This window comes from Monodon monoceros, unplaced genomic scaffold (genome assembly GCF_005190385.1).
Source record: "Monodon monoceros isolate NGI ecotype Baffin Bay Population unplaced genomic scaffold, NGI_Narwhal_1 Super_Scaffold_18, whole genome shotgun sequence".
NCBI lineage: Eukaryota > Metazoa > Chordata > Mammalia > Artiodactyla > Monodontidae > Monodon > Monodon monoceros.
Genome location: NW_021703774.1, coordinates 154,669,216 through 154,740,902, shown reverse-complemented (window position 1 = coordinate 154,740,902; position 71,687 = coordinate 154,669,216). Strand labels below are relative to the sequence as shown.

Here is a 71,687-nt window from a genome sequence, read left to right as displayed (position 1 = left end):
GCATCACTCCAGTCTCTGCCTCCGTCATCAGATGGCATTCTCCCTGTGTGCCTGTGTCCAAATTTCCCTCTTCTTATAAGGACACCAATCCTTTCTGAGTAGGGGCCACTCTAATCCAGTATGACCTCATCTTAACTTGATTATATCTACAAAGACCCTAGGTTTTAAAAAGATGTCTGTGTTCTGAGGCTCATTACCAGCTCCTCCAAGCTTCCATAGGCTGGTCCAGTATTTGAGGTATTTTGGAACCTTAGACAAAATCTAGAACCATCCCCTCTCTGAACTGCCATCCTGCAGCCTTTCTTTACTTCAGCCCAGTTCACTGGCTAATCTCGGAAGCATCATCTTCTCTGAATCCCACAGCAGAACTGAGCATAAAGGAACTCCCTGTGGGCAGACACAATGTCTTGCTCATCCTTTTTGCCCTCAGTGTTAACACGGAAACCATCATGGAATTGGCTTTCAGTGACCATTTGTTTAATGAATGAAAAAACATTGTGCCAGTTAGTACCAAGGGCTGTTTATTTCTTATTTTTTCTACATCTCATGCTCAGTGACAGTTGCAGAGTTGGTTTGAGATACCTGAATTCCACTCTGAAAGTCACAGTTCTTTTGACATGAATATTCCATTTGTCACTACATTATTAGAAGAGATGGTAGCTTGCTCCCATTACTGATGGCTGATATGAATATTGTCCTGCCTCGAGCTGTTGTCATGTGAGCTCGCAGCCTGGAGCAGTGAGGCTGAAAACTGGGGCAGGCTAGGGTCAGAAGTGGGGTCAACCCAGCAGGAGTTGTCAGATCAGAGCAGGGGTGAGAAGGAGGTCAGATGGGAGATCAAAGTCCAGGAACTAGGCAGGTACACAGTCAATCCCAGCTCTCCCGAGGATGGTGGCCTGTGGCTGGACCCCCTTTGGAAAATGTCTCATAGGCAGGTCCCCTGAGCTGGCCTTCTGCTCTCAGGTCCCTGGAGGGTTCTTTGTAATTGATCTGGGTTTGGGTTCCCTCCTCACAAAGGGGATACCATCAGTCAACATTATTTGGCAAGCCTCATGTCCATATGATCAGATAAACTTTAAAAGCCTGGCGGCAGCCTTATTTGTTTCAATCACATGGCCCCAGGCTTACTGCTAATTTTCAGATTTACAGTTTTAGGTCTAATTCTGGCTGTGCATCAGAATCAGCTGTAAAAGCTGTTCAAATACAGATCCCCAGGTCCCGCCCCCAGAGATTCTGATTCTCTAAGTCTGGGTGGGCTGCTGACATCTTGAGAGGCTGTGTGGTGCTGTGGTTGAGCGCGGAGGCTCTGGAGCCTGCCTGCTCAGATTTGCAATGGTTCTGCCACTAACCCAGTGAACATGGGTGAACGTCTTCACCTTTCTGAGCTTCAGTATCTTACCTATAAAAGGGAGTAGAACAAAAGAGAATAATAATATTCAGCTACTTGATTGGATGTGAAGATTAATGATTTAATACAAGCAAAGTCTCAGAATACTAAGTGCTCGATACATGTCACTTATGATTGTTACCTTTCTTTGCACCAAGCTCTAGAAGTGATTTAGAAGCACAGTCCCTTCCCCCCTCCCTCCCTCCCTCCCTTCCTTCCTTCCTTCTTTCCGTAAATAATTACCAAGGACTCCTACATGCCAGGACCCATGCTAGACACACACAGTCCTCCCCAGTTTATAGTCTAGAAGGGAGTCCAGGATTGGGAAGCACTGTTTTACTCACTGACTTCAGCTCTCTGAACCCTTACTGGAGTCTGAGGCTCTGGGCTTCACCTCTGGTGTTCCCCCACCCTGGGGCACAATGACCTTCATTTCATAACCCTAAAATGGAGCAGAATGGAAGGAACACAGGAGTCTTTGAACCCAGTGTGCCGTTTTCTAGCTAAGTGACATTGGCTAAATCATATGTAGAGGGTACCTTCTGTCTACTCTCTGCCCAGTATCCCGGTTCTAGCAATGGCCCCGCCCTTTCTGTGTCCACAGGGCGGGGAGAACAGCCAAACATACCTGTGATTCCGCCCCTCACCCAAGCCACCAATGATTGGTCAGGGCAGGCACCTGACCCAAACTGAGCCAATCACATCCCATCTCCAGAACCCTGGAATGGCACCGAAGCCGTGCTGCCTTGCCTGAAGCTGGCTGCTCTCATGAATGAAGGTGCTGTAAACGAAGGAGCTGTTGGCGGTGGGCATTTTTCACCATGCACACCAGGAAAAAGGGGCAGTCAGTCTGCCGTTGGAAAGAAAAGCAAAGCCAATGCTTGGGTTTCTCAGGGCGCTGAAGTTCCTGATTGCGTCCCTACCACAGTCCTCAGCTTTGGATTCTGCAACACAACCTCTATCCTGAAAATTCCTCTTTATGTTGAGGTCAGATGTAGGGCATCTCTTGTTTTCACCTGGAAGGCAGGCTCTATCCCCAGCAGCTGGTCTCCCATGCTCAAGAAGTCCGTTTCCCAAGGGCTGCTCAAAAGAGAGAAGCAAGTTCAAGGGTCCTGGCCTGGATGAGAACAAAGACCTCCTAGCTCAGCTCTGGAGCCTCTGCCTCTACTTTGAATGAGTTTTGGGTCAGAGAACTTTAGAAGCACAGAGAGGAGGAAAGGGCCTTGCGTCCAGAACACTAGTGGGGGCCTGGCCAGGCCTTTCATGGAGGGACCCTGATTTCTATCTTTCCTTAGTTAAGGAGGAAACTCCTGGAGAGCCACAGTCTCTCCTGCCACCTAGTCCTGTTCTGTTCTTTCATATTTGCTATTCCTCAGACACTGGTACCATTTGCAGATGGAGCTGGATTCCCCCCAACACTTGGCATTGGTTATTAGGATTTGTCTGTTTCTTGGGGCTGGAGCTTGGGGTGGGGAGCAGGAAGGTGAAGGCAGCCGTTTCCGTCCTAGTGTTTGCTAAGCTTCTGGTGTTCTCTTTGCCTCAGGCCTGCCTCTCCTAGCACGTCACAGAGCTGATGGATGTTACCTCTGCTGGCACCCCTTTGATCAGCTGGGTGTCAGTTCTTCCATTTCACAGACAGGGGTAACACCTAGCTGGTTTGTACCAGTGCAGCTCAAATGCTTGCTAATTTAGTGAAATGTTTTTATCGATTGCTGCTCCAAGTCCTCTAAGTGCCCCTCCAGCTTCCCATCACCTCACTTTCTCCCCTGGGATCCCCCAGACATCTGTACCATCCAGCAACTGAAAGGTTAATACCTGACACAGCAGGGACCTCTGACATACTCACTGCTCTAGAACTTTGGCTTAAACACTTGGCGTGCTTTCTTTCTTTTTTTTCTGTTTCAAAATATATCTGTATTTTTATTTTATTTTTTTAAATTTTATTTTATTGAAGTATAGTTGATTTACAATGTTGTGTTAATTTCTTCCGTACAGCAAAGTGATTCAGTTATATATATATATATATATATATATATATATATATACATTCTTTTTTATATTATTTTCCATTATGGTTTATCACAGGATACTGAATATAGTTCCCTGTGCTATACAGCAGGACTTTGTTGTTTGGCATGCTTTCTGATATGTTCCTGTCCCCCACTTTACTCGTTAGATATTCTAAATACCGTCCTTGTTCATAGTGAAGTTTAGAGACGTTAACTAATGTAACTCATTCTTTTACTCATTTATCCATTCACTGAACACATGTTTATTGAATGGTAGCTTTATACGAGGCCTGGGCTCAGTGCTGAACAAAACTAACATGGAGTGTCCAGGTTAGTGCAGAGACAGATGAAAAATTAGGAGGGAAGTGGATAAGCATATAATAAAAGTCTGACTAGTGCTGTAAAAAGAAAGATTAGGGTGCTGTGGGAGAGAATCACGCAGAGACCCACTTTTATCTGGGAGGCCTCTGAAGGATTTCAGGCATTAAACAAAAGAGGGAACTGTTCGGGCACAGAAGGCACAGTGTGAGCGAAGAATGTGGCATTAGGTGAACTTGGCGTCAGGTCAAGGTCACTCAGCTGAGAAGGGACAGGGCTGGGTTCTGGGTTCTTTCAGACTCTGAAGCCTATGTTCTTTCCCTTTTTTTTTTTTTTTTTTGCGGTACGCGGGCCTCTCACTGTTGTGGCCTCTCCCGTTGCGGAGCACAGGCTCCGGACGCGCAGGCTCAGCGGCCATGGCTCACGGGCCCAGCCGCTCCGCGGCATGTGGGATCTTCCCGGACCGGGGCACGAACCCGTGTCCCCTGCATTGGCAGGCGGACTCTCAACCACTGCGCCGCCAGGGAAGCCCTATGTTCTTTCTCTTCTCCTGGATTGTCTTGCCCTTGTTCCTCCAGCCACACTTCCTAGGTCCTTAGGTGTGAACCTTGCGTCTCCCGTAAACCACTGATGTCTATCGCACAAAATGATGCCCTTGTCATACAGGGCACAGCCTCAGCCAGGGACCTCTTGTCCCCCAGTAAGTGTACCTTTCACCAAACTGGGTCATCTCATCGCAAGAGGTACAGGAGCATCAGAGACGTAGACATGGATGGTGGTGGTGGTGGCACAGCATGAGGAATGTACTTAATGCCATTGCACGGTACACTTAAAAATGGTTAAGATGATACATCTTATGTTATGTGTATTTTACCACAATAAGAATATTTTTTTAGAAAAAGGAATATTAGAAAAACTGCGTAAGGGGAGCCTCCTACAGGCTAAACTCAGTGGTAGGGGTGGGGAAAGGCTTTCACTCAGCTGCCCTTGGTGTCTGCCTCTGGTACCTCTGAAGGCAGCTCTGTGCCGGATCCCCATCCAGCCCCTCTACCCCTGGGCAGAGCTGAGTAATCCAAGTGTGGGCACCTGGCCCCAGGGCAGGCAACCTCGAGTAAGGAAGGGGCAAGAACACGTGAGCTGCCCTCATGAATTTGAACCAAGGAGGACTTCTTACAGAGCTGAAGGTGAGGGAAATGCTGAGGAGTGAGAGGAAAAGGCAGCAGAGACACCAAGAAGCCATGACCCAACCGTGGCAGAGTCTGCTGATTGCCTCCCAGTATCCATTACTCCCAGTGTTGGCAAACGTTTAATGATGGGCTCTTCTGGTAGATTGGGATGGCAGGCTGGGGGGGTACAGATCTGTAGTGTTTGCCAGTTTCTGTGGTGTCAGTACTCCCACCAAGGCCGGTTTCAAATCATGTCAATGAATACGGAATTGGGGGGAAATTACATGCAACTGGCTCTCGTGAGCCTCTGTGAGCCAGCTCCAGAATACCACCGAACTATCCCCTTCTTCCCTTTCCTAATAGGGAGCCCTGCTTGCATTTCATCAGAGCATAAGGCCACGTGGTTAGAAACTACTTTTGCAGCCTCCTTATACTGGCTATGGCCAGGTAAGTAAGATCTGATCCACAGACTGAGAGCAGTACATCCTATGAATGAATACAGATCATCCTTGCTCTCTCTTTCCTCCTTCCTGCAGGCTGGAATGTGGTCATGGGGTAGATGAGGATAACACAAAAAACATAGCAGGAGCAGTGAGTTGGAAGGAACCTGGACCTCTGGGCAAGTTCATGGAGCAGAACTGCCTAACAACCCTGGGTCAGCCACTTACCTCTGCACTGTTTTATGAGAGAGGTCAGTGTCAACGTGTATCTGATTCAAGACTTGTATTTTGGAGTCTCTTTATTATGGCAGCTTACCCTGATCACTAATTAATTCTTAGCCCTAGGACTACCTGGGATTTGATTCATTTTGCAGTTATCTTTACCACATCCTCCCTTTTAAGATGTCCCCAGTGACAGTATTTACAATAGCCAAGACATGGGGACAACCTAAATGTCCATCAACAGATGGATGGATAAAGAAGATATGAGATATATGTATATATATATATAAAATGGAATATAATGGAATACTACTCAGCCATAAAAAGAATAAAATAATGCCATTTGCAGCAACATGGATGGACCTAGAGATTATCATACTAAATGCAGTAAGTCAGACAGAGAAAGATAAATAACATATGATATCGTTAATATGTGGAATCTAAAAAAAAGTGATACAAATGAACTTATTTACAAAACAGAAACAGACTCACAGACACAGAAAACAAATGTATGGTTACCAAAGGGGAAAGGAGGGATAAATTAGGAATTTGGGAGTAACATAGACACATTACTATATATAAAATAGATAAACAACAAGGACCTACTGCATAGCACAAGGAACTATACTCAACATTTTGTAGTAACCTATTTGGGAAAAGAATCTGAAAAAGAATACACACACACACACACACACACATATCTATATCTGAATCTCTGTGCTGTATATCTGAAACTAACACAACATTGTAAATCGGTTATACTTCAATAAAAAATAAATTAGTTAATTAAAAAAATGTCCCAATGAGTCTGTCTATATTTTAAGCAAAAGATTATTAGTTGGCATTGGCTGGGCTATGCAGTAGAAACCACCCCATAATCTCAATGTCTGACAAGAGCAAAGGTTGATTTCTCATGTTACATGACAGCTGCAGGGCAGTTAGGTTCTGTTCTATGTGTCTTCACATTCTGTGTCTCAGACTGAAGGAGCAGGTCCTATAGTAGTCTAGAGACAGAAGGAAAAAATGCTACCGTTGAACCTTGCAATGGCTCTTAAAGCTTCTGCTGGGATGTGGCATACATCACTTCTACTCATGTTCCATTGGCCAAAGGAAGCCAATGGCCCAGGCTGACACCACGGGGACAGTGAGGTATCCTCCCCCCACCCCCCTCCCAGAGAGGCATTGCAAGTCTCGTTGCAATGGGCAGACACGGATAATCCTCTTACTGAGAGTCCAGCAAATAACTGGGAATAGCAATACAACTTATCACAAGAGACTAAAGTGAAAAACATGCATTTATGTCAGGGCAGGTGCTGTCATTGCTCCCATTTTGCAGATGAGAAAACCGAGGCTTAGAGAGGATAGGGGCCCCACAGTCATATAGTCTTATACTTGCTCTTAGAACTAGAAATTTCTGAGAAGCTTATCTCAGTTTTTCTTCTATGGGTCACATTGTTGTTTATAAAACCTGGTAGATAGTCTAGCATATCCTCTGCCTGCTATAGTCTATTTTGGGAAGCCAAGCTTAGGAGTCTGTGAAGAGCTCTCTCAAGCTCAGCATGTAGAAAGAGAAGAAAAGGCTGCGGATTATAAAGTTAGGAGATTTGGGGGCTAGTCCAGGGCTCTGCTACTAAATCACTGTTCAACTCCAGAAAGTTATTTAACCTCTCTGGGTCTCAGTCATCTGTACATGGAAGAGCTCAGAGTGTGCAATTAATAAGGTTAATCTAACTCTCAGATGCTAATATCTAATTCCACTATTCCCAGTAGAACTTCAGTGGTCCCTCTTAAGAAGCCCTGATCTTTATTTAGAAACTACCTTGGAAGATTCTCATCTATGTTCATTCATTTATTCATCCATCCATCCATTCATTCACTCATTCATTCATCAAAGGTTTAGGGCATATCCTCTGTGCCAGGCTCTGCTCTATGCTGTGGAGGTGCAAAGACGAATCAGATCTAGTCTTTTGTCTCTGGGAGTTCAGAGTCTATTAGAGGAGACAGATGGAGATACACATAAGGGTAAAACCTGCAGCAAGTGGTCCTTATTACAAAACAGGGTGGTCAGAGGTGTACAAAGCCGCTGCACCAGGCCAGGGAGGAAGGGGCTTCCTCAGCCTAGGAGTGGTGCCCACATGGGCGGAGAAGAGCAGCAGAGGTGAACGTGCTGCGTTCAGATGGGGGCCTGTGGGACACGTGGGAAGGAGCATCCAGCAGGCCATCGGATAGCTGAGTCTGAGGCTGGAGGAGCTGTAGGGTCAGGATGAGAATGGCGGGGGGCATTTACAAGTAGCTGGTCACTGAAGCCATATGAGATCATGATTTTCCTTTTGTACACAGTCCCTGAACTCCCGGTGGCCTGACCTCACAGGGTGGCTGCACACACCAACATTTCCTGGGGAGGGTCCTGCAGGGGGTCGACCTAAGCTGGGTGCAACTGTACAAGTTTGCCCTGATAGCAACAAACGTGCAGCGCCAATTCCTTTTTATGGCCTTGTCTGATGCCGGAACACGTAGAGGGGGCACCAGGTCATCCTCGGTGCAGCAGGGACATAAATCAGGCAGCACCCTGCTTCCTGAGGCCCCAGCCTGAAGACGGGGCTTGCCGATCTCTAACTGGGATCAATTACAGGCCATTCCTCTGCCTGCCCGAGCTCACGTCCACAGAGCCGTGCAGGCCTGGCCAAGGAGGCCTTACGGGACACAGCTCTTAGGTTGTGTCCGTGATAAGACACAGAGCTCTGACCTGGACAGGGCACAGGACAGAGAGCTATTTGCCTAAGTGAAGAAGGTAACAGTGATGAGAACAGAACAACGATCTCCAGCTTCAGTGAACGCCATGCACTATGCCAAGCATTTTATATGCATTCTGTCATTTTCACCTCACAACAACCTTCTGAGGTAGGCTCTGTTGCTGACCTTATTTTACAGATGAGGAAACTGAGGCTCAGTGATTGAATGACTTGATCAGTAAGATTGAAGGCTTGGCTTGCACTTAGGAGGTGGTGGAGCCCCAACTTTAAACCCAAGTCTGTCTGCCTCCAGAATATGTGTTCTAAAGAATGGCGGAGACAGCAGGCCTAGGCAGCCTGTCCTTTGTAGTCAAATAGGGTTGGATTCAAAGTTTGGCTCTGCCGTGTCTTAACTGTGTGATATGAAGCAAGTTACTAAACTTCTGTAGCCTGGGTTTCCTCATCTGTAAAATAAGGAAATAGAACCTACCTTGTGACATTGTTATGGAGATTGAGAATTACATATGTAAAGTATATATAAAAGTTTTAGGGGGCTTCCCTGGTGGCGCAGTGGTTGAGAGTCCGCCTGCCGATGCAGGGGACACGGGTTCGTGCCCCGGTCCGGGAGGATCCCACATGCCGCGGAGCGGCTGGGCCCGTGAGCCATGGCCGCTGAGCCTGCGCGTCCGGAGCCTGTGCTCCGCGCAACGGGAGAGGCCGCAACAGTGAGAGGCCCGCGTACCGCAAAAAAAAAAAAAAAAGTTTTATAAGCGGTAGTGTTGTTCTCATCATCGTCGTCATCCTCATCCTTGCCTTTTACCTTTGCTCACCACATTCAGGTAGATGCAGGAGTGTGCGCAGAGGCCTGGAGGCATGAGACAAGCAGCACCCTTAGAGACCTGAAAGTGATCTGATACGGCTGAAAGTGAAGGGAGGAGTGAAGGAACTGATAATTGAGGTTCAAAAAGTAGCTAGAGGCTGGATCATGCAAGGTTGCCTTTGAAACCATAATAAGAACTTAGGGCTTTATTCTGAGGTCGGTTAGGAACCACTGAAGAATTATATGCAGGTAGAGAGGTGACACAGCTGATTTTGTTTCTCAGAGAGATGCGTTAGGCTGTCTTTGGGGAGATACTTTATTCTCCCTAGTACCCCAGTGCCTACAACAGTGCCTAGGACATAGTAGGTATTCAAAAATATTTGTTGAATAGAGAGCAGACTTGTGGTTGCCAAGGGGAAAGCGGGGTCGAGGAGGGATGGATTGGGAGTTTGGGATTAGCAGGTGCAAACTATTATATATATGTATAAGTGAATCACTTTGCTGTATACCAGAAACTAACACAAGGTTGTAAATCAACTATACTTCAATGAAATAAATTTTAAAAATTTGTTGAATAAGTTTACTCAGAGTTACTATTTTATCCAGGCCTGCCTGAATACGAGAAAGAGGTGTACACTCTTGCTAGCCCTGGGAAAGACGATATATTTTAGGGATAATTGTAGTTGCTGTCTATGGAAAGCCAAGAGCAGAGCCTGGAATGGGAAGATAATCCTGGATCCAAGTGGCTGTGTGTCGTCAGCAGACAGGAAGAGAAGGTCCTCACCGGTGCAATCTGCCCGCACCTCACATACCTGCTTCTCTCCTATCTGCCGGCATCTCTCATTCTGAGTTTTGGCACATGGTCCATTGTAGCCTCACTGACTCCCTCTACACTGTGAACTTTCCATCTTACATCCTTTTAATAAGTGGCTCATGATTTGTTTCTTAGTTCAAAAGCTAAGAGAGAGAATCTGATTGGTCTAAGCTCATCTTTTCATGCAGCCTGAGTCCGAATGAGGGAAGTGTGATACCTGAATAAAATCAGGATTCTGTGAGATAAAAAGAAGGGAAGGGAGATAGTTGCTGGAAAGGCAGTCAATAATGACCCCCACGTTACACAAACAATGATTTAACCACAAGTCGTGATAAGTGCTTTGAAGGAGAAGGACAGGGTGCTATAAGAGAGACTTAAATTAGATTGGGGGTGAGGTAGGTTTTAGGAGGTCTGTGGATTGCCTGCTCTTGAGTCAATGCTATATTACTTCGAGTACAGGCTAAACTGCTATAACAAAAACTTCCAAAATACAGCAGCTCAAATGAGATGTAAGTTTACTTTTACTTACATGAAAAGCCCAGATCTGAGTAGTCCATGGCTGGTAGGACCAGATCTGTCCCAAGGAGTCATCTGGGACCGAGGTTGGTGGGTGGATGCTACTATCTTTAAAATGAGGCTCCCATTTCTGGGTCCACAGCGCCAAGGGTAAGACCAAGAAGTTGTTGCATCACTTCTGCTCACATCCTGGTGACAAGAACTCATAATACGACCCCTAGCCATGGGGTGAGGGGGCTGCTGGGGAATGGAGAGTCCAGTAGGGCAGCCTTGCTCTCTGTTACAACTCTGGGGGATGTTAAAAAAAAAAGAAAGAAGGAAAGGCACTCACTGGGGCAACTCAGAGTCTCTGCTTCAGGTACCCTGCCCTTGAGGGAGGAAATGGAGGCCTCAAATGGTACTAAATAGTTAAACGCAGTAGGGGAGGCCAGTAAGATGAGGACAGAAGATACACACTGGATTTGGCATTTGAGAACTTTGTATGGTCCCAGAAGGGCAGGGTTGAGGATGAGAAGTGAGGTTATGGAGTTAGAAGTATAAGACAACCCTTTTGAATAACTTGGAGGAGAAGGAAAGAAAAGAGAGGCAGAAACACATCCGGCCCTCTGTATCCCCTAGTTCTGCATCGGCAGATACAGAGGAACAACTGAATCACACCATTTTACATAAAGAACTTGAGCATTCCCACAGTTTGGTATCTGCTGGTTGGGAGAGGGTCCTGAAACCAATCCCCTCTGGATATCAAGGGATGACTGTAGCCAAAGCTAAAACAAAGAACTGTTTGTTGTTTGTTTTTAAGTTGGGAGAACTTTGATAATATTTACAAGCAGAAAATATTTTAAATAGTAGAGGAGAGTTTGAAGATGTGGGAAAGAGGAGTTAGCACCCTGTATTAGGTAAGAGGCAGCTCTCAGAGCAGACAGGAGGGGCTGGGACCGAGAGCAAAGATGCTGAGATGAGCCTTGAGCAGAAAGAAAAACATTTCTTCTGAGATGAGCAGAAGGCGGTGAGGATGAACGGTGAAGTGGTTATACTGGGGGATATGGGGTGGGGGTCGAGTCCACAGCTCCTGCCCCTCTGGCTCCATTTCCTCAGTAAACCAAGGGGAAGGTGTTCCTGGGGCAGAGGAGGTGTTGGAAACAAAATGACAGTCTCTCTAATGGGCCACCTCAGGACTCCAGAAGTCCTGCTGTGATTTCCCTTCTAAGGGAGCAGAGCACCATGGAGGGGGATCAGTGTCTCTCTCCTTTCAAGAGTGAAAAGGCAAGGCTCAATGTGAGAGGCCCAGGCATTGACCAGCAGTCCAGCAGATCATTAAAGGGTGGTCAGAGGCAGGCCCTGCAATGCGAGCATCTGCCCAAGGGATGTCCAGGGCAGAGCAGAGGAGGCAGCCTGAGTGGCAGCCTTGACCGATGCAGAAGCATGCCTGAGGCAATGCTGGGACTCTCAGTGATGCCAAGGGCAAAGTAATCTTGTGATAATTCTGAGCCTGGCAGTCGTCCAGGTTAGGGGCGGCACAGTACGGAGCTAGCAAAACTTGTGTCCAAATGACATTGTGTCCTCCTTCGTCCTTGCAAGCCGGTGAGGCCCTTGGGTGTTCAGGTTATGCTTATAACACAAAGGGAAGAGACCATTCTCCCCTGTTCTGCTTCCCACCGCTACATATTATCTAGGGAGCTCAGGAAACTGCTGGGTTTGAGAGGTCACAGGAAGGTCCAGGCACCAGATCAAAACATAAGAAGTAGACAAGAGCCCAACTGCTTTCATTTATTCACCCAGCGAATGACAGCCAGCAATCAAGCAGAGGGCAGTGGCATTCCTCAGGCGCCGGGCAGCATGGCTGCAGGCATCACAGACAACAGTTGGGTTTGGCAGGTGCAGCTGTGTAAGTCTGGATCGGAAGGACAGGTCAGCTCAGCAGAGGAGTGTGGCAAGGGCCGAAGTCAGCAAGATTGCAGGGCTGCCATGGGAGTGCTCATTCCTGAGCGTAAGTGAGGTGTGTCCTGGGAACCAGTAGAACTTGGCGGGGATGCTTTGCAGGGATCTGGAGGTATTCTGATCACTCAAAACCACTTGCACAAACGCACACAGACCCTCGCCTCTCTTCCCCTCCGTCGGCAGCTGGGTTCCGGCAGCCGGTAGAGGCATCCTTCCACCTCACCCTTCCATCTTCTGGGACTTCATTGCCCAAGGGAGTGGGTCCTACATATTTCTAGGAAGTGACCTCCACATCTCAACAGGGAAGTGGGAAGAAGCTCTTCCCCACAGGAAGGTTTTGGATCCTGCCTTGGATAAGATCGGGTGAAGTAAGCCCCTTAAAGAGGGAAGGAGGCATCTGGGAGACAAGGTTCCTGGGATCCGGAGAGAAGAAGGTAGTTCAGACAGAGGAGCAGTATGAGAAAGTGCACAGAGGTGTGGTTGAAGATAGCACGTTGAAGGAGTTCCATGGGGTGGTAGCAGAAGAGGCACCTGGTGGAGGATGGGACTGGAGAGGAGGCCAGGGACCAGATTATGCTGCAAGATGTCACGTGTGGGGCTAGCTGCTGCTGGAAGGAGTCAGAGCCTGGCCCGAGATGACACCCACCTCAGAAGGACTTGTCACTGGAGTCATGAGACGCATTGTAGCTTGGGATGTCTGCTGACTAATGACCCACTTCTGTAGGTGGCTTTCCAGCATACACAATGCTTGCAGGATTTCTTAGTGTTGTAACTACCTACTGCTGCAAAACATACCAACCCAAAATAGCAACATTGGTTTTGTTCACAGACGTGCAGTTTGGGCAGGGCTCGGCAGGACCAGCTCTCTCTGCTCCGCTTGGCATCCGCTGGGTCACCTGGGATCCTCTGAAGGCTCTGTCACTCACGGCTCTGGCAGTGGATGCTGGGATCTCAGTGGAGACTGTGAGTTGGAACCTCTCTGTGACCTCACCTTGTGGCCTGGGAGTTTTCACAACATCGTGTCTGGGTTCCAAGGGTGAGTGTCCTCAGAGTCAAGCAGAAACTTTGCTAACTTCATCTTGGGAGTCAGATTCCAGTACTTCTTCTGCACTCTACTTGTTAGCAACTGGGTACTAAGGTCTGCCCAAGTGCAAAGGGAGAGGAATGAGACTCCACCTTTGGTTAGGAGGAGTGTCAAAAAATTGTGGACATGTTTTAAAAAAATATTGGTTTGGCCAAAAAGTTCGTTCGGGTTTTCCCATAATATCTTACGGAAAAACTCAGACGAACATTTTGGCCAACCCAATACCACACCCTGGAAGTAGGTCTGATTAGGTCTCCATTCCAGAAACTCTGGGTGACTTGCCAAGACCACACAGCCACCAAGAGACAGAACCAGGTTTAACCGTGTCATACTTGCACACATAAATCGAGTGCCTTCTACACCTAGCACTTTACATCATTTGACATCGTCACCAGGATATATAATAGTCATTTTTAAAAATAGATCTTTATTGGAGTATAACTGCTTCACAATACTGCACTAGCCTCTGTCACACAACAAAATGAATCAGCCATATGCACACATACATCCCCATGTCCCCTCCCTCTTGAGCCTCCCTCCCACCCTCCCTATCCCACCCCTCTAGGTCGTCACAAAGCACCGACCTGATCTCCCTGTGCTATGCGGCTGCTTCCCACTAGCTATCTATTTTACATTTGGTAGTATATATATGTCGATGCTACTCTTACTTTGCGCCAGCTTCCCCCCCCCCACCCACGTGTCCTCAAGTCCATTCTCTATGTCTACGTCTTTATTCCTGCCCTGCCACCAGGTTCATCAGTACCATTTTTTTTTAAGATTCCATATACATGCATATGGTATTTTTCTCTTTCTGACTTACTTTATGCTGTATGAAAGACTCTATGTCCATCCACCTCACTACAAATAACTCAATTTTGTTTCTTTTTATGGCTGAGTAATATTCCATTGTATATATGTGCCATGTCTTCTTTATCCATTCTTCTGTCGATGGACACTTAGGTTGCTTCCATGTCCTGGCTATCGTAAATAGTGCTGCAGTGAACATTGTGGTACATGTCTCTTTTTGAATTATGGTTTTCTCAGGGTATATGCCCAGTAGTGGGATTGCTGGGTCATTTTTTAGTTTTTTAAGGAACCTCCATACTGTTTTCCATAGTGGTTGTATCAATTTACATTCGCACCAACAGTGCAGGAGGGTTCCCTTTTCACCACACCCTTTCCAGCATTTATTGTTTCTAGATATTTTCTAGATGGCCATTCTGACTGGTGTGAGGTGATACCTCATTGTAGTTTTGATTTGCATTTCTCTAATAATTAGTGATATTGAGCATCTTTTCATGTGCCTCATGGCCATCTGTATGTCTTCTTTGGTGAAATGTCTATTTAGGTCTTCTGACCCCCCCCCGCCCTTTTTTTTTTTTTGTGTTTGCGGTTCGCGGGCCTCCTCCTGTTGTGGAGCACAGGCTCTGGACACGCAGGCTCAGCGGCCATGGCTCATGGGCCTAGCCGCTCTGTGGCATGTGGGATCTTCCCGGACCGGGGCACGAACCCGTGTCCCCTGCATCGGCAGGCAGACTCTCAGCCACTGCGCCACCAGGGAAGCCCCTTCTGACCCCTTTTTAATTGGATTGTTCATTTTTTTGATATTGAGCTCCATGAGCTATTTGTATATTTTGGAGATTAATCCTTTGTCTGTTGTTTCATTTGCAAATATTTTCTCCCATTCTGAGGGTTATCTTTTCATCTTGTTTATGGTTTCCTTTGCTGTGCAAAAGCTTTTAAGTTTCATTAGGTCCCATTTGTTTATTTTTGTTTTTATTTTCATTACTCTAGGAGGTGGGTCAAAAAAGATCTTGTTGTGGTTTATGTCAAAGTGTGTTTTTCCTATGTTTTCCTCTAAGAGTTTTATAGTGTCTGATCTTACATTTAGGTCTTTAATCCATTTGGAGTTTATTTTTGTGTATGGTGTTAGGAAGTGTTCTAATTTCATTCTCTTACATGTAGCTGTTCAGTTTTCCTAGCACCACTTATTGAAGAGGCTGTCTTTTCTCCACTGTATGTTCTTGCCTCCTTTGTCGTAAATTAGGTGCCCATATGTGTGTGGTTTTATCTCTGGGCTTTCTATTCTGTTCCATTGATCTATATTTCTGTTCTTGTGCCAGTACCATACTGTCTTGATTACTGTAGCTTGGTAGTATAGTTTGAAGTTGGGGAGCCTGATTCCTCCAGCTCTGTTTTTCTTTCTCAAGATTGCTTTGGCTATTCGCGGTCTTTTGTGTTTCCACATGAATTGTAAAATTTTTTTGTTCTAATTCTGTGAAGAATGCCATTGGTAATTTGATAGGGATTGCACTGAATCTGTAGATTGCTTTGGGTGGTATAGTCATTTTCACAATATTGACTCTTCCAATCCAAGAACATGGTATATTTCTGCTTCTGTTTATGTCATCTTTGATTTCTTTCATCAGTGTATTATAGTTTTCTGAGCACAATTCTTTTGTCTCCTTAGGTAGGTTTATTCCTAGGTATTTTATTCTTTTTGTTGTGATGGTAAATGGGATTGTTTCCTTAATTTCTCTTTCTGATTTTTCATTGTTACTGTATAGGAATGCCAGAGATTCCTGTGCATTAATTTTGTGTCCTGCAACCTTACCAAATTCATTGATTAGTTCTAGTAGTGTTCTGGTGGCATCTTTAGGATTTTCTATGTATAGTATCATGTCATCTGCAAACAATGACAGTTTTACTTCTTCTTTTCCAATTTTTATTCCTTTTATTTCTTTTTCTTCTCTGATTGCTTTGCCTAGGATTTCCAAAACTATGCTGAATAAGAATGGCAAGAGTGGACATCCTTGTCTTGTTCCTGATCTTAGTGGAAATGTTTTCAGTTTTTCACCATTGAGAATGATGTTTGCTGTGGGTTTGTCATATGTGGCCTTTATTATGTTGAGGTAGGTTCCCTCTATGCCCATTTTTTGGAGAATTTTTATCATAAATGGGTGTTGAATTTTGTCAAAAGCTTTTCCTGCATCTATTGAGATGATCATATGGTTTTTTCCCCTTAATTAGTTAATATGGTGTATCACATTGATTGATTTACATATGTTGAGGAATTCTTGCATCCCTGGGATAAATCCCACTTGATCATGGTGTATGATCCTTTTAATTTATTGTTGGATTCTGTTTGCTAGCATTGTTCAGGGTTTTTACATATGTTCATCAGTGATATTGGTCTATAACTTTCTTTTTTGTGATATCTTTTTCTGGTTTTGATATCAGGGTGATGGTGGCTTCGAAGAATGAATTTAGAAGTGTTCTTCCCTCTGCAATTTTTTGGAAGAGTTTGAGAAGGACGGGTGTTACCTCTTCTCTAAATATTTGATAGAATTCGCATGTGAAGGCATCTGGTCCTGGACTTTTGTTTGTTGGAAGATTTTTAATTACAGTTTCAATTTCATTACTGTAATAGGTCTGTTTATATTTTCTAATTCTTCCTGGTTCAGTCTTGGAAAATTGTACATTTCCAAGAATTTGTCCATTTCTTTGTGGTTGTCCATTTTCTTGGCATATAGTTGTTTGTAGTAGTCTCTTATAATCCTTTATATTTCTGTGATGTCAGTTGTGATTTCTCCTTTTTCATTTCTAACTTTATTGATTTGAGTCCTCTCCCTTTTTTTCTTGATGATTCTGCCTAAGCGTTTAACAATTTTGTTTATCTTCTTAAAGAACAGCTTTTAGTTTTATTGATCTTTGCTACTGTTTTCTTCATTTCTATTTCATTTATTTCTGCTCTGATCTTTATGATTTCTTTCCTTCTACTGACTTTGGGTTTTCTTTGTTCTTTCTCTAGTTGCTTTAGATGGAGGGTTAGATTGTTTATTTGAGTTTTTCTTGTTTCCTGAGGTGAGACTGAATTGCTATAAACTTCCCTCTCAGAACTGCTTTTGCTGCATCCCATAGTTTTTGTGTTGTCATGTTTTCATTGTCATTTGTTTCTATGTAGTTTTAAAATTTCTTCTTTGATTTCTTCAGTGATCTCTTCGTTATTTAGTAGTGCACTGTTTAGCCTCTGTATTTTTATGTTTTTTTACAGGTTTTTTTTCTGTAATTGATTTCCAGTCTCATAGTGTTGTGGTCAGAAAAGATGCTTGATACGATTTCAATTTTCTTAAATTTTCCAAGGCTTGATTTGTGACCCAAGATGTGATCTATCCTGGAGAATGTTCCGTGTGCCCTTGAGAAGAAAGTGTATTCTGCCATTTCTGGGTGGAATGCTCTATAAATATCAATTAAATCTATCTGGTCTACTGTGTCATTTAAAGCTTGTGTTTCCTTATTTATTTTCTGTTTAGATGATCTGTCCATTGGTGTAAGTGAGGTGTTAAAGTCCCCTACTATTATTGTGTTACTGTCGATTTCCCCTTTCATGGTTGTTAGCATTTGCCTTATGTATCGAGGTGCTCCTATGTTGGGTGCATAAACATTTATAATTGTTATATCTTCTTCTTGGATTGATCCCTTGATCATTATGTAGTGTCCTTCCTTATCTCTTGTAACAGTCTTTATTTTAAAGTCTATTTTATCTGATACGAGTATTGCTACTCCAGCTTTCTTTTGATTTCCATTTGCACAGAATATCTTTTTCCATTCCTTCACTTTCAGTCTGTATGTGCCCTAGATCTGAAGTGGGTCTCTTGTAGACAGCATATATAGGGGTCTTGTTTTTGTATCCATTTAACCAGTCTGTGTCTTTTGGCTGGGGCATTTAATCCATTTACATTCAAGGTTATTATAGATGTGTATGTTCCTATTACTATTTTCTTAATTGTTTTGGGTTTGTTTCTGTGGGTTTTTTTCTTCTCTTGTGTTTCCCATCTAAAGAAGTTTCTTTAGCATTTGTTGTAAAGCTGGTTTGGTGGTGCTGAATTCTCTTAGCTTTTGCTCATCTGAAAAGCTTTTGATTTCTCCATCAAATCTGAATGAGATCCTTGCTGGGTAGAGTAATCTTGGTTGTAGGTTTTTCTCTTTCATCACTTTAAGTATATCCCGCCACTCCCTTATGGCCTGCAGAGTTTCTGCTGAAAAGTCAACTGATAACCTTATGGGGTTTCCTTTGTGTGTTATTTTTTGTTTTTCTCTTGCTTTTAATGTTTTTTCTTTGAATTTAACTTTTGTTAGTTTGATTAATACGTGTCTTGGTGTGTTTCTCCTGGTGTTTATCCTGGATGGGACTCTCTGTGCTTCCTGGACTTGGGTACTATTATTATTATTATTTTTTGCAGTACTTGGGCCTCTCACTGTTGTGGCCTCTTCAGTTGTGGAGCACAGGCTCTGGACATGCAGGCTCAGCGGCCATGGCTCACGGGCCCAGCCGCTCTGTGGCATGTGGGATCTTACCAGACTGGGGCATGAACCTATGTCCCCTGCATCAGCAGGCAGACTCTCAACCGCCCCAAGGGAAGCCCCTTGGGTACTATTTTCTTTCCCATGTTAGGGAAGTTTTCCACTATAATCTCTTCAAGTATTTTCTCAGACCCTTTCTTTTTCTCTTCTTCTTCTGTGACCACTATAATTTGAATGTTGGTGCATTTAGTGTTGTCCCAGAGGTCTCTGAGATCGTCTTCAATTCTTTTCATTCTTTTTTCTTTATTCTGCTCCTCAGCAGTTATTTCCACCATTCTGTCTTCCAGCTCACTTATTCGTTCTTCTGCCTCAGTTATTCTGTTTTTGATTCCTTCTAGTGTATTTTTCATTTCAGTTACTGTGTTGTTCATCTCTGTTTGTTCTTTAGTTCTAGATCTTTGCTAAACATTTCTTGTGTTTTCTCAACCCGTGCCCACATTCATTCTATTTCTGAGATTCTGGATCATCTTTAGTATCATTATTATGAATTCTTTTTCAGGTAGGTTGCCTATTTCCTCCTCATTTATTTGGTCTTGTAGGTTTTTACCTTGCTCCTTCATCTGTGACATATTCTTTTGCTGTCTCTTTTTTTCTTTCTTTTCATGAGTGGGACTGTGTTCCTGTCTTACTGGTTATTTGGCCTGAGGCTTCCAACACTGGAGTTTGTAGGCTATTGGGTAGAGCTGGGTCTTGGTGCTGGGATGAGGACCTCCGGGAGACCTCATTCTGATGAATATTCCCTGGGGTCTGAGGTTCTCTGTTAGTCCAGTGGTTCAGACTCGGAGCTCCCACTGCAGGAGCTTTGGCCCGACCCCCAACTCATGAACCAAGACCCTGCAAGCTGCGTGGAGCAGCAGAAAGAAAAAAGGGGAGAACAATAACAAAGTAAAAAATAAAATTAGACTAGGAAACTAACAGATATGTTAGAAAGAATATAAAAATAAAAATATAGATGAAACAACAACCAGAAGGTGAAAAAGAACCACAATAGTAAAAAAGAGGAGGAGAAAAAAAAAATGGTGGAAAAGACCTTGGTTATGGAGGGCAGGGCCTAAGCAGGAGTGGGGGTTGGGTGGTGGGCGGGGTCTATGTTTAGGACCCACAGGGCTGGAAAAGGCTCTGGGGGGTGTGGAGGGTGGGGCTTAGGCTCAGTGGAACAGAAGGGGCCCAGGCCTGCCTCCCACCTCTGGTCTCAGAGGGCAGGGGACCCCACCTGGGAGCTCAGTAGGTTTCCTGGGCTCGAGTAGGCAGGGCCAATGCCCTCTGCTTCTTTCCTGCCTGCTCCTCTGTTCCTGGAGGGCCCCTCCTATTCTCCCCCACCCTGCCTCCCTCCTATGGCCCCGGGACCCACGCGGCCCAGAGGGGGCCTCTGAAGGCATAGGACCTGGCCCGAGAGCTGGGCAGACTTTTCTGCTGATTGGGTAGGGGATATGCTGGGCATGCTCCTCCCTGATCTGAGCCCCCAAGGGTCCATCCAGGTGTGGGAACACCTCCCACCTCTCAGCTGTCCCTCAGGGGCGCCAGTACTGTCTGGCCTCTACTTCTCCTCCCCCTCAGTCCCCCCACGTCCTACCAGTTCACTTGGGAGTTCCTCCCATCACCTTGGGCGTTGAAGTCCCCCACCAGCGTCCCATGGGTGCCCTAGCTGTGGGGAGACTTGAACTTCGCGTCTTCCCACGCCACCATCTTGACTCTGCCCCTATAATAGTCATTTTAAACTTAACATTTCCAAAGTCAAATTCCTAATTTTCCTAAACCCATTCTCCCACAGTCTTGGCATCATCCTTGATTTCTCTTTCTCCCACATCCCACATGAAACCCATAAGTTAATGTTTTAAGTTCTGTCTTCAAAATACATCCAGAATCAACCCATGTTTTTCCCCATGGTGGTCCAAGCCAACATGACCACTCACCTGAGTCACTACAATATCTCCTTGCTTGTTTTTATGCTCTGGTCTCACATGCTGAGAGCCCTAGCCATTCTGGTCTCAACATAGCAGCCTCAATGATTCTTTAATAGTATGTCAGATTATATCACTCTTCTTATGAAAACCCTGTAATGACCCTGCATCTCACTCAGAGTAGCCAAAGTCCTTACAACAACCTCTCTGACCTCATCTTCTACAAATTCTCCTGGCTTTCCCCACCTCAGTCTCCTTGGCTTCCTGCTTTTCTTCTAACAGGCCAGGCAAGCTCCCACTCCAGGGCCTTTGCACTTGCTCTTCCTTCTGCCTATAGTGCCCTTCTCCAGGGAGTTGCGTATGCAAATGTGCTCAAATCTCACCTCCTTGGAGAGGTCTTCCTGTTCCACCCTATTTAAAATTGCAGCTCCCTCCCCACCCCTGCTTCTCTCTAATCCCCTTTATTGCTTTATTTTTCTCCCTAGAACTCATTATTATAATACATACTATATATTTACTTTAAAAAGTGTCTTTTCTCTCCACAGCTCAGGGGTTTTATGTTTTGTTCACTGCTTATTCCCTAACACTTAGAATAATTATTCTTATTCCCTAACAGCCTTATTCTTATTCCCTAACACTTATTCCCTAACAGTTTAGCACATAGTAGGCTATCACTTGTTGCATGAATAAATGAAAACTACCATTGTGTCTGCCAACTTCTCTATATCTTTGTAAAAGCTATGTTTGGTGTGTTTTGTTGCTCTAGTAATATAGCTTTTATTGTTTCAACGTAATCTTGTTTAATCTCACTTAATAATTTGGTCTTAAATGCTATTTTTTTTTCTCCTCCTCTTCCACCTCCTTTTTGTTCTTCTTCATACCAAGTTATGGTCTTTTTTCCCCCACATTGTTGGAAAGACTTCAAAGTGTTTCTTTTTGTTTTAGGTTCCAAGTCATATTATCTGCTAAGAAAATAAGATGGGAGAACAGAGCTTCTAGGTGGCCTAGGAAAATTGTTTTGTCTCAGGCAAAAAGTTCCTACGGTGGTGACTCATATGTAAAGTGATTAGTATTATAGCATTAACTTATGATTAGTAAAAATACACACACACACACACACACACACACACACCCCTTCCGAGGTGGGGTAGAGCTTACTAGGCAAAGGGAACAGTTATTGCAAAAGCCCTTGGGTAGAGGCGGGCCTGGCCCTTCTGATGAACAGAGAGAAGGCCAAGTGTGGCTGGAAGAGAGAGAGAGAGAAAGAGGAAGAAAGACAGTTGTGTGTGCGATACCTGAGGATGGCGGTGAGGCAGGCAGGGCCAGCTCAGGGAGGACATTGTAGGTCAGAGTAAGACATTAAATTTTTATTCTAAATGTGATGGGAAGCCATGGAAGGGCTTAAGCAGGAGAGTGATGTGACGGGTTTGTATTTTTAAAAGTTCACTCTGGATTCTGTGTGGAAACTAGATTGCAGGGGGCAGGAGTGAAAGCAGAGAGGCAAGTCAGGATGCCATTGTCATCATCTAGGCGAGAGACAATGGCCACGTGATCTAGGAGCCTAGCGATGGAGATGGAGAGAAGCGGGCAGATTCAGGATGGGTTCTGATGTGGCTTCCACAGGGCTAGTTGTGGGGGGCGGTGGGGGAGCAAAGAGAAGAATCAGGAATGATTTTCAGGTTTGTAGATTGAGCAACTAAGTGGATGGTGTCCTGCTGTGTACTGAAACATCGCCTGAAATGGAGATACTTGGAGGGGAGCTGGTTTGGGGGCAGGCAGAGCAGGGCAGGAAATTAAGAGTTTGTTTTGGCTAAGTTCTTTCAATTGCCTGTTTGACCTCCAAGTGAAGATGACAAATAGGCAATTGGATACAAGAGTCTGGAGCTGGGGAGAGACGTCAGCGGTGGTGATAGAGATTTGTAAACTCATCGGCAAATAGATGATATTTAAAAACCGTGAGACTGGATGAAATCATGTAGGGAGAGAGTACAGAGGAGAGAAGGGAGCTTGGGAGTCCCTGGGAACAAGCCCTCGTTAGACAAACAGGAGCCTGGGGAGGGCAGGTCTCCCAGGGCTGGGGCTCCAGATTGGGGGTCCAGTGGAGCAGACAAAGGTGATAACTGACAACCATATGAATTGGTGGAATATGTAAGAATTCTCAGAGATCCTTGGGAAAGGGAACTCTGTAAGAGACCGGATTTCCTGAAGTCTTGCAGACTGAGGGTTCAGTTTACTGCTGCTTATGCATTAAAAGGAAGTGTGACCTGCTAGCAGGAGAAACGAGAGGACGTCTGGATCACTCCTCTTCTCATGGGCTTGTCACTCCCACCTACCATGAGCCTCTCAAGGGCAGGTGCCCTGACTCCTTTGCCTCTGTACCCTGTGCCCTGCTCAGAATAGCTGCTGCTTGAGTGAGGGAATAGAATGAATGTCTAACAGGCCTTGTACAAATTGTCTAAAAAGGAGACTGTCTAAATAATGAGATCTGCAAGCCAACAGGAGAGGGGACGCTGAGAAACCAGGACCAATGGCTCCTTACAGCCCAGCCTGCAAGCCCTCTTCGGCCATGGAACAGTGGCGCTCTTTGCTGCTCCTCCCGAGCAAGAGAATATTTGCTACCCTCTCCAGAATGGTGGAGAAACCCATCCATCCCCAAGCAGAGCACCCTGCAGGCTCACAACACAGACAGGGAACATATGGAGCAGGACTTCTCAGAAGTCCCCAAGGAAGGAAGATGGTGGTTTCTCCTCCCTCTGACCTCCCTCAGTGGATCCTGGTGGATGGGCAGGGGGAGCATCAAAACCAGTAGTGGGGGGACCCGGGCTGAGAAGCAGATTTTAAAAGCAGTTTCTCTTCAAATCATCTTTCATACCACCTGATAAGCATCTTGATTCACCATGGCATTGGCAGCAGTAAAATGGGCTATATCAAGCAGAACTATCTTGAAACATTTATTTCCAATTCAAAATGGAGCCTTATATTGTGCTTGTCATAAAACTATGTATCCTTCTCTACCAGATGACTATAATTGCAAAGTAGAGCTTGCTTTGACATCTGATGGCAGGACAATAGTATGCTATCACCCTTCTGTGGACATTCCGTATGAGCACACAAAACCTATCCCTCGGCCAGATCCTGTGCAGAATAATGAAGAAACACATGATCTAGTGCTGAAAACCAGACTAGAAGAGAAAGGTGAACACGTAGAGCAAGGACCCATGATAGAACAACTTAGCAAAATGTTCTTTACTACTAAGCACCGTTGGTATCCTAGTGGACAGTATCATAGACGTCGTAGGAAACTGAATCCTCCAAAAGACAGGTGATATTGAGGTTTTCAGGAATCAAAGAGAAATGTTATCCTGCGTCTCATTTGCCATTTGAGAAAATACAATTGGGTATATTCACTAATATGTTATATAGTAAAATAATAAAATGCCTTCTCATATTAAAAAAAAAAAACCAAAAAACCAGTACTGGGAAGGGACCTTGAGCAGATGTGGTTGGTGGTAGGAGTGGTGGGATGGGGTAAACTAGAGCAGGGAGGGTGGAGCTTCTGCCCCCTCCAAAGATGACCTTTGGTTTAGTTCAGCCGGGAGTTCCCTTGGGATGGGGTGGCCTTGTCAGCCATGAGAGCACAGAAGCAGAGATATCTGTTTAGGAGGAAGAGGAAAGTTGAAGTAGAGATGAGAGAGAAACTTCTGGAAATTCTCTGATGGCTCCACTTCCTGACTTCAGGCTTTCCCCAGGCCCAGCTGATTTAGGGTTCAATGAGATACCCCTACATCCTCCCAACAAATTGTGCCTGGGGTAGTCTGAGATGATTTTTGTTCCTGAACGCAAACAGAACCTCCACCAAGACAACAGAGTAGCCCAGGACACTCTTGGCCTGGCCTCTTTCACTTTCCCAGAAGGGCTGGTGCTACGGCAGTACTACAGGGAGCTCTTCTCCAAAAGTTCTGTCCAGCTGCCCGTGGCTGGATTCCCATTTGTTCTGTGTATCAGTGAAAATATCTCCTTATCCTGTAACCCTTGTTTAGACTCCACTGTCTGTCCTTGTGATGTCTGGAATAACAGGAAACAAGGGCATCCTTCACTCAAGGCTGTCGGGGAATTACACCTGAAAACACCAAAGCCACAAAGGCAATTACAACAAAGAAACTCACAGCCAAACCCCAACTGTCCCCTGGAAACCCAAATGGGGAAGTAATAACTAGGACATTCTCACCTTTGACAGAGGAAGAAACTAACTACCCTAGGGACCTTGGATGGGCCACTGAACTTCCTTGGGCCACAGTTCTCCATCTGGAGAATGTTGGTGGCGTTGGGAAAGCACACACAAACTGGGTCATGAGGATGAAAAGAGAGCATTGTGTCTGGCACATAGTATGTTCTCAATAAATGTTAATTCTTCTTATTAAAAGAGATTCTGGATAGGCAAAAAAAGGGGATTCTGGGAAATAAAATACTTCCAGGTTTATATTGCTTGAAGTGCTTCTCAGTATGCCTGGCATATAGGAAGGTGTAAAAAATGGTATCTGTTTAATGTCAGGACAAGAACCGAAGCAAATTCAGGCGAGCCAAAGCCATTTGATTTGGTGGTGGTGGAGCTGGGGGTCAATTCTTTCTTCTTTCTGTTTAGAATTCTAGTGATGTTACCTGAATGTGGTTATGCGATAAAATCGCTGAAAATTTGTTTGATTAAACATTATATTTGCTGACCAGTTAACAACCGATAGAGAAGGCAATCACCTGGGTTTGTCAGAAGTCCATCCTACAGGAGGACAGGAGTGCCTAGGCAGGGGTGGGGAGGAAAAGGAGGTGGTGGAGATGTGATCAAGGGAAAGTATGGGGAGTAAGGGTCTGCTGAGCTTGGAGGCAGGAGAGATGGGTGAATGGAGAGAGAAAGGAGAAAGTCCCTCCAGAAAGTGGCCCCCTGTTGAAGGCAAAGGCATCTATTTTATTTTACGCCATGTCACATTATTTCATTTCATTTATTTATTTGCAAAGCTGGTTTCTCAGCTCTCTTTATTTCCAGAGCACTTCTCTGGGCAAGTACTAGCCAGACCACAGCATGAGAACTGAGGTCTGACTTCAGGCTCCTTCCATAAACTCCTCACATCCCAGCCCAGGGAAGGGAAGCTGAGATCCCTGTCCTAAATGTGTGTGTGGTACAGTGGGCCAGGAGGATGGCAGGAGGGGTCTTCTAGACTCCAAGAGCTTCACTTCACTTCCCATGGTCGGGAGTGAAGGCTGCTTATTGTCACTAACACTCCATCTCCACCTGGCTCGACCATGACCCTGGGTGCTGATCCCAGCTCTGCCATCTGCCCTCTGTTTGGCCCTGGAAAATCCCCTTCTTCTTTCTGGGTCTCAGTTTCCCCATCTGAAAGGGGAGGTGTTGGACTGAATGAACTCAGAGGGCCTCTCCAGCTCAGACTGTAAATCTCTGAGGTGCTCGAATGACTAGGGAAAGGAAAGAGACAGGGGCAGGAATCCCAGAGCTTCTGATCAGATGCTGGCCCTCCAACCCCCACTTGGGGAATTAGGGTAAAGCAAGTTAATCTGGTTACTGTAACAAAGGGAAACTGAATCAGTCCCATTCTAATAGTTCCTTTTTACCTGACTGCAAATTTTACTCTTCTCACTTTTAAATAGGAAAAGCCAGGTGGACAATCACCTAAAGGGTACAGTCTATAGTTTTGCATTCTAAAGGCTCTGGAGTATGACTGTCCTAAGGAGTGACACAGTCAAACGTTGACCCAGGGGTCATTGTGTATTATAATGATCTGCTATGTATCCCTCTCCCACTAGAGTGAGAGCCCTCCAGGGGCAGAGGCTACGTCACATTTAGCTGCAAAACAGTAAAAAATATTAGTGGGTTGAGGGACCTCCTTTTCATCCCTGACTCATGAACAAGTTGAGAAGTATGCCAAAGAATAAACTTTCATCTTTCCTACTGTAGAGCTGTTATTGGAGACTATGTCTTAGAGCTGCAGACATAATAGTGAACACTAGTTTTATCCATCCATTTATAGACATTGCAAGGAATATGCACATCTCCCCATGTGACATCTGTTCTTATAAAACTTGGTGCACAAAGCAGATGTGAATGTGTACTCCCAAAGGGAAAGGAGAGAGGAAGGCACAGAGCTCCACACACTCATGTTCTCTCCCAGACTCATTAATAATGTAAGTTGTATTTCTTCCTCCAGGAGGTGTGAAGGGGGGGAGACCCAGGAGGGTTATACTAATGGGTTTCTCTACAAGGAAGAAGGAGTGGGTAAGAAGCATTCTCCCCTAAGCACTCTGTTCTAGGCATGTATCATGAACTCAGTATGTTCACATAGGGCAGTGGATGTTTATCATCTTTTTGGCTGTCCAGTATCCAAGCCTCTTTCTATGTTTCTTTTTAGGGGAGAAAGTTCATCCAACCACAGAGAGGTAGAGCCTGCTTCTCACTATAGAAGATAAAAAATACCAGAGGCTTGCATCTCAACCTCCCTTGAACTGTAGTGTAGACTCATGGACTATTATTTACCCATCTGATAAAACTGATTTTAAATCATAAGATAAGTGACATTAAAAAGCAGGGACCAAGAGATCCGTTCAAGATGGCAGAGTGGAAGGACGTGCTCTCACTCCCTCTTGCAAGGAAACCAGAATCACAACTAACTGCTGAACAATCATCGACAGGAAGACACTGGAACTCACCAAAAAAGATACCCCACATCCAAAGACAAAGGAGAAGCCTCAATGAGACGGTAGGAGGGGCGGCAATCACAATAAAATTAAATCCCATAACTGCTGGGTGGGTGACTCACAAACTGGAGAACACTTATACCACAGAAGCCCGCCCACTGGAGTGAAGGTTCTGAGCCCCACATCAGGCTTCTGACCCTGGGGGTCTGGCAACGGGAGGAGGAATTCCTAGAAAATCAGACTTTGAAGGATAGTGGGATTTGATTGCAGGACATTGACAAGACTGGGGTAAACAGAGACTGCACACTTGGAGGGCACACACAAAGTAGTGTGTGCATCGGGACCCAGGGGAAGGAGCAGTGACCCCATAGGAGACTGAACCAGACCTACCTGCTAGCGTTGGAGGGTCTCCTGCAGAGGCGGGGGCTGGCTGTGTCTTACCATGAGGACAAGGACACTAGCAGCAGAAGTTCTGGGAAGTACTCCTTGGCTTGAGCCCTCCCGGAGTCTGCCATTAGCCCCACCAAAGAGACCGGGTAGGCTCCAGTGTTGGGTTGCCTCAGGCCAAACAACCAACAGAGAGGGAACCCATCCCCACCCATCAGCAGACAAGTGGATTAGAATTTTACTGAGCTCTGCCCACCAAAGCAACAGTCAGCTCACCCACCACCAGTCCCTCCCATCAGGATACTTGCACAAGCCTCTTAAATAGCCTCATCCACCAGAGGGCAGACAGCAGAAGCAAGAAGAACAACAATCCTGCAGCCTGTGGAACAAAAACCACATTCACAGAAAGATAGACAAGATGAAAAGGCAGAGGGCTATGTACCAGATGAAGGAACAAGATAAAACCACAGAAAAACAACTAAGTGAAGTGGAGATAGGCAACCTTCCAGAAAAAGATTTCAGAATAATGATAGCGAAGATGATCCAGCACCTCGGAAAAAGAATGGAGGCAAAGATCGAGAAGATGCAAGAAATGTTTAACAATGACATAGAAGAATTAAAGAACAAACATAGATGAACAATACAGTAACTGAAATGAAAAATACACTAGAAGGCATCCATAGCAGAATGACTGAGGCAGAAGAACAGATAAGTGACCTGGAAGACAGAATGCTGGAATTCACTGCCGTGGAACAGAATAAAGAAAAAAGAATGAAAAGAAATGAAGACAGCCTAAGAGACCTCTGGGATAACATTAAATGCAACAACATTTGCATTATAGGGGTCCCAGAAGGAGAAGAGAGAGAGAAAAGACCTGAAAAAATATTTGAATAGATTATAGTTGAAAACTTCCCTAACACGGAAAAGGAAATAGCTACCCAAGACCAGGAAGCGCAGAGAGTCCCGGGTAGGATAAACCCAAGAAGAAACAAGCCGAGACACATAGTAATCAAACTGGCAAAAATTAAAGACAAAGAAAAATTATTGAAAGCAGCAAGGGAAAAACGACAAATAACATACAAGGGAACTCCCATAAAGTTAACAGCTGATTTCTCAGCAGAAACTCTACAAGACAGAAGGGAGTGGCATGACATTCTTAAAGTGATGAAAGGGAAGAACTTAGAACCAAGATTACTCTACCTGGCAAGGATCTCATTCAGATTCGATGGAGAAATCAAAAGCTTTACAGACAAGCAAAAGCTAAGAGAATTCAGCACCACCAAACAAGCTCTGCAAAAAATTCTAAAGGAACTTCTCTAAGTGGGTAACACAAGAGAAGAAAAGGACTTACAAAAACAAACCAAAACAATTAAGAAAATGGTAATAGGAACATACATATTGATAATTGCCTTAAACGTGAACAGATTAAATGTTCCAACCAAAAGACACAGGCTCGATGAATGGATACAAAAACAAGACCCATATACATGCTGTCTACAAGAGACCCACTTCAGACCTAGGGACACATTCAGACTGAAAGTGAGGGGATGGAAAAAAGATATTCCATGCAAATGGAAATCAAAAGAAAGCTGGAGTAGCAATACTCATATCAGATAAAATAGATTGTAAAATAAAGAACATTACAAGAGACAAATAAGGACACTACATAATGATCAAGGGATCAATCCAAGAAGAAGATATAACAATTATAAATATATATGCACCCAACATAGGAGCACCTCAATACATAAGGCAACTGCTAACAGCTATAAAAGAGGAAATTGACAGTAACACAATAATAGTGGGGGACTTTAACACCTCACTTACACCAATGGACAGATCATCCAAACAGAAAATTAATAAGGAAACACAAGCTTTAAATGACACAATAGACCAGATAGATTTAACTGATATTTATAGGACATTCCATCCCAAAACAGCAGATTACACTTTCTTCTCAAGTGCTCATGGAACATTCTCCAGGATTGATCACATCTTGGGTCACAAATCAAGCCTCAGTAAATGTAAGAAAATTGAAATCATATCAAGCATCTTTTCTGACCACAATGCTATGAGATTAGAAATGAATTACAGGGAAAAAAACGTAAAAAACAAAAACACATGGAGGCTAAACAATACATTACTAAATAACCAAGAGATCATTGAAGAAATCAAAGAAGAAATCAAAAAATACCTAGAGAAAAATGACAATGAAAACATGACGATCCAAAACCTATGGGATGCAGCAAAAGCAGTTCTAAGAGGGAAGTTTATAGCTATACAAGCCTACCTGAAGAAACAAGAAAAATTTCAAATAATCTAACCTTACACCTAAAGGAACTAGAGAAAGAAGAACAAACAAAACCCAAAGTTAGCAGAAGGAAAGAAATCATAAAGATCAGAGCAGAAATAAATGAAATAGAAACAAAGAAAACAATAGCAAAGATCAATAAAACTAAAAGCTGGTTCTTTGAGAAGAAAAACAAAATTGATAAACCATTAGCCAGACTCATCAAGAAAAAGAGGGAAAGGACTCAAATCAATAAAATTAGAAATGATAAAGGAGAAGTTACAACAGACACCGCAGAAATACAAAGCATCCTAAGACACTAGTACAAGCAGCTCTATGCCAACAAAATGGACAACCTAGAAGAAATGGACAAATTCTTAGAAAGGTATAACCTTCCAAGACTGAACCAGGAAGAAATAGAAAATATGAACAGACCAATCACAAGTAATGAAATTGAACCTGTGGTTTAAAATCTTCCAACAAACAGAAGTCCAGGACCAGATGGCTTCACAGGTGAATTCTATCAAACATTTAGAGAAGAGCTAACACCCATCCTTCTCAAACTCTTCCAAAAAATTGCAGAGGAGGGAGCACTCCCAAACTCACTCTATGGGGCCACCATCACCCTGATACCGAAACCAGAAAAAGGTATCACAAATAAAGAAAATTACAGACCAATATCACTGATGAATATAGATGCAAAAATCCTCAACAAAATCCTAGCAAACAGAATCCAACAACACGTTAAAAGGATCATACACCATGATCAAGTGGGATTTATCGCAGGGATGGAAGGATTCTTCAGTATATGCAAATCAATCAATGTGATACACCATATTAAAAAATAGAAGAATAAAAACCATATGATCATCTTAATAGATGCAGAAAAAGCTTTTGACAAAATTCAACACCGATTTATGACAAAAATTCTCCAGAAAGTGGGCATAGAGGGAACCTACCTCAACATAATAAAGGCCATATATGACAAACCCACAGCAAACATCATTCTCAATGGTGAAAAACTGAAAGCATTTCCACTAGGATCAGGAACAAGACAAGGATGTCCACTCTTGCCACTATTATTCAACACAGTTTTGGAAGTCTTAGCCATTTGCAATCAGAGAAGAAAAAGAAATAAAAGGAATACAAATTGGAAAAGAAGAAGTAAAACTGTCACTGTTTGCAGATGAGATGATACTATACCTAGAGAATCCTAAAGATGCCACCAGAAAACTACTAGAGCTAATCAATGAACTTGGTAAAGTTGCAGGATACAAAATTAATGCAGAAAAATCTCTTGCAATCCTGTACACTAATGATGAAAAATCGGAAAGAGAAATTAAGGAAACACTCCCATTTACCATTGCAACAAAAATAATAAAATACCTAGGAATAAACCTACCTAGGGAGACAAAAGACCTGTATGCAGAAAACTATAAGACACTCTTGAAAAAAATTAAAGATGATTCCAACAGATGGAGAGATATACCATGTTCTTGGATTGGAAAAATCAATATTGTGAAAATGACTATACTATCCAAAGCAATCTACAGATTCAATGCAATCCCTATCAAATAAGCAATGGCATTTTTTACATAACTAGAACAAAAAGTCTTAAAATTTGTATGGAGACACAAAAGACCCCGAATAGCCAAAGCATTCTTGAGGGAATAAACGGAGCTGGAGGAATCAGGCTCTTGGACTTCAGATTATACTACAAAACTACAGTAACCAAGACAATACGGTACTGGCACAAATACAGAAATATAGATCAATAGAACAGGATAGAAAGCCCAGAGATAAAACGATGCACCTGTGGTCAACTAATCTATGACAAAGGAGGCAAGGATATACAATGGCAAAAAGACAGTCTCTTCAATAAGTGGTGCTGGGAAAACTGTACAGCTACATGTAAAAGAATGAAATTAGAACACTCCTTAACACCATACACAAAAATAAACTCAAAATGGATTAGAGACCTAAATGTAAGACCGGACACTATAAAACTCTTAGAGGAAAACATAGGAAGAACACTCTTTCACATAGATCACAGCAAGATCTTTTTTCATCCACCTCCTAGAGTAATGGAAATAAAAACAAAAATAAACAAATGGGACCTAATGAAACTTAAAAGTTTTTGCAAAGCAAAGGAAACTACAAACAAGACAAAATGACAACCCTCAGAATGGGAGAAAATATTTGCAAACGAATCAATGGACAAAGGATTAATCTCCAAAATATATAAACAGCTCATGCAGCTCAATATTAAAAAAACAAAAAACCCAGTCTAAAAATGGGCAGAAGACCTAAGTAGACATTTCTCCAAAGAAGAAATATAGTTGGCCAAGAAGCACATGAAAAGCTGCTCAACATCACTAATTATTAGGGAAATGCAATTCAAAACTACAGTGAGGTATCACCTCCCACCAGTTAGAATGGGCATCATCAGAAAATCTACAAACAACAAATTCTGGAGAGGGTGTGGAGAAAAGGGAACCCTCTTGCACTGTTGGTGGGTACGTAAATTGATACAGCTACTAAGGAGAACAGTATGGAGGTTCCTTAAAAAACTAAAAACAGAATTACCATATGACCCAGCAATCCTACTACTGGGCATATACCCAGAGAAAACTGTAATTCAAAAAGACACATGCACGCCAATGTTCATTGCAACACTATTTACAATAGCCAGGTCATGGAAGCAACCTAAGTGCCCATCGATAGATGAATGGATAAAGAAGATATGGTACCTATATACAATGGAATATCACTCAACCATAAAAAGGAATGAGATTGGGTCATTTGTAGAGACGTGGATGAATGTAGAGAATGTCATACAGAGTGAAGTAAGTCAGAAAGAGAAAAAAAATATCGCATATTAACGCATATATGTGGAACCTAGAAAAATGGTACAGATGAACTGGTTTGCAGGGCAGAAATTGAGACACAGATGTAGAGAACAAACGTATGGACACCAAGGGGTGAAAGCAGTGGAAGGTGGGAGTGGTGGTGTGATGGATTTGGAGAATGGGATCGGCATGTATATACTGATGTGTATAAAATGGATGACTAATAAGAACCTGCTCTATAAAAAAATAAATAAAATAAAATTCAAACAAAAAATGTAGGGACCGAACAGAATCCCTTTTTGGTAATGGGGTGGTCATAAATCTGGTTCTCAACCCCGCACCCCCTAAAGAATCCATCAGCTACCCCAAATCCTTTCCATAAGCTTCTTTTCTGCTTTGATCAACTAAAGTCAGCTTCTGTTGCATATAATTAAACCCTGACTGATGCAGAGGTGTATACAGGGAGTGGGTGTAAACAACAGACCCTCAGGAAAAGAAGAAGAATCTGAAGATTGGTTAGTGGGCCTGTTGGGATCAAGGGCAGTGAAAATCCAGCTTTAAACAATGGGACTCTGACAGATCAGACATACAATGGTGAAAGAGTCAGTTAAATGAAAACTTCCAGTCACATAAAATGAAGTGCCCATTGAAAGCAAGGCTCTAAGAGGCTGAGTGGCTATTCTATAGAACAATGAGGGGCACATAGACTTCAAGCTCATATACTAATTACTCAGCTCAAGTGTCCACCTAAAAACTAAGGACTTTTTATGACTGTGATGGAAGAATCTTACATTCCTTGCAGAGGCAGGAACAGGGGGAAAAGGTGTATTACTTGGGCCAACCAGGTCAATCAGTGGGAAGCCAGAACTATAGCAGGTCTGCTCTACTGGAGTTGGAATCATGGAAGTGTTGTAGCTGGTGGTGGTGGTTCTACCAAAGCAGAGAAGGAGGGGGAAAAATATCCCAGCTTCTCCCTTTCTCCTGCCCTCCAACCTCTTAACTCACACAGAAGTCAGAAAACATGACTTACTTATATCAGTTTACCCGTGATATGGAACAGAAGAGGGGAAGGAGAGGAATGGAGCTGAGAAACAGATTCAGACATGATACAAATGGAAGGTCATCTTTTCCACAGTCTAGAGATATATAACTACTGTCAGATTCCAGTGTACCTAGAAGGCAATTACAAAGTCAAACCCAATAGGAGAGGCAAATAAGGGTAAATTTTTTTGATTTGTATTGGCAAAATCTAAAGCATACATGTTGAAATAGACCCTGAGAATGCTTGCTAGACCAAGGAGGGAGCAAAATAATTTTAGATTATACTGAATTTATTTGTATGGATCCTTTACCAGAGGTCCTTCAATAGGCTAGCTTGAGTAGCCAGAAGAGTTCCAATTATTTGTTTGTTTGTTTGGCTGAATCTCAGACTAAACAGTAGTCTACTAAACAAAGTTAAAGTGTCACAAATTCCTTGGTATAAAATAGAGTTTGGAGAAGGGATAGAGAGGGGAGATTGGAATATTGAGGACATTTCCATGTTCAATGTTTTCTCCACCCACTAATTGAATTTCTAGAATGGTTCCAGAAGACAATCCTTTATTGAAAGTGTTGAGAAATACATTAGTGAGGGAAACACTGTCATCTTTGAAAAATACTATCATGGCTATTCTCTGTTTAGGCCGAGGATTGTCATAGGATGCTGCAGTTGAAATGGGCTCCCTGATTTCAATAGGGCTACCAGGATCCTAGGGTGGCAGACTCCAAGCAGTAGCGCTAAAGGCAAGGTGGACATGGTTACCAAATAGGCACAAGAAAGTAATTCAGATGCTAGATGAATAATAAATGCTCATTACTATCTACTTCTTTGCCTGTCCATTGACATAACTCCTTTTCCTAATACTTACACTTCAAAATAAAGCTTCCACCAACTATAACACAACCAACCATTAAAAAACAAAACAAAACCCGGTAATGTATTCCAATTACCTTCAAAAGATTCAATCTAAATCTCATCAGTAACTGCATGTCTACAGTCTGTGGGTGATGGTCACCCCTCTGATAACTGCTATTTTGTCTAAAAATTCTATAATCTGAGCAATAAATTGTAAAATTAACCACCACCAACATTAATAATGAAGGAAAGAAGAGAAAAATTATTTTAAAATAGATAAATTTCTGCATTTTATTGAATCTAAGAATCAGTTGTAAAATAAACCCTTATTTTATGTACCATTAAGGAAAATGATCCATTAAATGATGACACAATACTTTCTCATCACTTATAATTTAGAGCTATTTTATAATTATTTAACGTAGATATAGATTTTTATCTTATATAACTTTATGCCTACAAAAAATTAAAATATAAGAAGAATATATTGATTATGGTATTCCTCAGACTTCTTCATATTTATAGTCCTACCCTGAATTCCTCCCACATTATTTCTCCAACAAAGATTTTTCTCCAACAAAGCCCTACTGCTTTCTTTCCATGCTTTTTTCTGAACATAGAATAACTTTTCATTTCAATGTGGAATTGTACTGCAATATTTTAGAAGGCATTTTAAAGGACAATTAAACTAAAATGAGTATTATCAACAATATCCACAACTCAAATGCAGTTATAATAATGTGAACTGCTATGACCAAGTAAGCATACGTGCATATAGTAACTATACCATGAATGTTGCCTGGTTACCAGCAATAGCGAGATAATCAATTTTAGGATGCAGCCTTATTTCAAAGGTGTTGAAAATGTGAAAAAAATGAGCATCTTAGAATTGATGAAATACAATAGTTAATGTAAAACACACATGACACTACAAGGAAGAAAATACAGATCTGTAGTTATAGTTCTTTCTTTTCTGGTGGTATATTTTACTTCTGTTCTCCATTAACCCTTTCATATTCTATTTAGCTTAATCCAGCACCTCAACTGTTGTTGTTTGTTTGTCTGCTTGTTTGTTTTATCCAGTAGGGTAACCAAAATCTTCATTCTTGAGGATTTTGAGTCATTGGTGGCTCTACCAACATAGGGTTACTGTAATGGCAATTCTTGTCTTTCTTCCTGCTTTTGTAATGGGTCACTTTATGTAATTTTCCTTTAGCTACCCATAAGATTTTCTCTTTACCAATTATTTTCAACATTTTGACATTCTTATTGTGGTTTTCTTTGTGTTCATTATCTTTAGGTTTTCTTGAAATTCATGGCATAATGGGTTTATAGTTTTCATTAAATTTGGAAAAATTTTGGTTATTTCTTCACACTCCCCCTCCCCTTTTTCCCCTTGGGACTCCAATTACACATATGTTAGACTGTTTGGTATTTTCTTACAGGTCATTGAGGTTTTGTTCCTTTTCTCCTGACTTTATCTTTCTGTATTTCACTTAGGATAGTTTCTATTTCTAGGTCTTGAAGTTCGCTATTTTCTTCTTGGTGTGGAACATGCTATTAATCTTATCTCATGGACTTTTCATTACAGATTTTGAATTTTTCAGTTCCAGAACTTCCTTCCTTCCTGTGAGGTCCTCTCATGTTGGATTTGTGACTCGACTGAATGTCATTGTTTCTCTCAAGGCAGCTGACCCTATAAGACTCTCTCTCCTTCCAGGTTCTGGTAACTTCTCCCAGTCCTTATCCCTTCAGTTCTAGCAGTGTTGATAGCTTCTATGATTGCTAGCCCTGGGTTCCTACACTACCCCTTGTAGTATTCCTAAGCACTGCTAACACCTTGTGATTAGCCTCTTTGCATACAAACCTCTTAGAAGAATCCTCATTTAAGGTGCTGTTTCCTGTTGAGACCTTGACTAATGCACTGGTGTGTTAGAAAGTTTTTAAAGTATCTAGTTTCCAGTATCTTTGCTAAACATACTTTAGTTTTAATAGTTTTTTTCTAGAAATTCTTGAATTTCCCATGTAGACAATCATAGCATCTTATAAATGGTGACCCTTTTGTTTTTTTAAATACTTATGATTTTATAATTTTATTTTCTGTTCTTTTTCTTTCTTATTTTCCTGGCTAAAACCTCCATTACCATGTTAAACAGAAGTAACTATAGTTGTCTCATTCCTGTAATGTGATGCAGGTGATGGTTCACCATTAATAATTATACTTATTATAGATCTGGGGTAGATACCCTTTTATAAATCAAGGAATTTTTCTTCTCTTTGAATTTATTATTTTAAAAAGTCATGATCAGGTATTGAATTGTATTGAATGGTTTACAGCATTGTTTGAAATAATCGTAAAGCTCCTTTCTTTTCCTTGTTCTGCTCTCCCTTGGGGTCTTGCTTCCATTCTGGTAGTGGCAAATCAAGGTCAAGGACTCAGAGACTGTTCTTCCTAGCTCCAGCCTGGAAGGGCAGGAATGGAGCCCTATGGGTCCTCTTGGGTAAATTTTGGGCTTCTTGGAATCTTCCGTGTGGAGCATTACAAGATGCCCATGAAGGCACCATTTTGATGTATTATTTTGCTTACAAAACAACTGCTTAAAAAAAAATCCTGATTTATTCAAGACCTCCTTTCTGTTGGAGTTAGGAGAGGAATTAGTAAAGAGAGTGTTGAGGAGAGAAACCCGTATGTATATTGCAGCAACCTTATGAAGGAGGTTTCTATATGCTTGGCTTACAGGTGAGGAAACTGAAGCCCAGAGAGGAGACCTGCACTGCTCAGGACAATGGCAGAGTGAGATCCTGGACCTCTGATGCCATACCTTGTGCTCACAAACACTGCCTGCTTCCTCACAACAGGGAAGTGAGACGTAGGTCTCACCTCCCACAAGTGTACTTCTGTCTTTCCCTGACGCTTGGATCCTCAGCTCTAAGCATCTCTGAGTCTAGCCCCGCCCTCCCAGCAGTTCTTCAGTTTGGAAGCATTGTGGCCCTCCGACCCTGCTTCCAGACCCTCCTGGGGGTCTGTGTATCCTGTCAGTGTTATGAGTGTTGTGTATGTATGTGTGCAGGGGAAGGATAGGGTCTCGGTTCCTCTCTGGAAAAGGGATGGGAGCAGAGGGGGGGGGTTCTGATTCTGTTTTCTTTGTGGACCAGGCTTGGTGCTGAGATGGGACGGGCACTTGCTGTTGCCTGGTCTGCTCCTGTCCCTTCTGTGACCGCAGGCTGGACAGCTTCCAACTGCCTGGTGACTGAAGGCTCCCGGCTGCCTCTGGTCTCCCTCTTCTTCCTGATCTGCCCTTTGGACTCCAGCCTGCCCCTCCTTGTGGCATGCTCCTCAGTGACCAACCTGACACAGACCCTGGAGGCTGTGCCCCAGAGTGAGGAGGGGTTCTGTCTCTCTGGTTCCACTTCTGTTCTGTGCCTGGACGCCTTCTCCCACTTCCCTGGGCTCAAGGTCCTGGGGCTGAGTCTGCATCTCACCCAGCTCCTGCCAGGAGCTCTTGGCAGCTTGGGACAGCTGCAGCAGCTCTTCTTCACAGGCCCTACACAGTTTACTTCTTCCTACCCCTGATGGCAACCTAAGCTCCCTCCAGGCCTCGCTTTCTTGGGCCCCTGCCTGGATGGGAACATGGGTGTCCAGTTTTCTCCCAGTCTACGGCAGCTGAGTGTCAAGTATAGTTGCCTTCAGAATGTGGGGGAGCTGGCGGACATCTTCCCAGACCCAGTGCATGGCCCCTCCTTTGGCGATGCCTGGCTTCTGGAGATCTGGACCTGTCATTCAACAGTCAGCTGAAGATGGCCAGTCCCGGGGCCCTCCAGGGGCTCAAGCTGGGGACCACACAAAGATGAAGGCAGTTGCAGTGGTGGGACTGGGGCTGCAGAGCCTGGACACCCTGTCTGTGATCAATGCCAACACGGCCAAGCTGCCTGCTGGGGCAGTTGCACACTTCGAGCTGCAGGAGCTGAATTTGGCATCCACTCTTGTAGGGCACATAGCTCTGGAGGCCCTGGCTTCCTGTCACAGCTTGAAGAGCTTGGGTCTTAAGAGCAGTGGCCTGATGACTAACCTGCCACCAGGTTTCCTGGAGGCCATGCCCAGCCTTCAGAAACTGAACTTGAATAGGAACCAACTGCAAGTGCCATGCTGGGCACGAACGACACAGGGGCTGTGTCAAGACTGTGGGCCCTGGATCTGTCCAACAATGGACTGCACACCCTGTCCCCAGTCACCTTCTCATGCTGCCCCAGCTGTGGGAGCTGCTACTTCAGGGAAACCAGCTGATTTGTCTGCAGGGCCAGGCATTCCAGGGCTTAAGGAGGCTGGGGAAGTTGGACTTGGCCAAGAATCCACTGGTAGACCTGGGCAAGGGCTGATTGGCTCCGCTGCCTGCAGTAGCCACCCTAAGCCTGCTGGATACCTCCATGGTGCTGAGCTCAGCCTTGGGCTTCCAGGGCGTCTGCATACCTTGAACCTGCATCTCCCCTCTGGCCCTTCCGGGGTAGTGTTATCCCTGTCCATGAGCTTGACCAGCTTGGAGTTTCATGCGGTCTCTGGCAGGAAGCCTGGGATGCTGGCTTCTAATGTCTTTCCAGTCTTGCAGACCTTGACTCTAAAAGGCTGGGGATTGCAGCTGGGGACTTGGAATGTCACCAAGATCTTCCCTGCCCTTTGCCAACTCTCCCTGCTTGGTGATAGCTTGCTTGCAGGCCCTATGCTCCCAGGACACCTCCAACCTTTTCCTCTGGCAGCTCTCCAGGCTCTGGTATCAGAAGGTAAGGGGGGACGGGCACAGCCCCAAGCCCTGCTGCATCACGGGGCTGTCCAGCCTATGGGAGCGGAAGCCGCAGCCACTTCAGTCCCACGCCCGGCCCTGCTCAGTGCTGCTTGAGGAGCTGCTGGGTGAGCTGCCCAGGGCAGGTGCTGCATCTGGTCAAAATGGGGTTAGAGACACTGTCTGCGGCTGCTTTCCAGGGAAGTCTCCAGGTCCTAGGGCTAGACTGGGAGACAGACCTCACGCTAGATGGCAGCCTCCAGGAGCAAAGTCCCCAGATGCCCCAATACAGTAAGTCCCCTACATACAAACAAGTTCTGTCCCGAGAGCATGTTTGTAAGTCCAATTTGTTCCTAAGTCCAACAAAGTTAGCCTAGATACCCAACTAACACAACTGGCTACATAGTACTGTACTGTAATAGGTGTATAATGCTTTTCACACAAGTAATACATAAAAAACAAACACAAAAAATAAAGAAAACATTTTTAATCTTCCAGTCCAGTACCTTGAAGAGTACAGTGGTACAGTCCAACAGCTGGCATACAGGGGCCTCGAGTGAACAGGCAAGAAGAGTTACTGACTGGAGGAGGGAGAGGAGGTGGGAGATGGTAGAGCTGAAGGATCGTCAGCTATAGGAGACGGAGGGCAAGCTGCAGTTTCACTCACGCCTGACGGTGATGGCACAGGTTCTGGTTCCTTGCTGGATTCAACTCTATCTACCCTCTTGAAAAAATGATCCAGTGATGTCTGGGTAGTAGCTCTTTTTTTCTCGTCATAGATGGCACAGTACCACTGGATTGCATTCTGAACGGCTGCTGCAACCTTCGTGTACCGTCCTACGTTCAGTTGCTCTGCCTCAAAAACTAACAGTGCCTCCTGAAATAAAGAAAATCCCCGCCATTTCCTGCGTCGTGAATCTCTTCGGTTCTTCAGTCACTTCTTCTTCCTCTTGTGTCTCTTCGTCCTTTCTCTGGGCCTCCAATTCCATCACGTCTGCATTAGTAAGCTCCTCGTGTTGCACAGCTGCTTCTGCTGATCTCCTTGCCCTTCTTACAGGAAGCCAGGAACTCCTGGATCCTCCATCTTGTTCAGGGCTTGGCTTCAGGGTCCAAGGAGTCAGAGGGGTGAGGGCAGGAGGTCCCTTTATGATGTGTTTGTGTCCCACTGAAGGCAAGACCAGAGCTGGGTGACTGGGGAGCTGCTGCCTACTCTGGAGGGCCGCCCTCCGATGGGCCGGGGGCTGCACTTCTGTCTCCTTGAGTGGGATTTTGAGCCAGGCAAGGACGTGGATGACAAGGTGGCAGATGGCATGGCAGGGAGCTGGGTCATGCTCTGTGTGCTGAGTTGCCAGGCCCTGCACACCCCACGCTGCTGCCTGGACCTCTGCCTGACTGCCTTCCTTCTGCTGGCTGCCCCCCACCCCCCAGGGCTGCTGCTGGTCTTCCTGGAGCTGGTCTCCCGCCACCAGCTCCCTTGTTGCTCTAGGCTCTCCTGGCTGCTCTGCAGAGGAGACTTCTGCATGTGGCCCAAGGAAGACGAAAGGACGAGTTCTGGGCTTGGCTGGGGAGCAGGTTGGGGCAGCCTGGGTTGGGCTAGAGTGGGTGCCTGTGTGTTGGAGGTGGGGGGAGAGGAAAAGCAAGCCAGCCTAGCAGGGAGAGAGTGGGTACGTGTGGGTGCGTGAGCCTGCCTCGGCTTCTGGCAGGAGGTCAGGGTGCTGTGTGTGTAGGGAGGATCAACTGGTGGCTTTGGGGACACAGGCTTTGGAAAGGCTCCGAAGGCTTTCCAAATGAATGAGAAAATTTGGGAAATGGCAAGTGGCAGTGCAGTATGTGATGTGATCTCAAAATCTCCAAATCCTCAGTAAACCTACTAAATCCATGAAGTTCTTGGCTTAATTGGACTTTTTGTTTTTGATGGAAACCCACATGAGGCAGAGGGCAAAGGGGTTGGGGTCATGGAAACTGTAGCCCAGAGGAAATAAAGTTGGGAATTGATGGAGAGTATGGGGACGGAAGGAGGGCTCTGAGCACTCTTAAGCTGTGGAATGGGGTCCAGGCCAAGTTCAACTAGATCTTCAAGGGGCAAGGGGGCCCCTTGGCTTATAGAGGAATTGGCAGCTGAGGACCAAAAAGCTGGGATACTGTCCAGGAGGCAGCATATTGATTGCCTGTTCCCTCAATAAGAACACAAAGCCACGGTCATTTCTATCATCTTGTTTGAGCCTCATAGCAGCACTGGGAGGGGAACCCGCCCCCTTGACACTCTGTACTCTAGCCGTGCTAAACTACTTGTACTCCCAGAACACCATGTGCTCTTGCCTCTGGGCCTTTGCACATGCTGCTCCTTCACCCAAGAACACCCTTTCCCCCAATTTCTTTCCTCTGGGGAGAAAAGTATCCTTTAAGTATCCTTTAAGATTCAGCTCAGCCATGACCGGAAGCCATCCTGATCTCCCAACCTGGGTAAGCTGCTGCCTCTGTGTTCCCACAATCTCCTGCACTTCCCTTTCTCAAAGTACTGATCACACTGTACTGACCTTCACAGGTCTGGGAGACTTTTTTTTTTTTTTTTTTAATAAATTTATTTAGTTTTGGCTGTGTTGGGTCTTCGTTGCTGTGCACGGGCTTTGTCTAGTTGTGGCGAGCAGGGGCTACTCTTCGTTGCGGTGTGCAGGCTTCTCATTGTGGTGGCTTCTCTTGTTGTGGAGCACGGGCTCTAGGCACATGGGCTTTGGTAGTTGTGGCACGTGGGCTCAGTAGTTGTGGCTTGCGGGCTCTAGAGCGCAGGCTCAGTAGTTGTGGTGCATGGGCTCAGTTGCTCTGCAGCATGTGGGATCTTCCCAGACCAGGGCATGAACCTGTGTCCCCTGCACTGGCAGGTGGATTTTAAACCACTGTGCTATCAGGAAAGCCCCTGGGAGACTCCTGAGCAGTGGTTTTCAAAGGGGGGTGCACAAGATGAGCCACTGGAGTTTAGGAAGAAAGTGTTAAAACTTCTATTTCTATTTTGTTTCTAATCTCACTTTATTCTGAAGCTAGACTGCCTGCTTTTTAGCCATATGGCTTTAGTAATATGGAATAGTATTAGACCCTCTATCAAAGGACTTTGAGAGGCTAAATGACTTAATGCATATAAAGTACTGAGAGCAGGACCTAATACTGCATTGTAAATGTTCAATAAAAGTTAGCTTTTCATGTAATTATATACGTACATGTATATCGTTTATAAGTAGATAAATACACATATATTGGGCGTGTGTGCTTAAAAATGTTTTTGCTAATAGGGAACGTTGCTAATTTACTAACAGGAAACTCTATTGGGCAAGTTTAGAGATCAGGCTCTGAGGATAGGGACCAGGTTTGATTCATCTCTGCATCCTTAGAGCCTAATGCTAGCCCAGTGCAGAGAGGGTCTTGATAGACAACTGTGGACAGAAAAAAATGTTGGTGGATGCTGGAGCAGAGAACTGGGATCTAGTTCAGGCTCTGTTGTTTATTTCTATATGACACTGGGCAGGGTGCTTGGCCTCCTGGGGCCTTAGTTTTCCTCTCCTGTAAAATGCCAGGCATTAATTAGAGGCTGAGGGAAAGCATGGAAAAATTCCAGGCTGGATTTAGGGTGAGGGGCGCCCTCTTGTGTCCTAATGGTGTCCTCTCCCTGTGCATCCTCACCTCCATTCCTCCCCTTCAGGGCAGGTGAACCTGAAGAGGACGTTCTTACCTGACCCTGCAAAGCTGCCTTTCCAGCTTCAGAGTCTGACGCTCTGAGTCTTAAATGTCTCCAGTTCTCCTAGCACCTCACACCGCTGCACCATCTCTCTCCCCACTCAGCACCCCGCTCCACCCGTGATCTTTTCCTTATGCAGGTATGGGGCCGAGAAGAAACCTTTGGAGTTATATGCCCCGAAGTTCAAATCCCAGCCCTGGCTCATATTAGCTATTTGATCTCAAGCAGGTCACTTCACCTGTCTAAGCCCTCATTTCCCCCTTTTAAATTGGGGATAATAATACCCACCTCATAGGGTTGTTGTGAGGTTTCAACAACAATGAGTGCTTGTAGGTTGCTGTTACATTCACTGAGTAAAATCACATGAATTATTACTACCAATGAGTTGAAACATATTTCACAGGGGACAAGCGCTTTGAATTGGGTCTTTAAAATTAAGATATAGAATTCCCTTAATTTTAACAATAGCTAACATGTGTTGAGCACTTGCCATATGCTAGGTACTGTCAATTTCCCCCAAATCTCATAACTATTAGTAAAAATAATAATAGCTAATGATTATTAAACTCCTTCTGCCAAACACGTACTAAGGTCTTTACCTATTTTTCCCCATTTATTCCTCTCACAAACCCTAGCAGGTAGATGCCATTATTATAATTCCCATTTTATAGATAAGAACACTGAGGCATAAAGAGGTTAAGTAATTTGCCCAAGGTTTCACAACTAGTGAGTGGAAAGGCCTACATCCTGAATTTGAAAGTAAGACGTTTCAAACACAAGCACCTTGACTTCAGAGACCATGTTTTACCTGCATTAACTCATCTAATCTTCACAATACCCTGCAATGTAGGTTCTGTCATATCACCTGCATTTTACCGAGGAAAAAACTGAAGACAAAAGAGACGCAATAATTCGTTCAAGGACACACAGCTATTAAGTCGTTGGGCTGGGATTTGAATCCGTTTCTGACTACAAAACCCACATTCTCAAACCCATTATTAGATTGCTCATACTCCAAAGTATTCACAACGGAACAAAGCAACTGCATTTATATTAAAATTGTTGTGATTATTATTCTAATAACGATTAACATTCTTCCAACACCCGGGAAATGCCAAGTTCCATACTAACTGATTTACATAATAATAGCTAATATTCGCTATTAGGACCCAAGTTCTGAGCTAATGTTTTAGGTGTATTATCCCAGTAAGCTTCACAAAAACCCAGCGACATGGATGCTATTATTATCCTTACTTCACAGGTGAAGAACGCGAGGTTCTCAATTGATTCAAAGTTACGCAGTTTAACTGTGAGCTGGAAATTGAACCTACAATTGTTCAACTCTCTCCCGCCCACCAGTGTGGTCACCTCTAGTCACCCTCTCTCCCTTATTTCTTACTGTTTCTGCTTTGATCTCTCCAGGGCCTCGGGCTCTCACTTCGCCCCTTCAATACACCCCGCCCCTTCTCCTTGAATGCCCTCCCACTGGGCGGTGACGTTACCCCGGAGCTTGTGGAAAGGACCGGGATCACAACAGGCCCCACCCTCACGCTTAGACTCTGTTCCGATTTGTTCCGGTGCCGGGGACCCGGAGGAATGACGCATCTATTGGCTGACGGCATCTGAAAGGCGGCAAGCGGTGGGTGCCGCCCACCGGCGCTCCCGCTGTTCCTTCTGGGAGTTGTAGTCCCAGATGCTCCATTCCCGGGGTGGCGCCGCTCGGACTCCGCATCCCAGCATTCCCTGCGCGAGCCCTGGAACACTTCCGCCCTGTTGTGAAGTGGGTGTCTCGGTGGGTGAGTCCGGGCGGGGCGGGGGCAGCTGAGACTCAAGGCTCTAGGCTGGAGACTTAGGAGTTGGTGGTGTCACGGGGGGCCGGGGAAGGTGAGAGGGGAGAAAGAAGCTTTTATGTGGGGTGGGGGTGAGGGGCGGTCAGAGGATGAAGCGTCCGGAGATGGAAAGGGTCATAGAGGGGTCGGGGATGCGGAGGGAGATAGAAGGCCCTGGGAGTGGAGGTTCTTAGAAGGGTGTGTAGGTGAGGGGACCGGGGGAGGTTCTGAAGGTGGAAGGGTCTGGAGACCTTATAGGGAAAGATAGAGGATTCTGGGGCCCTACAAGAAGTGAAGGTGAGTGGGCCTGAGCATGAAGCCGGACCTTAAAAATAGTGTTCCAGCCCCTACCTGCTCATTTAAAACAAACATCTGAGTTGATACCCCCGTACACTTTCTTTAATGGTCTTGACCTCTGGAACTCAGTGGGTGGGACTGGCTGTTGTGTTCCTCCCCAAACCTGCACCTCTTTCCTTCTGCCTGATGGAAGTGAATGGTACCAACATCCACTTTACCAGGCGCCCTCTGATTCCTCTTGCATTCTTCCACATCCAGGAATATTCAAATCTTTCAGTTTCCTTAATGTATCTTGAGACATTTCTTTGTCAGGGTTTTTTCTGAAGCCTACACCTTTTCACCTCCACAGTTTGGACAAACACATTGTAGCTACCGTGATCTGTTGAACCCAAATCAGATTTGGCCTTCTACTTAAAAAGCTTCATTAACTCCCATCACCTATGGAATTAAGTCTGAACACCTTAGCCTGACATTCAAGACCCTTAATGAACTCCCTTTCCAGCCTGATCTTCGTGTTGTCAAGGTTATCCCTATATCTCGGGGAGGCTGTTTGGTTTTCCACCATTATACATGCTGGTCTGTCTGCTGAGAATACACTCCCCCACCCCCCCCCCCATTCTCTGCTAAGAGAACCATTCTTTGTTCTAGAACCAACTCAAAGGTTACTTTGTTCAAGTCACCCCCCCACCCCAGCTCCCACAGACCTCTTTTATTGCATTTACCACATTTGATCATAATTATCTGTGGGTTTTTTTTTTTTTCCTTTTTTGTCTCTTCCACTGTACTGTATGCATCTCCAGGACAGGAACAGTTTCTGCATCACCTCCATTTCCCCACTGCCCAGCCCAGAGTAGTAAGTACTTGATGTAAATCAAATAAGTCAGTAAATGCTTGATGAATATGTCAATAAAGACCATCCAGGGTGAGCTTTGCTATACCAGGCTTGAAAACCGCTTCATCCAGTGGATTTCCATGGGTGTGAGCTTTAGTCTTCTCCTGCCTGTCAGGGCCGTCTTTGCTGGAAGCTGATTCAGTGCCTATGGGAGTTTAAGCCAGGGGTGGCAAATACACGGAGTGTGTGCTGCTACTCCCCCTCCTGTGTCTGGAAGTCACAACTCATTGGTCACAACACATACTCACATGGGATTCAGAATCCTTAGCACAGTTGACTGAAGTTGGTGCCTTAAATGAAACCTATTTGCTCTCCCTGGTTTAAGCCCTTAAGTGTAAGGTCAGGCTGCTTTAAGCAGTAGCCTGGACCGTCAGCCAAGTGAGCTTGATAGCCTTCGGGAACTCCCAGTTTCTTTCTTTTTGCAGGTCACAGACTAGTCTTGACCTTTCCCATGGGACTGGGGCAGAGCTTCTCTTCCAGCCCACTGTTTGCTGGCACCCCACTAACCATGTCCACATCCACAGGAGCCAGGATGCCCCTCAGCTTCCCTGGGTTTATGAAGGGATCCTGGCTTTACTGGCAGATCCCTCATTGCTGAGAGGAGTCTGTACCCTTTCTAGGTCTTCCTGGCTATTGGAAGAGACCTTTGAGATCATTTAGCTGAAAGGTGGCAAAGTGACAGCCCATGCTGAATGAAACCTACCATCATCCTCTATTTAATCCTTATGGTGTTTGAAACAATTTTGAGTTGGTTGCCAACATTTAGAATTGCAGAGTTCTAGCTTCTCTGGGAAAAGTTGGAAGGCCTGGGAACACTGGGCCAATGTGCGTCCTGGTGCTCTGTAGTTGGCTGCAGTCCCCGCTCCACTCGTGTACTCATTTACGTTGCCTGACCCACAGCCATTTAAATTTGTGACCATTGATTCTAGTGTCCCTGTTTCTTTGCTGTGTTCCCATCTTACTAACTTGGGAGCCTGGGGCAGGTGCTGAGTAGAGTCTGGCTGTTAGCTGCAGTCTAGATAGGCAGCTGCGAGGCTACGTGACCTGCACAAAGTCACACAGCTGGTAAAAGGCAGGAGTGGAACTGGAACCCTGATCTGCTCACCCTTGCCTTCATGTTCTTTGCACTCTCCATACCATCTTCTCAGGGGTTTGGAATACTGGCCAACCTAGAGGAGGCTCTGTGTGATGGTTAAGAAAAATGACTGGAGAAAACTGGGCTTAGATCCCAACTCTACCACGTGCTGGTTGTGGAACCTCACATGAATCTTCTTCATAGAAGCTCAGTTCCCTATATGTGGATTGGGGACATAGTGAAGTCATACCTTACGGGCTAGAAGAATATGATTATAGTCTAACGTCAGCACAGAAGGTGAAAATCACATTTAGCCAAAAATCACAGTCAGCTTGAAAATCCTTTGGCTAGGAGCCATTTAGAAACCAACGTGCCGTCTTTTGATAAGCTAATAGCACAGCTGGGGTTTATTGGTTGAACGTTAGATGAAAGAGTTGGCTTGTGTTTAGTGACCACAGTATATGAAAGACACTGCTCACTCAGTGGAAAGAGGCTGGGGGGAGCTGAATCGGTCTGGGGACCAGCAGAGTCATGGGTACCATCACCACGTGCTCTGGAATAGACACATAGTGAATGGAACTGGCTGCACTATTTAAATTATGTCCTTTCCTTCTCCTTCTGGTGTTTGTACGTAATTTAGTATGTGTAAGTTACAGATCAGTGGAAGTCAGCTCAACACTAATGACTCCTCAGCTGCTTGCCTGGAAGATTCAGTGAGATCATGAATGTAGAACACTTAGCACCAAGCCTGGCACCCCGTGGGCACTCAATAAATGGATACTCTTTGAGGTTGCTGATCCTAGTGAGCCCCCATATTTCTGGTAGTCTCAGGACTGAGGAATGCCGTTGTCCATTTTTCCTCTGTCAGCTCTGTGTGAAGTCTGCTTTGCTGACTGTGTTGACCTCCCTCTGTGGCTAGACTGCTATTCATATTTGTCTAAGAGAGTAGCAGAAAAATCTTTCAGATTGTATTTGAAACGAGCCTTTGCAACTTTCAAGTATTCCCAGAAGAAAATGCCTATTATCTGAGACTCTTTGGGCCTGGTGGGGCTACTAATTGCCTGTTTTTGTTAGTGTCCGCTCTGTGCCGGAGCATACACCTCTTTGCTTGCTTTCTTGACTGTCTCTCTCATTAGACTGTAACTTTGATGAAGGTGGAGACTGTTTGTCTTACTCACTGTTGGCGCTTTAGCCCCCAGTACAGTGCAGGGTCCATAGTGGGACTCTGCAGGTGACTGGCGAATTAGTCTTTGTGTGAGACAGTGATGCAAATGTGTTTGGACTGGTGCATGATTAAGGTGTGGTTAAAAAAGAAATTTCATGAAAGGTTAATTCTTTAGCTCAGTGTAAGTTATGGACCTTCCGTAGCCCATGAGGCTTTTGATGTATCCGATTTACCATTTTAATAAAAGGCAAAATTTCCGATGGCCCTGCTGTTTATCAGACACTGGGTTGGGCACTGTGGATACAGAAATGGGTAAGATACAGTAGTGGCTCTAGCAATAGAATCTAATGGGACTGTCAGATGTAAGAACAGGTAACTATAATAGTGTCAGGTAACACCTATGTTAGAGGTACGTGCCAAGTGCTTTGGGCACACAGGATGAGGGAAGGTGATTTTTGGAGAGTGGGGATGGGAGCTGGGCATGACAAGGGCATGTCAAGAAACTCTTAACAGGTGAGGTGACATTGAGCTGGTAGCTGAAGGACAAGCAGGAAGTTGCCAGGTGGTCATGAGTTGTGTTCCTAGCCTCTCCCTATGTGTGTGGAGGTCCTTAGGACAAGCCTTTATTTTTCATCACCCTTGCCTGTTTGCAGACAGTCCAGTCAGATGGCCTAAAATCGAAATATCACCCTCCCTCCATTCTCAATTCAGCTGTGTCATTCCCACTTGGAAGCAGCTAGTAGCCTCCTGTGAGTGGGTGTTTTTAATGTTATCTATATCTGTTGGGAGTGACGCAGAGAGCTCATTTTTCCAGATAACCCAGCGTGAGTGTCCTCAGAGTCTTCATTGTGTAAAAGAAGCAACCCCCAGGCGTTCATTCAACAAGCATTTACTGAGCGCCTCCTGTGTTTACTGCACCTTGCTTATTGTGGGGTGGCGGAGGGGAGGGGTGTGAAAAAGAAGAGTGAGCTATATTCCTTGCCCTCAGTCAGGCTGTAATCTTTCTGGGGACACACATGTGTACACACAGCCCTCTAGTACAATGTAGAACATGGGAAGTGTCACAGAGATGGAAATAAAGAGGAGAAAAGAATTCCTTTTGACATCAGCAAGAAGGTCATTCTCTGTTTTTTAATCTAGAAAGTGATTAATTATAATCCTTGCTTCATGACCCATCACCGTTATCAGTTGACCATTATTTCACTGTTTATTGAGTGCTTCCTCTGTGTGCTGAGTGCTGTGCTAGGTCCCTTAGGAAGCGTATGATCTAGTGGGTAAGATAATTACAATAAAGTATGATGAGGGTAATGGTAGAGAGCACCTAAGGTGACATGGGAGCATGTGGCTGAAGATTGAATCTTGTTTCAGGGCACAGGGAGGGCTGCTTGGAAAAAGTATAATTTCAGCTAACAGCTGCGTGAAGAAAGGGACGAGACTGTTCCCAAAGGAGACGGTGGCGTGTGGGAGGGCTCAGAGGGCAGCCTGTTGCAGGAGCCATGAACCGTGCCTGAAACACCCTGCCAAGTGGGAGCGTGGTCAAGAGATGAGGTGGAGACTTGGGCAAGGCTTGCCCTTTATCCTGAGGGCAATGGGAGGCCAGTGGAGGGTGTTTAGCAGGGAAGTGACATGGTCAGATTTTGATCTCATCTGGTTGTGTGAAGAATGAATCAGGGGTTGGGGTGAGGGGAGTGAAGGCAGGGACATGAGTTAGGGGGCTGATCAAGTGAAAGCATGATGTTTTTTTTGACAAGGAGGTGACACTGGCTGGGGATGGAGATGCTGTGAAGGCCAAGAAGACCCAGCTTGGTGATGAATGGATGTGGGAAATTTGGAAAAATATGATGACCACGTTTCTGGCATGGGTACCTTGATGGAAGGTGGTGCCTTCACTGGATGGAGAGCTCCAGAAGAGGGAAAGGTTTTCAAGAGAAAATGATGAATTCAGTTTTTGACCCATTGAGTTGGAGGCGCCTAAGAAAGAGTCAAGTGGAAATGCCTTGTAGGTGGTTGGACTTTGGAGTCTGGAGACAGGTCTCGGCTGGAGTTTTGGGAGTCATCAGTTTAGAGATGGTGAAAAATGGCAAATGGGTGGGATGACCAAGGGAGAGTGTAGAGTGAGGGATTTTGCAAGGAGAGCACTCTTAGAGGAAAGCTTAAGGCCCAGGAAGAAAGACCTTATGGAGGGGGTGACATTTGGAAAGCAACTTGAGGGAAGGTCAGACTTGGGACACATGTAGAGGGAGGAGGGCTGGGCTGGGACCAATCATGGCAGCCTTGATGCCCAGCTCAGGCGTTTAGGGTGTCTCGGAGGATTTAATACTGTGCTGTCTTCCTCCAAGGTGTGCCGGCGGCTGGTTTGGTGGTAGATTGTGGACTAACTTCCCGCTTACGGGAAAGGGCGTTTCTTAGCAGTCCCACCCCACGCAGAGCAGTGGAAGGTGTGTGGGGAGTGGGGAAGGTGAGGCTGCTGGTCCTCTTGCTCACACTGTCCCTTGTCTTTCTGCCTTCAGAGGCTGGGGGAGCATTTCCTCTCCCAGGAGCCCCTTGAGGACACACTACAGATGCAGGAAGACGCTGGACAAGGACGGGCAGCTGAAAGGAGGCATCCAGGAGAGACCATGGCTGTAGCCCTGGAAGCCCGGGCCCAGGCCTCCCCGCTCCCAGAGCCTGAAGAACTCTTGATTGTCAAGCTGGAGGAGGACTCGTGGAGACCAGACTCCCAACCCCGGGAGAAGGACCGTGACCCTGTCCCTGGCCCCGAGGCCTCCCGCCAGCGCTTCAGGCAGTTCCGGTACAGGGATGCGGCGGGACCCCATGAGGCCTTCAGCCAGCTCTGGGCACTCTGCTGTCACTGGCTGAGGCCGGAGATCCGCCTCAAAGAGCAGATACTGGAGTTGCTGGTGCTGGAGCAGTTCCTGACTATCTTACCCAGGGAGGTCCAGGCCTGGGTACAGGCACGCCACCCTGAGAGCGGCGAGGAGGCGGTGGCCCTGGTGGAGGATTGGCACCGAGAGGCGCGGGCCGCGGGACAGCGGGTGAGGCAAATAGTCTGTTCTCCAAGGAACAGGTCAGGCAAGGTAGTGGGGCTGCAGCTAGGTTGATAATTGCCAAAACCACAATAATAATATTATCAAGCATCTGACATTTATTGAACAGTACCATGTACCAGGCACTGTACTAAGTGCTTTCCATGTATTAACTCATTTAATCCTGTCACCAGTTAAATGAGATAGATACCGTTAGCCTAATTTTACCCATGAGGAGACTGAAGCAAGGGAGAGGAAGGTAGTTGGCTCAAGGTCGCTGGCTACTAGATGGTAGAGGCAGGATTTGAGTTCAGGCAGTCTGATTCTGAAGCCAGGATTTGTAACCACTGCTCTAAGCCGCCTCTCAGTACCATATTCACAGTCATTTAATTTGTATTGTGTTTTATACTTAACAGAATCTTTTTACATATGTGATCTCTTTGGATGCCTGCAGCAGTAATGTAGGTAGACAGAAATACAGTCCATGTTTACGTTAGGGTTCACTCTGGGTGCTGTGCATTCTATGGATGTGGACAAATGTATAACGGCATGTGTCCACCATTATAGTATTGTACAGAATAGTTTCACTGCCCTAAAAATCATCTGTGCTCCACCTATTCATCCCTCCTTTTCCCCCAATTTCTGGCAACCACAAAGCCACAGATCTTTTTACTATCTTCATAGTTTTGCCTTTTCCAGAATGTCATATAGTTGGACTCATACAGTGTATAGCCTTTTCAGATTGGCTTTTTTCAATTTGTAATGTGCGTTAAGGTTCCTCCATGCCTTTTCATGGCTTGATAGCTCATTTCTTCTCAGTGCTGAATAATATTCCATTGTCTGGATGTACCATGGTTTATTTGTCTGTTCACCTACTCAAGGACCTCTTGGTTGCTTCCAAGTTTTGGCAATTATGAATAAAGTGGCTATACACATCCGTGTGCAGGTTTTAGTGTGGTGCACAGGCATTTTTGACGGATTTTTAAAAAAAATTCAACTACAGTTGATTTACAATGTTGTGTTAATTTCTGCTCTACAGCAAAGTGACTCAGTTATACATATATATACATTCTTTTTTATATTCTTTTCCATTATGGTTTATCACAGGATACTGAATATAGTTCCCTGTGCTGTACCGTAGGACCTTGTTGTTTTTCCATTCTATATATAATAGTTTGCATCTGCTGACCCCAAACTCCCAATCCATCTCTCCCCTGACCCCCCTCCCTTTGGCAACCACAAGTCTGTTCTTTATGTCTGTGAGTCTGTTTCTGCTTCGTAGATAGGTTCATTTATGTCATATTTTAGATTCCACATATAAGTAATATTGTACAGTATCTGTCTTTCTCTTTCTGACCTACTTCTCTTAGTCTGATCGTCTCCAGGTCCATCCCTGTTACTGCAGATGGCATTATTTCATTCTTTTTTATGGCTGAGTAGTATTCCATTGTATGTATGTACCACATTTGATGGATTCTTAATTCACCTTACCCCAACCAATATCCTGCTGAATTTTTGCCTCCTGATTGTCACTTGAATCTACTTCTTCTGTGTCTACAATGACCGTCCACAGAATGAGAATCTTTGCTTAGGCGTAGCAATAGTTGGAGGAGCTGGGGCTGGGAGTGAGGATTATTGTTGAGTCCAGTCCACAGTACTTCTGTGGGTTATAAGATTGTAACTATAACAAAGTTATTTTTATCTTGAACACAAAGTTATTGTTTTCTTAAAATGTTGATAAACAGGTGTTTTCTCTCTGTGAACCACACAGGACATTGTTGGGTCCCCTCACTGGGAATGGCTTTTGATGATCATGGCCCATTCTTATATATCTTCTCAAAGATAAAGTTACTCTCTGTGAGAGCGGATTTGAGTTTTCAGATTGGCCAAAAGATTTTTGGAGTGAAGTTTGGCAAACTCAATAATAAAGTTTGATGAAGATGGATATTATTTTGGGTAAAAATAATAAGGTTCAGGGCAATGTATATATATATAGTTGCTATCTTTTGTGTAAAAATGGGGAAAATAAGAAAATATATTTACAGTTGCATGTATATAAAGAAACTTGAAAGGATGCAGAAGAACCGTGTTTACCTGCGGTGAGGAGTCCAGGAAGATACTAGGCAGGTGGAATGGAGACAGGTGGGGATGGGGTATTTTCACTGATTATATCCTTGTGTATATTTTCTATTTTTGAACGATGTGAGTATTGAAAATGCCTATTGAAAAAATTGTAATACTTTTTTTAAAGTTAGGTGTTTCTATGACACAATGAGATTGTTCTATTGTTGGGGTTTTAGGGCCAGGAAATAACATCTCAACCACTACCTCTGAATTTGGAACCAATTGAGAGAGAGATAAGAGATTAGCTTTATGATTGATAGAGCTGAATTGGGTAATGTTATCTCTTAATTGATTATTTCCTTTTATTATATGTATATTCTCCATATCTCTGAGTACTTTTTTGCCTAAACTTCTACATTGAAATTAAAATTGCCACTTCTGTTTTCTTTTTGAGTTACAGTGCCTTATCTCTGCGTATCTTTCTGTTTTGAGATCAGATGTGCCTTTCTGAAACAGCACATTCTTTCATTTCATTTTAAGATTCCATCAACAATTCTTTGAATTTTCTTTGCCTTTCAGCAGGAATATTTAGAGCAATTACATTTGGAGTTATAGTTGTATCTGCTTTTATGCTTCCTTTTGCCTTTTAACATATACCTGGTTAACTTTTATCTTTTTTTTTTTAATGTCACAAAAATTTTACATAATTTATCTTGTTATGATTCAAAAATGTTTTGAGTAATAGTGGCCTCATTTAGACACTTGCATAGCCTTTCTGTGTTGAATAGAAAGTACTCATTTGGTGGTATAAATGCTGGTATGTTTACTGAAATTAGTCTGACGGCTTTGTCGTCAAACGTTAAGCTATCTTTGGTTTTTAAAAAGAGCCTGTTAACCTCTGAACCACAGCTGTACTCAAAAGAACATGCCCTGCCCTACCAGTTATTGAACTTACGGTTGGGAATTTTGGCTGTCTGTGTGTAGGAACTGGAACTGTGTGCAGAAGAGACCAGGTCCTTAAAGACAGTGAAGGAATCTCAGAGCTTCCAGCTGTGGACAGCAGATCACTGGCCCGAGGGACAGTCCCAGAAACAGTGGGTGAAGAATCCATGTCCTGACCTTCCCAAGCATCTAGACACCAAGATGGCACCACAGCCCTTGAAAGAGAGTGGTGAGTACCAAGAGTCAGGGACCATCAGGGAAGAGGGGTAAGGGGTGGGGGGGTGAGGAAGGGTGCCTGAGGAGGGATATGCAGAATTCAAGGCAAGGGCTACAGTAGTGTCTGATGGACACCCTGAGAAGTAAGAAGATGAAGCTCCCAATGGTGTTAGCATACCCCACTGTAGCTGAATCATGTAGCAGGTTCAGGCTGGGCCTGGGGCAGGCTGGTGATCGTAGGAGTTCAGGGCTGACATCTCACACATGGCAGCTTAGGAGCTAGATACTCTAGAAGGAGAGAAAGTGGAAGTCTGCACTGGCTACAGGAATAGTCTCAGTTTGATCCAAGCAAGGGTTTAGGAAAGCTGGACCTGAGAGGGAGGTGGTTTTTTGGGAACCAGAGCTTGGGTTTCAGAGATATTTTCTCCTCCTCAGCTGTCCTCACTCCCCGAGTCCCTACTCTACCAAAGATGGGAAGCGTTGGAGATTGGGAGGTGACAGTGGAGTCTCAGGTAAGCTGCTGTTTGTTCCTCCTTTCCTGTCATTACTTCTCCTGTGCCCTTGCCCTGCTCCTCTCTTCTCTCTCTGCCCCTCATCCCCCGTCCACTGGGCCTCTCCTGGGTCAAGCTGCTCCTTAGGATGCTAGCCTCACACATGGTATCGCTGTGTCCATTATATTTCCTGGGGCCTGGTGGGACTCCCAGGCTGTTTTGAAGGGTCAGTGACATTTGAGGTCCTTCTGTTGTACATCCCGCAGGAAGCTCTGGGTCCCGGCAGACACGCTGAGAAGGAGTTCTGCAAGGACCCCCCAGGAGACAGCTGTGGGAACGGCCTGCCCCTGGGTAAGGAAACAGTGCCCTCTGGATAAGATACGCTCGGGTTTCCAGTACACTCAGTTCCCAAGGAGTGTTTCATCACTCCCTAAGACTCATGGCTCTGTGAAGTCTCTGGAATTTCAGACCTAGGGAGAAGACGTGCTCTTTGTGGCCAGCACTGTGGCAGCAGGGACGGGGTGTGGGGCGTGGTTTTCTGGGCCGGCAGGCTGGCTGCCAAGAGCCTGCCCTCTCAGCGCTCATTATCTTATTTCCTCAGTACATTCACCACCGTCCCAGGGCTGCGCCCAGCCTGCTGGCCCAGAAACCCAGTCTTTTCAGCATCAAACAAGGTCCATCTCTCGGGGCAGAGTCAAGTGAACTAAGCCCAGGAGACTGACGTGTTTAAACCACAATGAGAAATAAATATCACAGGGCTCAAAATACTTGAAGCCCTTATGACCAGCACAGACCCCTTTCTCTTTAGGCACATTTTCACAGGAAGTCAAACAATAATGAACATTTCCTCATGGAGCCTGGGATCAGTAAGAGGAGAGTTAGACGTGAGAGTGGGATAAGGTAGAGAGACAGTGGCAGGTCTGACTCACGGCAGTAAAGTAAGACACTAGGAGCTGTTGGCTACTTGCTGGGCAGTGTATCCTTTTTACACATGATGAAAAGTGTGCCCTTTTTACACATGATATCTGGGGAAAATAGTGTTCAAAGGAACAACCTTTGGGAAATGCTGAACTACAGAATCCTTAAGCCTCTTTTAGCTCTAAACTCTTTCATCTAGTTTTCTTCAAATATCTATTTTAATTAAAGCCTTCCTATTTGCTGTGGTTGGGAGCTATTGGGACATTTGTCCTTTAAACACAGCTAAGTGTTTTGAGAAATATGGAAATTTATTTTCTCACAGTATTGGAAGTCCAGAGGAGGGTATGCTCCAACCACAGTACAAATTGGCTCAGCAACTTCACAGCGGACCTGGGTTCTTTCTTTCTGTCTGCTCTGCCATTCTTTGTGTCAGCTTCATATTAAAGGTATTTTTTGTCGTAGGCAAAAGGTAGATGCCAACGGCCATTGAGACCTCAAGTTCCTAGCAAGAGAGACTCACACCACACACAACCTTTCCTCCAACTGTTAAATTTATTCTGATTTGACTAATTTAGGGCATGTGCCCATCTGTGAATCAGTAACAGTCACTCTTTTGCATGATGTATTTCATAACACCAACGAAAAAGCAAATGAACAAAGCATACAGGTCAATATATTTCTGATGAGATTACCTCTAGTTACCTCTCCCTTTCTTTCCAGACCTCTTAAGGGATTAGCTTGGGAATTTCTCTTTAGTTTCTTGCAGGCAAATGTTTCAAGGACTTCTTAGACAAACGCCTTGCTCAACAGATCCTTTCTACTTAATCATGTCTCTTCTTCCTTTTGTATAGGAGTTCCAGTTTCAAAACCAACCGTCATCTCCCAGCAAGAGCAAGGACCAGAATTTTGGGGTCCAAGATTTGTAAAGTCTGGACAAAAGAACCCTGAAGATTACAGCTGGGATACTGAGCAAACAAAACCAGCTCAGGCATTGGCCTGGAGGGATTCCAAGGCCTGGGAAGAACGATATCAGTGGGACGTGGAGGATGTGAAAGTATCAGGTGTGCACTGGAGCTATGAGGAGACTAAGACTTTCCTGGCAATTCTGAGTGAGTCTCGTTTTTCTGAAAAACTCCGGACTTGTCACCAGAACCGCCAGGTGTACCGGGCCATTGCAGAGCGGCTGAGGGCACAGGGCTTCCTGCGGACCCTGGAGCAGTGTCGCTACAGAGTCAAAAATCTCCTACGGAATTACCGGAAAGCCAAGAGCAGCCACCCGCCGGGGACCTGCCCCTTCTATGAGGAGCTGGAGGCCCTGGTGAGGGCTCGGACGGCCATCAGAGCCTCAGATGGCCCAGGAGAGGCTGTGGCTCTCCCCAGGCTGGGGGACAGTGACATGGAGGTGGATGAGCAGGAGGAAGGGGGCTGGGAGCCTGAGGAAACAACGGACGACTGTAATGGTGATGACAGTCACCTGGCCACTGAAGAGTTCGTCCACAGACCCAGGATTCCAGGGGGCCCAGCTCTGCTCCAGAGTCGTATTGGTAAGAACATTGGGGCTTAATCGGATCCAGATTCCAACCCTCTCACCAACCAAACCTCTGCTCTGTAGTTCAGGGCACAGTCTGGAGTGATGCTGCTAGAGTAGGTCATCCTCAAGCTCCTGTTCTCTCTCCTATGATCAGTTCTGCTTGTTTGAGTTTTCTTAGTTATGGAAGCAAACACTTAAATTTTTTTTAAATTTTTTTACGATTTTTAAAGGTTACTTTCCATTTACAGTTATTACAAAATTATTGGCTATATTCCCCATGTTGTGCAATACATCCTTGAGCTTATCTTACACCTAATAGTTCGTACCTCCCATTCCCCACCCCTATATTTGCCCCTCCCCACTGGTAACTCCTAGTTTGCTCTCTTATATCTGTGAGTCTGCTTCTTTTTTGTTATATTCACCAGTTTGTTCTATTTTTTAGATTCCACATATAAGTGATAACATAACAGTATTTATCTTTCTCTGTGTGAACTTATTTCACTTAGCATAATGCTCTCCAAGTCCATTCACGTTGCTGCAAATGGCAAAATTTTGTTCATTTTTATGGCTGAATAGTATTCCATTGTATATATATATTCCACATCTTCTTTACCCATTCATCTGTTGACAGACATTTAGGTCGTTTCCATGTCTTTGCAATTATAAATAGTTCTGCTATGAGTATTGGGGTGTATGTATCTTTTCAAATTAGTTTCTTTGTTTTTTTGGATATATACCCAGGAGTGGAATTGCTGGGTCACATGGTAGTTCTATTTTTAGTTTTTTGAGACACCTCCATACTGTTTTCCACAGTGGCTGCACCAATCTACATTCCCACAAACAGTGTACACTAGGGTTCCCTTATTTCCACATCCTCGCCAATATTTGTTATTTGTAGACTATTTGGTACCAGCCATTCTGACAGGTGTGAGGTGATATCTCATTATAGCTTTGATTTGCAGTTCCCTGATGATTAGCGATATTGAGCATCTTTTCATGTGCATGTTGGCCACCTGCATTTCTTCTTTGGAAAAATGTCTATTCAGTTCTTCTGCACATTTTTAAAATTATTTGCTATTTTGACCTATGCTTTTTTATATATGTTGGATATTAATCCCTTATTGGTCATATCATTTGCAAATATTTTCTCGTATTCAGTAGTTTGTCTTTTCCTTTTGTTGGTGGTTTACTTTGCTGTGCAAAAAGAAGCAAACACTTTTAAAACCTTAAGCGACCTTAAAGAGCTAATTCAGTATTTCCCAGAGTGTGTCACTGGTAGTATGGGGATGATCATAAGTGTTACCTGAGTGAACTTTTAATTTTAATGTGTATGAGCACATCAACAGGTGATTTCACAAATAGTAAATTTAGGCAAAGAAAGATGTTGAGTGAAATATTTAATAGATAGAGCAGAAATCATGACAGTGTATACTTGAACAACTGATGCTAGGGAAACACCCAGTCCCTGTAAAACTGGAAATACAGAAGCCCAAGCTGTGAAGTGTCGAGACCAGAGCCCAGGGATCCCACCTCCAATTTTATTTCGTTTTCCCTCCACCATGCTGCCTCCCTGGCTGCATCATTTAGATGCAGAGGAAATGAAAATAGACCACCTCCTTTTCCTTCTTCCACAAAAGAGGAAAGGGATCTCAGTTGGACTCTATTGTAAGATTATCTGGAGTCCACTTATGTCTTTAGGGATTCTCAGTTCCCATGTTTGTTAAAAAGGCAATTCATCAAGTAAGTAGAGAGTAAACTTATACGAGCCTCTTAGATAGCCTAATCCACCAGCGGGCAGAAAACAGAAGCAAGAAGAACTACAGTCCTTCAGCCTGTGGAACAAAGACCACATTCACAGAAAGATAGACAAGATGAAAAGACAGAGGGTTATGTACCAGATGAAGGAACCAGATAAAACCCCAGAAAAACAACTAAATGAAGTGGAGATAGGCAACCTTCCAGAAAAAGAATTCATACTAATGATAGTGAAGATGATCCAGGACCTCAGAAAAAGAATGGAGGCAAAGATCAAGAAGATGCAAGAAATGTTTAACAAAGACCTAGAAGAATTAAAGAACAAACAAACAGAGATGAACAATACAAAAACTGAAATGAAAAATACACTAGGAGGAACCAGTAGCAGAATAACTGAGGCAGAAGAACGGGTAAGTGACTTGGAAGACAGAGTGCTGGAATTCACTGCTGTGGAACAGAATAAAGAAAAAAGAATGAAAAGAAACGAAGACAGCCTAAGAGACCTCTGGGACATTAAACACAACAACATTCACATTATAGGGGTCCCAGAAGGAGAAGAGAGAGAGAAAGGACCCGAGAAAATATTTGAAGAGATTATACTCAAAAACTTCCCTAACATGGGAAGGGAAATAGCCCCCCAAGTCTAGGAAGCGCAGAGAGTCCCATACAGGATAAACCCAAGGAGAAACACGCCGAGACACATAGTAATCAAATTGGCAAAAATTAAAGACAAAGAAAAATTATTGAAAGCAGCAAGGGAAAAACGACAAATAACATACAAGGGAACTCCCATAAAGTTAACAGCTGATTTCTCAGCAGAAACTCTACAAGACAGAAGGGAGTGGCATGACATTCTTAAAGTGATGAAAGGGAAGAACTTAGAACCAGGATTACTCTACCTGGCAAGGATCTCATTCAGATTCGATGGAGAAATCAAAAGCTTTACAGACAAGCAAAAGCTAAGAGAATTCAGCACCACCAAACAAGCTCTGCAAAAAATTCTAAAGGAACTTCTCCAAGTGGGTAACACAAGAGAAGAAAAGGACCTACAAAAACAAACCAAAACAATTAAGAAAATGGTAATAGGAACATACATATTGATAATTGCCTTAAACGTGAACAGATTAAATGTTCCAACCAAAAGACACAGGCTCGATGAATGGATACAAAAACAAGACCCATATACATGCTGTCTACCAATGACCCACTTCAGACCTAGGGACACATTCAGACTGAAAGTGAGGGGATGGAAAAAAGATATTCCATGCAAATGGAAATCAAAAGAAAGCTGGAGTGGCAATACTCGTATCAGACAAAATGGATTGTAAAATAAAGAACGTTACAAGAGACAAAGAAGGACACTACATAATGATCAAGGGATCAATCCAAGAAGAAGATATAAAAATTATAAATATAAATGCACCCAACATTGGAGCACCTCAATACATAAGGCAACTGCTAACAGCTATAAAAGAGGCAATTGACAATAACACAATAATAGTGGGGGAATTTCACACCTCACTTACACCAATGGACAGATCATACAAACAAAAAATCAATAAGGAAACAAGAGCTTTAAATGACACAATAGACCAGATAGATTTAATTGATATTAATAGGACATTCCATCCCAAAACAGCAGATTACACTTTCTTCTCAAGTGCACATGGAACATTCTCCAGGATTGATCACATCTTGGGTCACAAATCAAGCCTCAGTAAATGTAAGAAAATTGAAATCATATCAGGCATCTTTTCTGACCACAACGTTATGAGATCAGAAATCAATTAAGGGAAAAAAACATAAAAAACACAAACGGATGAAGGCTAAACAATACGTTACTGAATAACCAAGAGATCACTGAAGAAATCAAAGAGGAAATCAAAAAATACCTAGAAACAAATGACAATGAAAATACGACAATCCAAAACCTATGTGATGCAGCAAAAGCAGTTCTAAGAGTGAAGTTTATAGCAATACAGTCCTACCTCAAGAGTCAGCAAACATCTCAAATAAACAATCTAACCTTCCACCTAAAGAACTAGAGAAAGAAGAACAAACAAAACCCAAAGTTAGCAGAAGGAAAGAAATCATAAAGATCAGAACAGAAATAAATGAAATAGAAACCAAGAAAACAATAGCAAAGATCAATAAAACTAAAAGCTGGTTCTTTGAGAAGAAAAACAAAATTGATAAACCATTAGTCAGACTCATCAAGAAAAAGAGTGAGAGGACTCAAATCATTAAAATTAGAAATGAAAAAAGAGGAGTTACAACAGACACCGCAGAAATACAAAGCATCCTAAGAGATTACTACAAGCAACTCTATGCCAATAAAATGGACAACCTGGAAGAAATGGACAAAATTCTTACAAGGGTATAACCTTCCAAGACTGAACCAGGAAGAAATAGAAAATATGAACAGACCAATCACAAGTAATGAAATTAAACCTGTTATTAAAAACCTTACAACAAACAATAGTCCAGGACCAGATGGCTTCACAGGTGAATTCTGTCAAACATTTAGAGAAGAGCTAACACCCATCCTTCTCAAACTCTTCCAAAAAATTGCAGAGGAAGGAACACTCCCAAACTCATTCTATGAGGCCACCATCACCCTGATACCAAAACCAGAGAAAGATATCACAAATAAAGAAAATTACAGACCAAAATCACTGATGAATATAGATGCAAAAATCCTCAGCTAGCAAACAGAATACTAGCAAACAGAATCCAACAACACGTTAAAAGGATCATGCACCATGATCAAGTGGGATTTATCCCAGGGATGCATGGATTCTTCAATATATGCAAATCAATCAATGTGATACACCACATTAACAAATTGAAAAAGAAAAACCGTATGATCATCTTAATAGATGCAGAAAAAGCTTTTGACAAAATTCAACACCGATTTATAATAAAAATTCTCCAGAAAGTGGGCATAGAGGGAACCTACCTCAACATAATAAAGGCCATATACGACAAACCCACAGCAAACGTCATTCTCAATGGTGAAAAACTGAAACCATTTCCTCTTAGATCAGGAACAAGACAAGGATACCCACTCTCACCACTATTATTCAACATAGTTTTGGAAGTCCTAGCCATGGCAATCAGAGAAGAAAAAGAAATAAAAGGAATACAAATTGGGAAAGAAGAAGTAAAACTGTCACTGTTTGCAGATGACATGATACTATACATAGAGAATCCTAAACATGCCACCAGAAAACTACTAGAGCTAATCAATGAATTTGGTAAAGTCACAGGATATAAAATTAATGCAGAAAAATCTCTTGCATTCCTGTACACTAATGATGAAAAATGTGAAAGAGAAATTAAGGAAGCACTCCCATTTACAATTGTAACAAAAAGAATAAAATACCTAGGAATAAACCTACCTAGGGAGACAAAAGACCTGTATGCAGAAAACTATAAGACACTGTTGAAAGAAATTAAAGATGATACAAACAGACGGAGAGATATGCCATGTTCTTGGATTGGAAGAATCAGTATTGTGAAAATGACTATACTACTCAAATCAATCTACAGATTGAATGCAATCCCTATCAAATAAGCAATGGCATTTTTTACAGAACTAGAACAAAAACTCTTAAAATTTGTATGGAGACACAAAAGACCCTGAATAGCCAAAGCGGTCTTGAAGGAAAAAATGGAGCTGGAGGAATCAGGCTCTTGGACTTCAGACTATACAACAAAGCTACAGTAATCAAGACAATATGGTACTGGCACAAAAACAGAAATATAGATCAATAGAACAGGATAGAAAGCCCAGGGATAAAACCACGCACCTGTGGTCAACTAAAATATGACAAAGGAGGCAAGGATATACAATGGCGAAAAGACAGTCTCTCCAATAAGTGGTGCTGGGAAAACTGTACAGCTACATGTAAAAGAATGAAATTAGAACACTCCCTAACACCATACACAAAAATAAACTCAATATGGATTAGAGACCTAAATGTAAGACCGGACACTATAAAACTCTTAGAGGAAAGCATAGGAAGAACACTCTGACATAGATCACAGCAAGATCTTTTTTCATCCACCTCCTAGAATAATGGAAATAAAAACAAAAATAAACAAATGGGACCTAATGAAAGTTAAAAGTTTTTGCAAAGCAAAGGATACTACAAACAAGATGAAAAGACAGCCCTCAGAATGGGAGAAAATATTTGCAAATGAATCAATGGACAAAGGATTAATCTCCAAAATATATAAACAGCTCATGCAGCTCAATATTAAAAAAACAAACAACCCAATCCAAAAATGGGCAGAAGACCTAAATAGACATTTCTCCAAAGAAGACATACAGATGGCCAAGAAGCACAGGAAAAGCTTCTCAACATCACTGATTATTAGGGAAATGCAAATCAAAACTACAATGAGGTATCACCTCACACCAGTTAGAATGGGTATCATCAAAAAATCTACAAACAACAAATTCTGGAGAGGGTGTGGAGAAAAGGGAACCCTCTTGCACTGTTGGTGGAAATATAAATTGATACAACCACTATGGAGAACAGTATGGAGGTTCCTTAAAAAACTAAAAATGGAATTACCATATGACCCAGCAATCCCACTACTGGGCATATACCCAGAGAAAACCATAATTCAAAAAGACACATGCACCCCAATGTTCATTGCAACACTATTTACAATAGCCAGGACATGGAAACAACCTAAATGCCCATCTACAGATGAAGGAGTAAAGAAGATGTGGTACATATATACAATGGAATATTACTCAACCATAAAAAGGAATGAAATTGGGTCATTTGTAGAGATATGGATGGATCTAGAGACTGTCATACAGAGTGAAGTAAGTCAGAAAGAGAAAAACAAATATGGTATATTAATGCATATATGTGGAACCTAGAAAAATGGTACAGATGAACTGGTTTGCAGGGCAGAAATTGAGACGCAGATGTGGAGAACAAACGTATGGACACCAAGAGGGGAAAGTGGTGGTGTTGGGGGGTGGTGGTGGGATGAATTGGGAGATTGGGATTGACATGTATACACTAATATGTATAAAATGGATAACTAATAAGAATCTGGTGTATAAAAAAATAAATAAAAATTTTAAAAACCAAAAAAAACCCCCAATAAATAAATAAATAAAGTAGAGCACATGTATTGAATGGGTACAGAGACAGTGTCTTGTATCTCAGTTACAGGCCTTTCCCTGAACCAATCAGCTGAAGCCAGGAACGTGGGTCAACTGGTATAATATGGCCACTTAAATCCTCCCCTTTAGCCAAGACTCCTAAATGTTAATAGAGTCTCTTGGAAGGGGTTGGGGATGGGAAGCCCTGGCACAGCCTTGAGAAACAAGGGTATATTATTTGCTGGTGTGCCAGGCACCTGGACGATTTCCAAAGTGCCTAGGTGTTTAGCAGGGCAGGTGACCCCAATCCCTGATGACCTAGGCAAATCTCATCAAGTCTCTCAATTCTGAACTCTTCACTCCTGACAGCAGGTGTGCACTGGGGCTACGAGGAGACCAAGGCCTTCCTGACCATTCTCAGTGAGTCCCCATTCTCTGAGAAGCTTCGCACTTGTCACCAGAACAGCCAGGTGTACCGGGCCATTGCAGAGCGGCTGTGTGCACAGGGCTTCCTGCGGACCCTGGAGCAGTGTCGCTACAGATTCAAAAACCTCCTTCGAAGCTACCGAAAAGCCAAGAGCAGCCACCCACCTGGGACCTGCCCCTTCTATGAGGAGCTGGACTCGCTGATGAGGGCTCGGACTGCGGTTAGAGACATGGGGACCAGCAAGGAGGCAGTGGGTCTTCCTACTTCTGGGGAGAGTGGTACCCAGGTTGTCAACCAGGAGGCCTGGGATGAAATGGCAGGTGAAGATGCCATCAGATCTCCAACCCCAGGTCCTAAAACCCCGGACACTGGTAAGCTTGGAGTAATTAGATGTCCACAAAATCTGCAAGCATGCAGAGAGAGTGTGGAAACCAGGCACATTTCTTTTCTCTGAACTAAAAGAGAGAATGAAATTGAATAAGTTAAGGATTTGTGCTTCGCTGAGATTATCCAATCTCTAGCTTAGTGTAATCCCCTAAATAAGAAAAGCAGTCAGTCTAGATTTTACTTGGATTCATCTGGGAAGTTATAGAGTTTATTCAATCTCATATGACATAGGCCGTACTGAATGTACCAGGAGAAGAAAGTGTTCATTGTTCAGTAGTGGGATAGGGTAGCTGGCCAGGGAGACTGACAGCTGGCTGCTTGGGCTGGGGCTTACGGCTCCCTTGGTGGAGTTAGCATGTCCCAAACTCTGTTCCTAAGCTTTACAGGTCAGAAATGCCTGTGTGCGCTGAAACTTGATCAATTTCATGTTAGTCACATTTATAAGCTGTGAGATATAAAATATAAGTACAAATTCATGTTAGCCAAATTCACAAGACACAAGATCCATATGTATAAATAGACACTAACTAATGAATGCATTTCTGTCCATTCTTTCAGGTTTTGAGATGAGGCATGAGGATGAAGACCAGATTTCAGAGCAAGACATTTTTGAAGATTTGCCTGGAGCCTTATCAAAGTGTACTGCAGAGGATTGCTACCCTCATGATTGGGGGGAAGACAGTGAAAATGAAAACGAAGGTAAAGGGCAGTGGGGAAATCCATCCCAGGATCAGTGGGAAGAATGTTCTTCTGAAGAGGACTTAGAGAAACTCATCGATCATCAAGGCCTGTACCTTGCAGAGAAACCCTTCAAGTGTGACACGTGTGTGAAAAGGTTCAGCCGGAATTCGCAGTTAATCGCCCACCAGCGGATACACACAGGTGAGAGGCCCTACAAATGCCCTGAATGTGGGAAAAGCTTTAGTGACCGCTCCAACTTCAATACCCATCAGAGAATCCACACTGGAGAGAAGCCCTACAAATGCCTTGAATGTGGGAAAAGCTTTAGTGACCACTCCAATCTCATCACCCACCAGAGAACGCACACGAGGGTGAAACCCTATAAATGTGGGGAATGTTGGGAAGGCTTCACCCAGAGCTCAAACCTTCTGAAACATCAGAGAATCCACTTGGGAGGAAATCCTGATCACTGTGGTGAGCCTGGGAAAAGCTCTGGCCAGAGCCCATCCTTTAGTGCTCACTGGAGGAACTCAGCAGAGGAGACATCTCTGGAACAAACTCAGAGTGCCAGTAAGAACTTGAATTCTCCTGGAGTGCGAAGCACCAACTCAGGGGATAAACTTTATCAGTGTTCCGAATGTGGAAGAAGCTTCTCCAAGAGTTCTGCCCTCATCAGTCACCAAAGAATCCACACGGGAGAGAAACCATATGGATGTGCCGAATGTGGGAAAAGCTTCAGTAAGAGCTCCACTCTGGCCAACCACCAGCGAACCCACACTGGGGAGAAGCCGTATGAGTGTGTGGACTGTGGGAAATGCTTCGGGGAGCGTTCCAAGCTCATCACACACCAGAGGGTGCACACAGGAGAGAAGCCCTACAGATGCCTCGAGTGTGGGAAGTTCTTCCGTGACCGTTCCAACCTCATTACCCACCAGAGAATCCACACAGGAGAGAAACCTTATAAGTGCAGAGAGTGTGGGAAATGCTTTAACCAGAGCTCCAGTCTTATTATTCACCAGAGAATCCACACCGGGGAGAAACCCTACAAGTGTATGGAGTGTGGCAAAGATTTCAACAACAGCTCCCACTTCAGTGCCCACAGGAGAACCCATGCAGGAGGGAAGGCGTCATAGGAGACAAAAGAGAAAAACGTATATTTAAATCTCCCAAGATCCTAAGACGTATGCTAGAAAGAAACTGTCCCAATTTTTAAGATTAGCGTGTACCTGGGGAACTTACCTTGGTACAGTCCAGGTAATTCGGAAGTGAATTACAAATGCTAACGATCCAGATTTGAAGGCACTTTTCTTAAGTGTAGTGTGTTTTTTCTCCTGCGAAAAAACCCACACAATCCTCAGGCTGCCCTTATATTTACTGTTGTGTAAGAGCTTTATCAGTGTGTTTGAGCCAGACTGGTAACTGAGGGGATTAGAGGTAAATCAGTGATCCTGAGCAGTGATTCTAGACCTTTCTGTGCCTTTACACCGTCCACATGTACACACGCCCCATCAGTGTACGCTGGCAAATTCTCATACGTGGCCATTTTCCGTTGGGGCATAACCTCCTGGGAGAACTTTGAGACTCTCCAGTGATGGGGGCATAATTGAGAATCAGTGGCCTAGAGCAGCCACCATGAGCTTATCAAAGGGTAGAAACAACAGTGACATCATTACTAGATCATTATTAATAATAGCAAAAGTAGCCAGCATCTATCGAGCTCTTCGGCAGGCTCTGTGCTAAGCACTTTGTATACATCATCTCATTTACTCCTCACAGCAGCCCCAGGAGGTACTAATATTTTCCCCATTTCTCAGAAGAGAGAAGTGACTTGCTTGGGTCACACATCTGAAAATGGCAGAGGCAGGATTCAACCAGCTCTGTCTCTAGGGCCTGAGGTGCTTTCACTGCTTCACTGAATCCCCTTTCACATTGGGGCAGGTAACTCAGGTGCCAAAGCACTTTGTAGACCACATTTTCTGTTAAAATTCCCTATGAGTTCTGTTTTTAACAAATATGGACATTGAGAATCCCAGAAGATTGAAGGACTGGGGATGTTCACAGTTGGTAATGTGCTTTGAGCAAGGCTGAACTCATCAAAGCACTTGATGTGAATTTCCATCTTCACAATAATATGGGTGAGAGACAGAGGTGAGTTGAGATTGGGAACAATAATGTAGCCAAAGTGATGTTTCTTCCAATGAGATACAGTTTTGGCTAAGGAAATGGGGTTTTTAAGAATTTCCCTTATTCTCAGGGGGTCAGCCCTGCTTCCTGTTAGACTTGGCTGGATCATAGGTTGAACCTTAAGAAACCTGGGCTTGCTGGCCAGTGCTCACTCACCCTGATGTGTTGGCCCCCTGGCCCTTTCCCTCCAGGCACAGCAGAAGCTTTGCGCCAAGGCTGAGGCAGAAGTGGGGTGGAAGGAGTGGTGTGTGTGGAGTGCCGCGGAGGGGGCTTTGGAGGCTATTGCTTAATCCAGGTTCATGGTGCACTCTTACTCTGAGCCATCTTGGCCCAGACCTACCCAGTGCTGTCTAAATGTTGGCCGTAAAGACCTGCCTCCAGCTCCAACAGGCTCAATCAGAAAGGTTCACACAGGATGGTTTCCTAGTTCGCAGTGCTTTGGCCTCCAGGATTTCTCCTCAGGAGGGTTAAACAATGTTGGCCAAGGACTATGGTTTCCAAAGGATTTTAAAGGAGCATCCCTCTCCTGACATCTGCCTATGATACTGGGAATGCCGTTCATACCCTGGCTCGTTCATCAACTTGGGAAGTACTATTAGATAGTAGATGTGAGGGAACCTTGAAGAGTGGAACTCTGCATGTGAAGCAGTCAGTGGGGAGATTGGCGCTCCCACTGACGCTTATCACTCCTTAGTCCCTTCCTTGGCTTCCCAAGAACCTGCTTACCTCGGATCACTGCCTATCACCCCCTTCCCGGTTTACCTCTTCTGGCTCACCTTACCTCTGAGGAGCAGGGCCTGTGAGTGAGCCCTGGCTTTGAACCACCAGGTGTCAGTAACTGCAACAGTAGGATGGTGGGTAGGAAACCACCTGAGCCAAGAGGAAGGATCCTGGAGGAAGGGAAGGGAGGTCCAGGGAAAGACCAAGTGGTGTGAAATAGCATGGCTTCAGGGTGGGGCTGGGACCATAACTTCTTAGCTCTATTGGGGTTTGTAAATGGGAGATGAGGAGTGTTAGCTCAGATTAGAAGGGTGCGGGGGTGGGTCGTGGAGGACCTGTGGCTGCTGAGGGGGACATGGTCAGATGCGCGGTGTTGAAACCTAATAGCTGAACAGAACCTGGCTACGCTGCAGTTAGGACAGCCTGTTGGGACACTGTTGCAATATTCCAGGTAAACGTGAGGGTCCGAACTAGAGCAGGAGTAACGTTGAAGAGGAGGGGATGATTCGAGAGGTTGCACAGGTAGAATTGAGGACAGCAGAGGAGAGCCAGGCTGCCTGGGTGGCTGGTGGAGCCTGCTGTCATTCAGAACTGGGATCACAGGAGGAGGTGGAGATAGGGCAGGAGGGCAGAAGATCAGAAGTTTAATTTGGGCCATTTTGGTTAGGGACATCCAAGAGGCGATACACTACGAAGCAGGCATTTGGATATCTGGGCCTGAAGCTGGGGGGAGGTTAGGACTAGACAGTTATCTGTATGCTTGGGAGTTACCTTCATGTTCAAGTCACAGAAAGGCTGGGCCCGGGACAGAACTGGAGAAGCACCACGTGTAGAGGAAGATGCCCCTCAGAGGAGATCTAGACTACCCCCCAGTCCCACCACCTCCTGCGCACTCCAGCCAACTTTCGGACACTGCCTCAATCGCTGCTGACACCGGAATTGTCAATGTAGTTCTGAATTTCCTGGAACCTTCCCTGTAGAAGCCAAGCCGAGCTCTGTGTAGAAGTGAGATAATGGTCCTCTCCCCTCCCACGCATCAGCCGTTCCCCTGCTCTTGGAAGTGTGCTGGTGTCTCATGTTCTCAAGTGAACAGTTTTGATGTTTATTACCTATTGGTCCTTTCTCGTAACTCAGGTTCAGCCATGAAATCGAGGGCATTGTGGGCCAGGAGAGAAAGTGGCCCAGGAGGACCTTCTCTCCTTGTGTACCTGACTTCCTTTGGAAGAAGTTCCCTTTCAGGTGGCTTCCATGTTTGGGGCCCGACCCATCACTCTGCCAGGGCACCCAGACATCCTCCAACAGGTCTTTGCTGCTCAAATAAACCGACATCTGGTTTGACACACCCCGAGCCTTGTTACTGTCAGTCTGCTCTTGGGAAGTAGATTCACTCTGCAGAATGGGTGGTTTCTCAGCCTGCGTGGCCACAGGTGAGACCCTGGTCATGGGAGACAGAAGCAGCACCTGCCTCCCTGGGAAGGTGTTTTGTGTGAGCTGCATCTCCTTCCTTGATTTCTGTACCCTCCACCCCAGGAAGGGCATTGGCTCCTTGGAGGTGACTAAAGGGTACCACCAAGACTCTCATTCCACAGACTCAGCAGGCAGCAGACCCTAAGGTAGTGGCAGGGAAAGGCGGGACCAGGCTGCTTTAGATACCTGTTTCTGTTCTTGCGCCTTGGCCCCAGCAGCTGAAGGCACGGTCCTGGCTGCCTCAGCTTTAACGTGTCCCCCAGCCCCCAGCCTGAAGGAGTGTCAGGCAGCTCGGTCCTCCTGTGCTGGAAAATGTAGCAGCCAGGTACCCTGGGTTCTCCCTGCCTCATCCTGTCTGGGGCCCGCAGTGGGGATGGCTCTCCACCTTCGGGCTCCCTTTAGTCAGTCTGTGGAGAAGAGTGATACCCTTTGGGGCCGGGGGTGCGGAGGCTTTGAAGTATGAATGCAGTGATGTCCAGGGTGCGTGTGGGTGGCGGGAGGTCTCGTCCCCCAGGCCACCCTGGGTCTCTGTAGCCCAGCCTTGGGGCCCAGGCCTTCTCCATTCGCTCCGTTCACTCCATTCCATTTGCATGTTTACTGCTGTGTAGATGCTGATAACTTCGGGGTGGCCTGGTGGCCAGTCCTGCTCAGGCCCCTCCTGGGCCCTCCAGCCCCGTGTCCACCGGCTGCTGCCTCCGGCCTCTTGGTCCACCGCTCAGCACTGGCGTTCACGTGCACACTTGGGCTCACAGAAAGCCGCTTTCGCCCAGCAAGACGTGCACATCCAGACGTGGCCCCCCAGACACACGCTATCCCTTCTAAGGGCATTTTCCAGTTGGGCTGTGGTTGCCCAGCGGCTGAGGAAGTCTTTTTCTGAACAGACTCAGAATTAATCAAGTGAAACAGCACCTGACCTCAATTTTGATCCCTTGGATGTCCCTTAGCCTCTGCCTCTTAGCAGCAAACGCCCATCTTAAGTCCCTGTCACCGCCTACAAGAGGTTAGTTCTGCCTGTAGTGGGAGGTCAGGAAGGCTTTGCCAGTGAGGTGGGGTTCAGGCTGGGCTTTGGGGTCGAGGATGACAGACGTTTGTCTTCTCCACCTGCCCGTGGCTGGTTCTCTCTGCACACTCCCAACATCAGTATTACCACCACC

The 71,687-nt window shown here is 44.6% G+C and overlaps 1 protein-coding gene and 2 pseudogenes across 4 annotated transcripts; all 3 read left to right on the top strand.

Moving 5' to 3' along the window:
- The first annotated feature begins 23,539 nt into the window (after positions 1 to 23,539).
- On the top strand, positions 23,540 to 24,160 carry LOC114899810 (annotated as a pseudogene). The gene has a single exon (XR_003794647.1). The product of XR_003794647.1 is annotated as a 39S ribosomal protein L42, mitochondrial pseudogene (transcript).
- A 371-nt stretch (positions 24,161 to 24,531) lies between these two features.
- LOC114898007 lies at positions 24,532 to 41,444 on the top strand (annotated as a pseudogene).
- Positions 41,445 to 45,015: 3,571 nt separating this feature from the next.
- ZSCAN20 (zinc finger and SCAN domain containing 20) lies at positions 45,016 to 68,120 on the top strand. 3 transcript variants are annotated; one of them, XM_029229233.1, is made up of 8 exons: positions 45,016 to 45,131; positions 51,104 to 51,628; positions 54,668 to 54,854; positions 55,277 to 55,353; positions 55,599 to 55,683; positions 57,102 to 57,794; positions 65,037 to 65,465; positions 66,040 to 67,463. In XM_029229233.1, the coding sequence occupies exons 2-8, from the start codon at positions 51,155 to 51,157 to the stop codon at positions 67,293 to 67,295; spliced, it is 3,201 nt and encodes a 1,066-aa protein (XP_029085066.1). In that variant the 5' UTR covers positions 45,016 to 45,131; positions 51,104 to 51,154; the 3' UTR covers positions 67,296 to 67,463. The 3 variants fall into 3 exon arrangements, with proteins under 3 accessions (XP_029085066.1, XP_029085068.1, XP_029085067.1); XM_029229234.1 differs by having other exon boundaries at positions 45,098 to 45,131; positions 65,040 to 65,465; positions 66,040 to 67,408; XM_029229235.1 differs by lacking the exon at positions 65,037 to 65,465 and having other exon boundaries at positions 66,040 to 68,120.
- Positions 68,121 to 71,687: the final 3,567 nt, after the last annotated feature.

Coding starts and splice junctions, on each gene's coding strand:
- ZSCAN20 (XM_029229233.1), top strand. CDS start 51,155: ATGCAGGAAGACGCTGGACAAGGACGGGCAGCTGAAAGGAGGCATCCA. Junction 55,684..57,101: donor TGGGAACGGCCTGCCCCTGG/GTAAGGAAACAG, acceptor CCTTTTGTATAG/GAGTTCCAGTTTCAAAACCA. Junction 65,466..66,039: donor TCCTAAAACCCCGGACACTG/GTAAGCTTGGAG, acceptor CCATTCTTTCAG/GTTTTGAGATGAGGCATGAG.